The sequence below is a fragment of the Vigna umbellata genome, chromosome 7, assembly GCF_029865625.1.
Source record: "Vigna umbellata cultivar VRB3 chromosome 7, Vumbellata_1.0, whole genome shotgun sequence".
In the NCBI taxonomy this organism is placed as follows: domain Eukaryota; kingdom Viridiplantae; phylum Streptophyta; class Magnoliopsida; order Fabales; family Fabaceae; genus Vigna; species Vigna umbellata.
Window position 1 is genome coordinate 47,811,064 of NC_142171.1, and position 72,089 is coordinate 47,883,152.

At 33.8% G+C, this 72,089-nt stretch overlaps 2 protein-coding genes across 2 annotated transcripts; one reads left to right on the plus strand and one right to left on the minus strand.

The window, feature by feature from the left end:
* Positions 1 to 1,971: 1,971 nt before the first annotated feature.
* On the minus strand, positions 1,972 to 3,044 carry LOC148196463 (uncharacterized). The gene is made up of 3 exons (XM_088094198.1): positions 2,935 to 3,044; positions 2,601 to 2,858; positions 1,972 to 2,512 (listed from the first exon to the last, which is right to left on the minus strand). Exons 1-3 carry the CDS (start codon positions 3,042 to 3,044, stop codon positions 1,972 to 1,974), a joined length of 909 nt encoding a protein of 302 aa, XP_087950324.1.
* Positions 3,045 to 27,502: 24,458 nt separating this feature from the next.
* On the plus strand, positions 27,503 to 33,103 carry LOC124825372 (potassium transporter 6-like). Its single transcript, XM_047297973.2, has 8 exons — positions 27,503 to 28,038; positions 28,166 to 28,655; positions 29,120 to 29,173; positions 30,438 to 30,698; positions 30,785 to 30,837; positions 31,139 to 31,262; positions 31,354 to 31,608; positions 31,863 to 33,103. The coding sequence occupies exons 1-8, from the start codon at positions 28,000 to 28,002 to the stop codon at positions 32,924 to 32,926; spliced, it is 2,340 nt and encodes a 779-aa protein (XP_047153929.1). The 5' UTR covers positions 27,503 to 27,999; the 3' UTR covers positions 32,927 to 33,103.
* The last annotated feature ends 38,986 nt before the right edge of the window (positions 33,104 to 72,089 follow it).

Consider the following 72,089-nt stretch of genomic DNA (forward strand, 5'->3'; position numbering starts at 1 on the left):
TGAAATTGAGTCTTGTGTTGTAATTTCAATTCTAGGCCACCAGTATTTATATTATTTATTGAATTTATTAAAATTAATATTTAAGACTTACAAAAACTTTATTTCTTTCATTTTTAGAAAATAATTTATATCAATATATCAATATTTATATCAATATTCTTAGAAAATATTTAAGACTTACAAAAAAAAATTAAGAATAATTTATATCAATATTCTTAGAAAATATTAAATATATAAATACTCTTTTATTATAGGTTTAATCCTTTTCGACATCCCTATTTGTGTAGGAATGTCTCAGATAGGTCCTCGTTTTCTAAAGTGTATCAAAATGGTGCTTAATTTTGAAAATTGAGATCAATTGAGTCCTTCCCATTAAGTTGGCTGGACGGCGTTAAAAAAATTGATGAGTATGATGCTGAGATGACAAAATGTTACTGACGTGGCATTGACCTGGCTTAATGGTGAGTTTTTCAGATTTAAAAAAGTGAAATTTCTAAATCAAAACGCAACGTTTTGATTTTTAACATAAACAGCGAATCTTTTATGAGAAGGAGGAATCCCTAAATTGAAGAAATCCCCAAATTGGTTGACGAGAGCGAGGTTCGTGTTGGAGGTTGTTGACGCAGGTGGGTGGGTTTAAGAACGTAGTTGTTCGACGCAGGTGGGTGGGTTTAAGAACGTAGTTGTTCGAAGACGATGTCGAAGGAGCATTCTTGTTGTTCGTCGACATGCACTGTGTGGCGGAAGGAGAACCGTAATTTGTGTTCACCGATTTGCCACTGTGGACTCAGATGTGCGATGAGAACTGCTAAAACTGTGAAGAATCGTGGCAAGCAATTTTGGGGATGCTCGAAGTATAAGGTATGATTTATTTGACGTTTGTATTATGTGGAAGTGTTTTTGAGAATGGATTGTTGTTTATACAGAGTGGTGCTGAAGAGGGTGGTTGTAACTACTTCAAATGGTTCAATGATGTTGTGGAAGAGGAAAGGGGCAAATGCTTGAAGTGTGAAGGAAAGAAAGAAAGTTCGGTGCACAGTGAAGAAATGGATAGTAATAGGAAAATTTTAGTTAAGTTTGAGAAATCTTTGTTGGTTGTTCAGAACTGGATGAAGGTGTTGATATTTATGGTTTTTCTTTTATGTGTAATAAATACAATTTGCGTATCAATGTTGATGAGAATGGGCTGATGGGTTGTAACCGTGTTGTACTTTTCTTCCATTTCAATGAAAGTCAGACTTCTTATTAGTGAAAACTTTATTTTTGTTATGAAATGTGATGAGTAAATAATGTTATTATGTTGAAGTTGTAATGTTTTTATGAGTCTAAAAAAATATGCATATCTGAGGTGTTTTTATGACTATCCTATCATACACCTGCGTCATGCATATCTGAGGTGTTTTTATGAGTCTAAAAAAATCTGCATTGCTTAGGGTCACTTTTTTTCGAGCGTCCTATTCTCGCTGGCCGACCGTGCACTGAGCGTTCTCTGTGGACGAGCGTCCTCTTTTCGCTGAGGGAGCGTACTCTAGTGCGTCCACATCTTTCTGAGCGAGCGTCCACTGTGCGTCCAGACTCAGCGAGCGTCCTCTTCTCGTTGGGCCAGCGTCCTCTCGTGCGTCCACAGGGCGAGTGTCCTGTTCTCGCTGGACGAGCGTCCTCTCGTGCGTCCACAGGGCGAGTGTCCTGTTCTAACTGGACGAGCGTCCTCTCGTGCGTCCACAGGGCGAGTGTCCTGTTCTCGCTGGACGAGCGTCCTCTCGTGCGTCCACACTGGACAAGCGTTCGTTCGGTGGTAATACAATTATTTAGAAAACAAGAAAAAAAAAGAGGATTTAACATAAAAATTAGCATTATCAGCTGTGTAATACAAAAAGATTACCAAAGTACTGTCTAATACAAAAAGAGCACCAAGTTGCTGTCTAATACAAAGAGACATAAAAAAAACATTAAATTTGTTCATTTATCCCCTTAAACTGCAGCTTCTTCTTGATTTGATGATGGGATGTTTGGTTGAGTTGATAGGTTACTTTGTTGTGTTTGTTGAGAGTTGAAATCAGTTGTTTGTTGTGCTTTGGTGCAAGAAGTCCTGTTGTGGCCGAGTTCCTTACAAATGCCACATCTTTTCTTTAAACCACCCTTCCTCATTCTTTTGTCATCCTTCACCAACTCCCATTGCTCCAACCTTCGCTTCTTCTTTGGTCTTCCAGGCAAAGTTCTTTTTGGTGGAGGGAGAACATCTTCATATGTGGTAATCTCCCACAGATTGTTACCATTTATTGGATAGACAATTGAAGAGTATGTTTCTTCATATGTTGACTTCCTAAAGCAACATGGAATGAATTCCTCTGCATCAAGATTTAGGAATTTCATAGCAGCTAAGGAGTGGCAACATGGTATGGCAGTGATTTCCCACTTCCTGCATGTACACAAATTTTCATCTAAATTGACTACAAATCTGTCACCAGCTTGGGACACATGGCGAACTTCAAAAATCTTGTTTGCTGACCAACTGTAAAATCAAAATAAGAAACACATTATAATCATAAACCACTAACACATTTTAAAAGAAATCATAAGTGAACAAACCTCATTCTTACCACGGTATCCAATATTTAGTTAACTGAGACTCCTTCTTTAGTCTAGTCTTGATTTTTGGACAAATGTTCCCAGAAAGTGATTGACTTTTTGTCCTGTTAGTTGTCCATCTCTTCATCAAGTAAAGCCGGATTTCCTCCATCATGGTTACAATTGGCTTAGACCTTGTATGCACCATTACACTATTGAAAGCCTCTGACAAGTTGTTAACCAAAGTATCACACTGAGGCTTGCTGCTAAATCTTGATCTTGACCAGTACCTAGAACATATATATGTTCATCAATGTTACTGTGAATATTTGCCAGACTTTTAACAATAGAAATTTAAATACAAACCTGGGAGGAATTTTTAACAAGTATTTGAAAGCCTCATCGTTAAGCTGTTTAATATTTCTCATTTCTGCTTCCCATGCTTGTGGATGGGTTGTTGTAGCTGCCTTCCACATCAAACGCTTGAGTTGTTTTCCAGGGAATTTCTTTCTAAAATTAGCGTATAAGTGCCTAACACAGAAACGTTGATCAACTCCAGGCACCACTTCTTGTACAGCTTGTAGTAGTCCCTGTTGAATGAAATTATGACAGTGTTGTTAGAGATATGATTTCAACCTCAAAGATAATTAACATAATCGGGGAATAGGTCATGTGCATTACCTTTTGCTGGTCCGACATGAATGTAAATGATGAACTTACTTCCTCCCCACCGAGATCTTCAACCAGAAGTTGAAGGAACCATTTCCAAGTATCCTTGTTTCCTACTTCCACCACGGCATACGCAAGCGGTAACATTTGATCATTTGCGTCTCTACCAACAACAGTTAACATTTCAACACCATATTTTCCTTTCAGAAAAGCACCACCCAACCCAATTATTGGCCTGCAGGACACAAAACTATCCTTGCAGGCCTTTAGACATGTATAAAACCTCATAAAACTGATTCCATCCACATTCTCTTCAACTTTGACTTTTACTGTGGATCCTGGATTACGAGCTAAAACCTCATTGGCATAATCATAAATCCTTCTATATTGGCCTTTGAAAGACCCATCAACATGGTCTGAAGCAATGGCCTTAATTGCCACGTATGAATGGCTTCCATATAAGCACAATATGCCATCCAGGGGCACTCTCCTTTAGCACCCATACATTTTAGCCTCATTCTCTTCTTATCATTTTTAATATATTTAATATTTCTGCCATTTTCTATTGCATATGTTTTCATGGCATCCACAAAGTCTTCCTTCTTAGCAAAATAAGTTCCCACATCCCATTTATAATCTACCATTGTCTTAGGCATGCAGAAGGTTACAAACTTCCCATAACCCTCCTCTTCATCATCTTCTGCTTCACTTTCTGCTCCACTGTCTAATTCATCGGATTTCCATTCATCATCGGACAAACCTCTATGATGATCACTGTTCATTCCATCATCCACATCACTATCATCAGATTGCACATCAACTTCGACATTACCAAACCAATTTGCCACTCTATCTCCTACCTCCTCTTCTAAATCACACTCAACATTAACATCAATCAGACCTTCCATACAGTCGTAATTAACCTCCTCATTGCCATCATCATGACCACTACTGGTCCAGCTTCGAACATCACAACCATCCTCTTCAACCTCACCCACACCAACATGTGTTTCAATTTCTCCTTCAACAACATCATCATCCTGACCTCTCTCACCTTCATTGACAGCCACCTCAAATTGTCTTTCACTGTGTTGTTCACATTCACCCCCACCAACCTCTCTTTGAATTTCTCCTTCAACAACATCATCAACCTCAACTCTTTCTTCTGAAACCACAATAGTTTCATTGATTCCATCACACTGCCCTCTCTCACCTTCATTAACAGCCACCTTAAATTGTCTTTCACTATGTTGTTCACATTCACCCCCACCAACCTCTGTTTCAATATCTCCTTCAACAACATCATCAACCTCAATTCTTTCTTCTAAAACAGGTTCAACAACCATACCCCCAACTTCCTCTTCACCTTCACCCATAACCATACCTACAGGTTCAACTTCTACTTCTTCTGTATTTTGAGGAATATATTCTAACATATTTATCACCTCAGGTTCAGAGACATTGTGAACAACAAATAGATGAACCTCACCATTAAGCCTGGCTAAGGTAATCATGTGCATGGCTCCTATGTCATCCAACAAAGGTTCCAACCTATTTTCCAAAACAGAACCACCACCAACGCAGTACAACAACTCCTTAAACCCATCATAACCTAGACCTTTTACTACACTGACTACAAGGAAATAGCTCCACATGTCTGGGTCAAAGGATAAACTTGTACTCTCTCCCCCTCATACTTAAGTTTTCCTTCATTTATGAACTTCCCACCATGGTGAAAAACAACTTCAAAATTTCCTTCCATTACGTACAACACAACAATTATATTTTAACCTATAAAGTAAGAAAAGACTTTAACAATGGGGGACCACATTGCAACCCTCCACAAAAAAAAGCATTAACAATATATACAAACCACAACCCACTGAAAAAGACAATCAAACAACGCTTTAATAACGAGGGACCACATTGCAATCGAAAACGAAACAATATACAACATACAACAGTGTACGACAACCATAAAGGACAAAATCATCACAAAATTCAATCAAAAGCACATTTACTAACCTGAACACATGGTTCACTTCGAACACTTTCGCCACTGCTTTCCACGTGCTTCACCGCCAACACCTTCTTGATTCTACCGAAATACCACCGATAGATCACTCGCAAATCTAGAAACGATACCTATTGTCCGCCAAATTGGAACCACAAAAGACAACCCTCGACAAAACCCTCATCAATTTAGGGATTCCTCCTTCTCATAAAACGTTCGCTGTTTATGTTAAAAATCAAAACTTGCGTTTTGATTTACAAATTTCACTTTTTTAAATCTAAAAAACTCACCATTAAGCCAGGTCAATGCCACGTCAGTAACATTTCGTCATCTCAGCATCCCACTCATCAATTTTTTTAGCGCCGTCCACCCAACTTAACGGGAAGGACTTCTTTGATCTCAATTTTCAAAATTAAGGACCATTTTGATTAGAAAACGAGGACCTATCTGAGACATTCCTACACAAATAGGGATGTCGAAAAGGATTAAACCTTTATTATAATGTAAAACTCTTAATATTGTACAAAAATATATGTTTTTTTGTAATATTTTATGAAATTATAGATATGTAAAATATTGACATATAAATGGATAATAATGTTCTCTCCAAGACATTTTTATTGTAAAAAAAAAGAAAAAAGAAACTTTAATTCCAATTTTTTATAAATTGCAAATATTTATATTATAGTTGGGACAGGAGTAAGCTAAATGCATCCAAAATACATGAAAATTGAAAATCTAAAATCCTATATACTCAGATGGAGAGAAAATTTAGAATTTAAAAAGAGGTAATGATGAGAAGAATAAAAAAATGGGCCTAATTTACACAAACATAATTTAGTTGCGTCATGCTTCTTCGGCCTTATTTGTGTTTGCTTTTCATGCTTCCTTCTATCCTTCACCGAAGAACACTTTTCAACTTTCATCATGCCAATTTTGTAATTTCTTAATACATAAATCCAACCTATGTTTAAAAACCTCAATTATTAGGATTTGTAATCCTAAACTTTAAACCACAACACTAACAAAAAGGAGTTTCGGAGAGATGAAATCAAAGTAAAAACATCAAACCTTAATCAAAGAGACTCAAAAACTAAAAAAAAAAATAGCAAACTGTAAGGACCAATGTGCATAACAAAACTAATATCTAAGAATCTACTAACTAGAATTTTTTTCAGACTTAATTGTCACTCCATAAATCTTTTTTGAATTAAAATAAGTGTTTACTAAAGAAATTCTTAGGATTCGCAAATATAAATTATGATTAATTTGAAAATTAAAAAATATTTTTGCAAAACACATTTAAATTAAGGATAAAAATAATATTAAAATAAAATTGAAATAGTGAAATAAAATATTGTATAGATATAAATAATCATTTTTAGTTTAGTTGTCAAAAATAATTTTATAAAAAAAATTACTAAATTTATATTTCTTTTTCAAAATATAATAGTTATAGCTAATGAAAATTCTTCACTTTGCAACCCAAATAACACAAAAAGTTACCAATTTAATTTGAACATTAATGTTTATCTTTAACTGTATATTCTAGAAGATAACTCAAAATATAAATAAAATATTATAATATAAATAATTTAATATATATCTCTCTCATCATTTTATTTATAATTATAAATCAATTCCCAATAATATATATATATATATATATATATATATATATATATATATATTTAAAATAACATTTAACTTTAAACATCAGAACACTTAATGATTAATTTCTAAATCTATAAATCCAATGGATGGGAGTCCACTCGTAACAAATTAATGGAGTAAATATTTGGATTAAAATTCAAGAGGAGAAACTTTAAATATATCTGATTTTTAAATTCTGAGATATTAAATTTAGAATAATACTTTCTTGTACTTTTTAAAGATTATAAAACCACATTCAGTTTAAAATCTTTAAAGTAATAAATTCGTAGATTATTTTTCTTATATATTTTCTTACTTGCGCAGTTTATTTAATTTGTTTGACTCCAACAATCTTACAAATGTCATTTAATTAGAGAACATTTATTTATTATAGCACTTGAAAAAATTTTATTTTCCGATTAAAAAGAATATTTGATAAAGGTATGATTATTCCACTATTCACTTTACACTCATCCAAACAATTAACAAAACTAACCTAAAACTCTGATAGTACTTAGTGGATCCTTTCAAAGCACTACAAATATTCTTTATTAATTGCCTATAAGTAATATAGGGTTTTTAATTCAAAATCTCTTATACATGTAATATTTATTAACCAATTAGTAGATAATAATGTTAGGTTTATAAAGGTCTTTTATTACCATTTATCTTATTGTTACTTTTAGAAGTATTTCTATTTTATTCAATAAATATATTAAAAAAATATAATTCAATAAAAAATTTTAAATATTTTTATTATGAAACAATTTAAACTATTCTTATTTAGATCATATTTATCTATTATAATTAATATTGATAATATGATTTATCTGGTTATATTTATTATATTATTAAATATTATTTTAAAAAAAACATAAACTCAATTTAATTCTATAAATACAACTAGTATTTTTTTAAAAATACTCATTTTATAATGATTACTTATACTCTATTCTAAAATATCTCAACTCTTTTATGAATTTAAAATCATTGTTAGAATCTCTTTACACTATTAAAATAATCGAACAACCGATGTTCTAAAAAAATGGTGTCTTATTATCTAAACATGAAATTAAAATTTGCTATCACTTGGCTTAGTGTTCTCTCAATTTTATTGGAATTTAAAGACAAAGTAAACATGATAGCACTTTTTGATAGCAAAGAATCATGGTTGTATTATTATCCTTTTTGCGATCACCTAAACAAATTATTATTTTTGGCAAAAGCCCAAGGGAGATCTTGGTGGTTGTGTTGTGCAGTACAAATAAATCCTTTTTAGTTGTTATTAACTTAAATCATTAACACTTTAAATCAAATTTTAGTTATTAATTATAATATATTAATTTAACATATAAAAATAATAATTCTTTTAACTTATTTAATTAAAAACAATAATTGTCAGAACCAGTAAAATCAAATATAAGAACCAGTAAAATTCACGCACGTATTGGTTAGTGGAGTTCACGTGTCAAGATGGGGGCTCGACACTCAGATGACGGACGCCAGGTGTCAAGCGAAGAGGATTCGAAAATCAGTTAGTGGAAAGCAGGTGTCGACTGAAGATGGGACGTTCGTTGTGATGTGTGCAACAAAACTTGGATTTTCAGAAAATCTGTTCCACTCTCTGCATGCACCCTCTTTTCACGTTTCTGAAGAACCACATTCTCTCTTCTTTCTCTCTACATCCTCTTCATCTTTTCTCTGAGAAAACACTCACTTTCTCTTCTCCGATCACTATTCCGGCACCATAGAAGCACTTCCTGTGTCAAGAGCTTCCAGATAAACCGTTCGGTTTGTGAAGCTGGGCTGGTAAGTCCTTCTCTTCGCTCTGTCGTTCGTTTTCCTAAACATGCAAATCCAGTTCTGGGTTCGTGTGTTAATCACCATTCTTAAAATGAGTGGTTCTGATAATGTCGGGTTGTCACTTGGTGTAGTTGGAATTGTCGAGCGTTGACGGTAGAAGAACATGTAGTGGTGAAATTGTATTTCTGCGTCTGGAACGTACGTTCACGCTCAGAGGTAAGGGAAGCTTATTTAATTTAATTTGTATGCTATTGTACTGTATGAACATTCGTTAGTTGACTGAATGACTGTGATGCATGATGATTGATATGATTGGATTGCATGAACGTTCGTTTATTTAATGAGTGGAAATGAAATATGGCTGAGTTATGTTATAATGTATGAAAGATATGAACCTTATATGATATGAATTGTATAAAGTATGAAAGTTGATTATGATGTGAATGTATAAAGATATGAAACTATATGTTAAGAAATGAGACAAATATAAATGAATTTTGAATATGAAATTTCTAATATGAAAGTGTACGTTCGTTACTGAACGGTCATTGACCGTTCGGTTCTTCTGGTAAACATAGTTGAAATGGGATTCTTTCATTTGGAGAGAATCCTAGTTGAGGACGAGCGTCCTCGTGTGGTAATACTATGCTTGAGCGTTCGGCCAAGCACAGTTGTATCTGAGTATCCTGTGATAACTTAAATATATATATATATATATATATATATATATATATATATATATATATATATATATATATATATATATATATGTAATGGTATATTTTCGTTGTTCGTAAACACTACTTCAATAGTATCTGACTATATTTATCAAGTCTTTTATTATAAGTTCATTAGTGTTTGGTCTTACACCAAGCGCTCGTACTGAGTAGTGCTCGGTCTTACACCAAGCGCTCGTACTCGTTTCTTGTATAATCTATCTTGATGGAAAATAGTGTTCGTCTAACTTCAATAGAATTTTCTTCTATACCGTGCTTGGTCATTGACTGGCATTCGGATTTCTTGATGTAAATTCAAATAAACTAAATATTCATAAGCGTTCGGTTTCTTCAGGTGAATCCTTCTAATTATTCTTCTCCGAAAGTCTTGAAGTGCATACGTCCATTTGATTCTGGCCTAGAGCCTTAGTATTTGGCCTAGTTCTTTCTGTGTCCGGTTAGAACTCTCAAGGGTCAGTTCATCTAAATTGACTCACTTTGTAATTAGCGATCTGTTCTAAGTCGTTTCCGTTATATATGACTATATTCGGTTTCTTTCTCAAACCAATAGTGGTCACCTCTGTATTATTCTATTCTGGAACGGGAGACTTCTCTGTCTCGTTCCAAGTGTTCGTCCTCGTTCTGAGTAAGGATTGAACGTTCGGTATCGAGTATCCATAAGAATCTTTGAGCAAAGATGAAATTTAACTTATTGGTAATGAAGGATGAATTTGAGAAAAGTGATAATGAAAGATGAAATTGAGAATGATTATGAATGAAATAGGAAGAGAATGTGATATGAATGAAATGATGTGGATTTGAACGAGTGTTCCAGGGAGGAATGACTCGTGGATGAATATTGGAATTTGTAAAGTATGACTGTGGGCATGCTAATGCTAGCGGTTCATCCTGATGTTCCGTGAGTACTTGTCCTCACGTAGAGGAGGGTAGGTCATGTGTGAGAACAACAGGAGGTTCTAGTCCTTAGGGGTACTTTGGACAAATAAGACTAACCTCGGGTGGCAGCTGATGAGAGTATTCCAGTTACTACATCACCCGGGTGCACGAACGCCTGTAGCTACGCAGATTTCATACAGTCCGGACAATCAGTCTAGTAATAGGTTTTGTATGATACGTGCGTTGAAATTCTCTTGTATGTTGGATTGTTTAACATATATGTTTATACATGAATTAAATTACATAAGCTTACCCTTTATTTTCCTGTGTTGTCTGGTTTTGTACGGCCGTCCTTGTCATTGCAATGATCATCCGTGTGGATGTGAGCAGAAGGAGACGAGCTGTTGGAAGAGGCGCTGGAAGAAGAAAATTTGGAAGAAATTGAAGTAAAGACTGAACAGTAGGACGTTCGGTCAATAGTCTAGTTATAGTAAGGTGGTCGTTCGATCACCTTCCCTTTTGTTAAGTATGACCGTTCGGTGTTTTTCTTTTGTAAACCGTTCGGTCAGGTTTGCTTATCTTGTACGGCTTAAATCTGTAACTCTTTCTGTAAGGCCGTTCGGCCATGAGCGTACGCTCGACTCTAATATAAGACTGATCTGGATTATTATTAATGTGATTATTCTATTATATAGTTTATTACTGTATTTTTGGATGTTACAATAATTATTTAATTAAAGACTTAAAAAACATTTACATTATTTAATGTATTACTAAGCAATTTTTAAAAAATTAATAAAGTAGGAGATTGAGTCAAAATTTTAACAGTGCGCCAAATTAAAGCCGATAAACCGATGCACTTTACCATCTAATCTTCAATGTTTCTTGTATAAATATTTTGGTACAAGAAATAATGAAAGGAAGAAACTTCAGAAAATAAATTAAAAAGAGCATTGTCAATACTTTTAGTTAAAAGTTGAAAAAAAATTAGTAATTTGAGTAATAATATTAATACGTGTTAAACAAAGTGATGATAAGTAATTAACTTTAAAAACATTAAATTAATATGAAAAGAAAGCACTTATGTTTTCATGAATTACTCATCCTCAAAATCCATAATCCATATTCTTTGGTGATGGGTTTTCGGGGGTCCACATGATGGATTTCCATGAAATTGGAATTATTTTATACATTCTTGTTAATGGGCCAACCCAAGTAGACAAGACAATAATACAAGTTAATGGGCTGAAATATTCTCCTGTCTGCTTTTTGTCTTATTTCATTAATATATGAAAACAAAATAATAAGCCCTAACAGTTTTTAATTCTCTATAAAATAATTACCAAAAACATATAAAAAGTCGGTCCAATTAATATGAACAATTAAACATCTTAGGTTTTTTTCTTTGGCTTCTTTTTTACAAATATTAATGGTTAATATTTTGCTAACGTAAAGAAAAAAGTTGAATCTAAGATATAACGTCAATAAGATTTAGATTTAATCACATAAAAAATTAACATCATTCTCTATATTTAATGTATTTGACAAATATTAATGATTAGTATTTTGCTAACAAAGAGAGTTGAACCTATAATTTCTCTAAGATACAATATTAATAAGATTTTAATTCAATCACATAAAAATTAACATTATTTTTTATTTAATATTTTATTTTTTTATTTACTTAAATTCACACTTTAAATTTTCAACGGTTCTTCCATTTCTTTTTTTCAACTAAACATGTAAAAGATATGTCCTTAACTTTTTTAGCTCATGGGAATAATGTCCTTAAATGTAAGACATTGGTGAGGACATTTGGTATACAAATGGTAGTTTGCTTTATCAATATAAATACGTGGAGTGTAATTAAAGGGTACACAGAACTCTCTTTGATATTGTGACATCTTACAATTTAAATTAAAAATTAGAAACAAATATAATAAAGAAATCTAATTTTTTATACAGCTTATAGTCTTTGTCGGCATAACATTCGTTTTTATTTTGGGTAAGTTTACGTTTGGTTTGGTTAGGTGTATCCGACCCTTTTTGTTTCTTTACCATAAAACGTTAGATTAATCAAATGACATAAAGTAGAATAAAGTTTTAAGTTATTCTATTGTTTAAATTTAATATAATAATTCATCAAATGGATTCCATGCCATTCTATTCAAAACTCTTATTTATTTATTTTATACATTCAGAAGTCTTACTTCCCAATTTGACGGATATCTAATTCAATTATAACATATAGTATATTGTCTACTTGTATGTAATTATAATTTTGACCCTTTTAATTTAAACCCTAACTGATTTCTCATTTTATACATTGTATCCTTTTGAAGCCATCCAGGTAGCATATAAATATTTTTAATCATATAAATTACAACACTATGAAAATTTATTTAAATTTTTGAAACAATATAATAAAAAAAAATTAATTTTTAATTAAAAATGTATTTTTTATTTCATTTCATACATAAAATATCTACTCTACTCTACTCAACTCACTATGAGATATTAAAAAGCATGACTTCTTATTTCTTTGCCTTTTCAAATTAATTTCTAGTTTTATTATGTTCTTTTATTGTGTTCTTTCTCCAACATATCTTTTTGCTGTGTCACCTAAAGTACACAAAAAAAAAGTATCATAAATTTGAGATGCATGAATCAGTTCAAAGTTCGTAGAAACAATTTTTTAATAGTAATCATACACTTTTTAATTCTAAAATTCAAATATAAATTATATATAATAGAAATCACACGGAATATCATAAAAAAAAATGAAAACTTAAATAAAATCATATTAAAAATAAGTAGGGTCATTGGTTGGTTGTACATTTGTCTAGAATGATCATGCCCTTGAATGTCTTCAACATCAAACACTGCTTTGTCCCCTCTCTTCAATCGAGAAAATGACCCAATTAAAATTAATGATTGTATTATGATTGTAGATTATATCTTATAAACAAATTTATTATGTTGTTAAGAAATTTTCACCCATAAAAATCATACACCAATAATGCAAAGAGGTGCATTTCCCAAGTATGCATAATAGTAGCAGTGTTGAGGGACAGGGTCTGAGAAAGACATGTTAACAATGTTTATCCATATCAGGGGTGCCCTCAAAATTGGAGGACACATGAGCCCAAAACCCCCAACATTATAGACACAAAAAGTCATAATAAAGAGGAACAAGATAGACTCTGAGCATTTGGTCCCTTGGTCTTGGTGTAGAATGAAACGTGTACACATTCCCTTCAGAATAGGGTATGCTGTCCTTATTCCAATAATAGCATTTAAAAGAATGAAGAATAATACATAAAGTTGAAAAGCTTATTAGATAAGTGTTAGCCTATTTATAGATGCTAGAAACTAGACAATTTTATTTTTAAAAAAATTACAATTTAAGATTGTTTTTTTTATCAACTTGAAACAATTTAAACTATAATTATTGGTGTAAATTTTTAAAAATTACAATTTAAGATAAACAGTGTTAACATGATCTAAATACAATGAAATTGTAACAATATGACACAAATTTAATGTTAGTAATTCATGTAATATGACATAATTTTAATCTTATTATGGTAAAATTATGTTAGTATGATACAATTTTTTATATTGAAAATAACATGATTTATTTTAGATTATAATTTTTTAAAAATTTACAATTGAAATGCTGAAAAAGCAATTTAAAATCATTATAAGGCAATTTATGCCTTAGTTAAACTTGAAGTATGAACAATTTTTCCTTTGTTTGACTTCCAAATGTTGGTCCAATTGAGTTACAATAAGTCCAAGTCTACGAAGGTGTTATTCCATACTTTTTTTTTACATGGTTCTGCAAAATGGTTGCTAACGTAATTATAATGCTAAAAAAATATTTTTTTTATATGATTGTGTCATAATTTATGAGACATGGAATCGAGTGGATGTGATGATTAAAGCACATGCTAAAGTCAATAATCTTGGCGTTGATGTTAATGTATGATATCTCCTCGTAGTTTCATCTAAGTTATTAATTTGAACTTTGACCAAATGAGTTTATCTCCTCGTATTTAAATCATTAATCTATTTGTTTTAGTTTTGTTTGCTATATTGAGATTCATCATTAGTACAAAAATAATGTATAAATGTCCAACCATTAAATAATCAACTTTAAAAATAATTGATAGTCTTTTTGTAAATAAATAAAATTATTAAACGTCGTTTATAATTATAATTCGACGTAAAAGGATATAAAACGTCGAATTTAGACATTAAAAGGTTAGTAAATTTTCAATAAAAATTTGAGCGAGTGATTGAAAATTCATTCACTTTATCTTAGCGCGCGAGATCGTCTTCTCTTCTCAAACTTTTCTTGAACGAAGTTTGACGACCATCACATGTAATCTTTCTTTCATTTGATACAAATGCATGTTAATTAATTACTTTATGTATGATTTTCGTTTGTTTTGACCGATTATTTTCATGCTCTTGTCCTTCATAGGTGCATTCTGCTTTCTCTATCACTAGTGATGACACTTTATTCTGACGAACCCACATTTTGAAGGTTATTGAAGAACTTATTTGTTGAACTTGTTTGTTGTTGTTATTTGATTGAACTTGTTTGATGTTGGTTATTGCTGTTTGCTTTATAAAATACCAAAAACTGAAATTTGTTGTTTTTCTACTTTTCAAGTCTAGTAGAATTGTAAAAAAGATCACAATTAATTAAAAAATTAAAAAGAAATAGATTAATGTCGTATATTGACAAAATTCGATGACAAAATTTGATGTTCATTTAGCGTATCCTAATATGACGTCGTTCGCGAATTCGCTGTTAAAAACCAAAAATATTCGACGTTGTACACAATTTGTGTACTAGTGCATTTATTACATGGAAATGGTATTTGAGAATAGATTGTGGAAATTAATTTAATATAGATTATATTCAAATCCGTAAAATTGATGGGATTAAGTTAAAAAACCTGACTAAGTTTAATTAAATATATATTTTTTAGTTTGTATAAGTTGAGATATATAAGTGGATTTAGATTGGAGCAGTACATACATTTTATATACGGTTTATAAAATAGTAATTGTATTTTGAAAAGTAAAAGTAATTTAGGAAAAATATTAAAATTATATTTTATTAATATATATATATATATATATATATATTAAGAACCTAGAAAATAGAGTATTAGAATTGGTAGGAGTATTAAAATAATGAGACCGAGTACTTTATTATAAAATAATTTCATAATATAAATAGAATTTTCTAAACTTGTCTCATTACTTAAAACATTGTCTATCTCTCTAAACCACTATTTTCTTAACCTCTCTACCATCTCTAGGATATCTTACTTTTAAATCATCTATTTGACGATCAGGTGGTGTCTAGGCGATCCTTGCGACAAGGACTACCTATCTAACGGATTAATTTGTTGTTTAGAGCAAGTAAGTTTTTATTCTTTTTCTTGGTATTTTCTTGATCCTTGATCATGCATAGAGAAATTGTTTTGCATGTATCAATTTATCTTCTTTATTGGTTCTTGGTTGATTTAGAGTTCTAAGGATTCTGTTTATTTCAACATTGGGTGTTTTGTATGTTTGTTTAGAAATCTCTTGCGTTACAAGCAATTAGTGAAGCGTTTTGAGAAGTTGGACAGTTGGTTTAGAGGTAAGGGAAGCTAGAGTTTTCTTTAATTGATGTTTATGGTGTAAGTTTGATGTTTTATATGAGTATTAAACTGTTTGGGTGAAAATTTTGTGATGTGCTAGTTGTAACCAAGTTAATTGAGTGTTTTTATGTATGTGGTGATGAAATGTTGTTGAAAAGTGTATGGGTTGATTATTTGACTTGAAATTGTATGTTAAGGTGTTACAATTCTATTTGGAATAGTTGAAAACTTAGAAGTTTTGGTAGTATTTTGAAGGAAAAGATGAGGCTTTAGGTAGTGAAGTTGTGAGACAAGGATGGTAACTTGGTTTGATGGAGTTGTGGTCTGTTATGAAATGTTTTGTGAGTTGTTCAAGCCTTTAAAGTGGAAGAAATATGAGATATGAGTATGTGGTGGTGGTTAGGCAGAGTTTAGCTTGGTTGAGAACTATTTTTTGGGGGTATTGACTAGTGAAAACGTAAATTATGAGTTTTATGCTCAAATCACTAGTGTAGAAAAGGCCTTTGACGTCACCACTTAGACGTCTGACCCCCAAATATCAAACGTAAAAAATGACCAGTGGCATTTTTGTAATTAAAAAGAGTAAATAGACGTCTGAAATTGGGGGGTCTGACGTCTATAGTCTATGTAGACGTCAGACAACTCCATTAGACGCCAAAAAGATACGTAAAAGTAAGAAAAAAAATGAATATTTTATTACTATTAGACGTCTGGGTTAGGAGTCTGACGTCTATAGTCTATTTTAGACGTTTGTTATGGGGAAACAGGCTTCTAAATACTCAGCCCATAAATTTAAAAAGTCACTTTTTGACTCCATTTAGACGTTTGATCCCGCCACTCAAACTTCTAAAGCCATTTAGACGTCTATTATGGGAGAACAAACTTCTAAATACTCAGCCCAAAAATTTAAAAAGTCACTTTTTGACTCCATTTAGATGTCTGATCCCACCACTCCAACTTCTAAAGCCATTTAGACGTCTATTATGGGGGAACAAGCTTCTAAATACTCAGCCCAACAATTTAAAAAGTTACTTTTTGACTCTATTTTTAGACGTATGATCTCTCCACTCTGACTTCTAAAACCATTTAGACGTCTGTTATTGGGGAAACCAACTTCTAAATGTCTGCATTAAAACACCGCAATGCAAGACAGCCATTACGCGCACTCACTGTTCATTATCTTCCTCGTGTTTTCTCTCCACGGGCTACATTTTTCAGGTTCGTTTTCTCACTTTTTCACCATTTTAAATTAATTTTACTTCGATTACATTACTCTTTGATGAATTATCTTTCATTTGAACCGATTAAAATGCATTTTCGTTGGGTTTTTGTGCAGTTTTGCTCGTGTCCTTGGGCGGCGATTTCTTACGTTTTGCACTCCTTCAATTCCCTCTACTACGTTTTTAAAACCATCCAATACAAAAAAAAAACGTACAATTCATTCTCTTCAACTAAAATATAAAGTTGTAAACTCGAATCACCATGAACCAGAAGCAACCCGAGAGGCCTCAAGCGGAGAAAGATCCAATCAAATACAACAACGTTTTAGACGTCTGATCTATTTAGGTCATAACATTTATATAAACGTCCCATCAACGTCACTCGAATAGACGTCAGGTTAGGATCAGACGTAAAAAATCCAAAATAACAGACGTCTAAAGTCTTTTCTGCACTAGTGTATAATCTGTTTGGAGAGTGTTAGTAAGTCATTTGGGACTTGTTAAAGTCCCTAAGTTGTTTGAAATTGTGCCATAACTGGTGGAATTCGAGTTGAGTCTCTAAAGTGAGGTTTTGATGAAATTTAGTGTAAAAGCTTGTGGTCTTTAAATTTAAAATGTGTTTAGGGTGGTTTAGATGCGTCTAGTTAGTTACATTTGATTCTAGAATACAATCTATGAGTGTTAGAAGTTGGGAAAGATTTATAGAATAGGTCAAGTTTAGGTAAAGGTGCTAATTCCGCAGTTTTGATGCTGTAAAATTATGTAGTCTCGCTCAGCGAGTAGGGTCGTTGAGCGAGAGGTGAGGGGGTGTGGACCACTATCTGTGTATTCGCACAGTGAGTAGAGTCATTGAGTGAGAGAGGTGAGAGGGTATGGACCACTGTCTTTGTATTCGCACAACGAGCTAGGTCGTTGAGCAAGAGGTTAGGGGGTCTGAACCACTGTCTCTGTGTTCGCACAACGAGCTGGGTCGTTGAGCGAGAGGTTAGGGGGTCTAGACCACTGTCTTTGTATTCACACAACGAGTGGGGTTGCTGAGCGAGAGGACTCTTTGATCGCCCAGCAAGCTTGGTCGCTGAGCGACTAGTCTAGGATTTGTTTGTATTTTATTTTTAGTATAATTCCTTGATAATCCTGAGTATGTTTGATTCTTTGAATGGTTTAAAAGTTCCTCTGTTATTATTATACCCTATTATATTATTGGATTGGAATTCAATGTGCAAAATATATGGTTCTAAGTATGGTTTCAAAGTTATGAAAGTAAGTTTCAAGGTTGAACTTCTTCTAAGTGAGGTTCAAGTATGTTTAGAATGAATGCAGGGAACTAAGTCTTGGGAGTTATTCTGAAACTCTAATGGTCTTTCATTCTCAAGCAAGAGGTCTTAGTCTTGGATGCTTCCAGTATGATCCAAGGCGTAGAACAAACTAACCTTGTGAGTGTGGTAGGGTAAGGTCCATTGACAATGGTTTTGCAAAGCAGTAGAGACCACCACAAGTGCACAACTTGCCATAGCTAGACAATCATTCTAAGTCTGGATAGTTCAATCTAGGTCTTAACATGTTTAGGATGTTTGAAGTTGGTTGTTATATGTGAATGAATTAAGGTGTTTAATATATTATAACATTGTATGAATCTTTTTATATCTAGCTTACCCTTTTGTTTGTGCTTGTGTTTGTATGTGGTTGTGTTCTTTGCTTGGCTATGATCTTCCTATGGATGTGAGCAGAAGGAGATGAGGTTTCCTTGGAACAGACACTTGATGGAGGGGATACTACTGTTTAGTTTTCTTTATATCAGTTTTGTAAATAGTTTTGTTTAGTCCGATTTGTATATAAAGTTTGAATTTTATAGTTATTTTTGAATAACTGGAAGTTTATACTTTGTATTATAGTTAACAACTGATCTATTAATATGCTGATTATTATATAGTTAAACGTTATATTTTGGGATGTTATATATATATATATAAACATTATATCTAAAATTAAAAGTAATTTTATAAATATATGAGCTTAAATTTTAAAAATATTTTTATTATTTGTTTTAGTTTTTGAAATAGGTGATGAAAATATTTATAAACTCAACATAAAATTAGATCATACCAAAAAATTGTATCTTAGAAATAAAGCTAATTCAATTTTCTTAAATAGCCTGTGGTTGGATACGTCTATTTCAGAATTGCATAAAAAGTATTTCAATTTAATTTACAATTCAAGTATGAAAATTAATATTTTATTGATTAGAGAGAGTAGTGGAAATTTCATCTTTAGTTTTCCTCCATTTTAATCTTTAGTGCTTAAATCTTTTTTTTTCACTTTCTCATAAAAAAAACTATGGTCAAACTTGACCAAATTTCTGATGAGCAATAATTATAGATTGACTAATTTTCGTTTTGTTGCATTACTTCTTTTCTATGTATTTGCATTGTTCTGTGATATGATAGGTACTATCACCACCATATTGTCACGTTTTATTGAAAAGAAAATATCTCATTTTAATTGATATTTTATAAAATTATTAAAAGTATTTTATGATGTTGTAATCAATTATTTTGTTCATTATAGTGTTTATTTTCTTTGTCATGCAATGACTTCATCTTAATGTTTTTTTTATACAGATTAAAAATAACACTAAATATTAATAAAGTGAGATTAAGATCTAAATAAATTATAAAGATCATATACCAATAATAAACCATTGTTTTCAATGCATAGCTGTTGTAGCAGCTATTATGTACCAAATCATTTTCTTATTCTGTCAAAAACGTCGTGTTATCCAACATTTTCCTCTTTAATGTACACATATACACAGACAAAAAGAAAACAAAAAGAAAATACCTTTTAAAAGAATTATATATATATATATATATATATATATATATATATATATATATATATATATATATAAAAGTCGGTGCAAATAAGCTACAAAAAGAATTGAAAATTTGAAACCCTAATTTATTTTATTTTCCCTTTTTTTTTCTGGTCCACCCGATCCTCTATTGAAACGAACACTGACCACTCAATAAGGTATAACTCTTACAAGCACGGCCAGTTCTTTTGTTGACTACTCAACATCATTTTCATACAATTTTGTTTCAAATAAGTTATATTACTACAATTATTATTCTACCACACTTTTAGAAAATTCAACTAATAAAATTATTTAATACCATAAACTTCTTTTACTTTTATTTTACCTAATATTATTTTCCTCTTTTTATTTTATTGTACCTCAAAATTCTACGTCAATAAAAATAAATAAATTATATATACTTAAGAAAATACAAAGATGTCATAGTCCTTTAAGACAACAAAACACAATTCATTAATTCTCATCTTACAACTCAATTTTACAAAATTATTGTTAGGCTTGTAATTAATTACTTACTTATAACCCTAATAAATTACTATTCTGAAGCGAATGTGTTGATTTGTGAGAGGTAGTTGCTTTTGCTCATACTATGTATAGTTCCATACCCTTTTGAATTTGAGCTAACAATTGATACGTATTGGCTGACAAGTATGTGATTAGTGGAATAATTATTATTTAGTCTTTCTCTTGTTCGGATTATACCTAATTAAGCACCAAATGAAGCATGTGGGTTAAATTTGGTATTAATTATTAGTGGGCCATCGTGTAAAGTTTTATCTGTTAATTATGAATAAGAAGAATGATGTTAATGCATTTATGTTGTCATTTTCTTTGCCTAATTTTGTATGGGTCGATTAGGTTTCATGAACTCAAAAAGACCTACCTTTTGGTAACATAGAGACAGCAAGAAGAAGATGATGAGATGAAATAATCTCCATTAAAATAGTGTGCCACTTCTCTGTAAAGAAAATGACCTGCATAACAATTCATCCATCAAAACTCATTATTTCTATGTAATTTTTTTTATAAATTATATCAGTTTTTGTATTTTAAATTACAAGCATAAATATTATAATAGTATTTTAATCATTTGAAAAATTAAAAAAAAAATATTCTTATGGTTTCAGAAACTTAGTTAATAATTGTGAAATGATTTCAAAGCGTGCATTGGCCACGCGTAAGGCATAGGCAAGTACGCATTAGTGAGTGTTTGTTTGTAACATATAATAATAATTATAATAATAATAATAATAATTCTGAATATACTCATTACGCATTCTCTCCAATTTTGTCATCTCTCAATTTATGAATATTCTCAGGTTCTCAACTACTTTTTTGTTTCTGCATTCATGCTGTCACCAAAATTATTAGTTTTTTAAAAAGTTTAAATTTAAAAATTATAATATTGTTTTTAAATAATAATAATTTTGTTATACATAATATTAAAATAGTCTCATGTTATTCAAAAAGTAAAATTGATAATATTATTTGGCGAATGTTTTCCATAGAACAAAATAAGATAATGGAGGTCTTTCGAAAGAAATGTATGAGCATTTTTTTTCTTAATTTGTAAACAAAATATTCTTGAAAATGTTTCACATAATTTTATAAGAAATTTAATATTAATTTTTTTTAATGGATTGTAAATTGTGAAATGAAGTCAACAAAAGGACATGAATAAAGGAAATGGTATGAATGGCAGACCATAATGCTTTGAGAATGTTTTGCTATTAGTTAGCATTGAGATTTTTGTAGACAAAATGTACGTCACATGTCAACTTAGTGTTTTCTTAGTCAATCTTCTTATAAAAAAAGTTTGAAGAAACAAAAAATTACAAATTATAATAATAAATTTTAACCTTACATGTATTTTTTAAATTTAGATTTAATTATTATACATAATAATATTTTCTATTTTAATGGATAAAATAATACCTTTTTAAAAAAAATGAGGTTGAATTACTTAGAAATGGAACTGAAATAATTTTTAAGTAACTTTGATATATAGTTTTGGACTTAAATGGAGAAATAGTTGTTTAACCTTCTTCCACCCAGATGTTCCTTCTCTCTTTATTTTTGTTTATTTCTTCTTAATTGGTGTGTTTGATTTTATTTCAAAGATTATATTTAAATTTAAATTAGCTAAATACAAATTAGTAAAGGTATGCCGTGTGAAACTAAGAAGTAGTTGTTGATACTAGTAACACTAAATATTTAATCTTTTCGGTAAAATTTGAAGTTGAAGCCTTGTCAATGAAAAAAAAAACTTAATTAAAAAAAAGTAGTTAAATATGGAATGCTAGAGTTAAGATAAAAATTTTGAGTAAATGTTTTAATATATATTAAATTAAGTACTTAATAGAAAAAAAAATCAATAACTATGATTGATAACAAATTAATTTTGGATGAATTGAAATTATTGATATAATTAGAAAAAACCGCATATAATATATACTAAGTAGGTGAACATGCATATTATATTAATTATTATAAGAATATTGTAGTTTAATGAGTGATGTTTGTAAAGACTTAGAAAATGATATTTTATAAGTGATAATAGTATAAAAATAGTAAGACTCGATTATTTTAATATTAAAAGATTTTAATATAAATAATTTTGTTATAAATGGGTTTTATTTGTCTATGTTTATCTGTTTGAAAATTAGAGACCGCTTGAGTGATCAGAACGACGAGATCTTCAAGTCTAACTGATTGGTTTCTTCACTAGAGTAAATTTGCTTTCTGCTCCTTTCTTTGGTCAGTTTTATTTTTTCTTACATGTTAGCCTTTTTTGTTTTGCATATTAAGTTTGAGTCTTCTATAAGACTCTCTGTTGATCAGTGGTCCTATCAATATACATTGATCATAATTTTGTTGCTTGTAGGCATAATTAGTGTCCTTTGATCTGTGGGAGTTGTTTGGGTTCATTAGGGTCGTTTGATCTTCTAACAGGTAAAGGAAGGTAACTAATATTTGTTTATTTATTTGGAGGTTCATGAGTCTACGTTCTTGCTTGAAAAGTTGTGAAATTGATGATTTGTATTGGTTTGTTTTGAATGATTTTGGATTTGAAATTGGTTTTTGATATGATGAGATGTTTTCTTAATGGTAATTGATTCTTAATAATTTGTGAATGATAAGTTGTTATTTTGGTTGATCAATTAGTCACAGAACTTTAGTTTGACAATAGGTTATGGATGGTTGATTTTGGTCTAAATGAAGGTTTTGATAGGTAAAATTTTAGAGGAATGGTCTTAAAAGTAAATTTGTTTGTTTGGTGTTCGCCTTGAGACCATTTTGGACTTAGTTGGCCATACAGTGCACTATAAATATGGTTTAAAGCATGAGAAATCTGATACATGAGTGTTGGGTTATATGATGATCAGTTGAATCTTCTTTACTGACCAAATAACCAAATTGGAATCCAATTTAAGTTATGAAACTATTTTTGAATCAATTATACTGTCTAAGATTTCATTTTGGTCATTTGAACATGTATTAGGGGCAACCAAATCAAGTTTCAAAGTGATTGTCATCTAGTATAACGTGGCGCTCAATATTGCCAAAATAGAGGGCAATTTGTTCTATGGGTGTTGAGCGCTCCCTTTGGACGTTGAGCGGTGCAAAACCCAAGAGCAAACGATGTTGGGGTGTTGAGTGATATCTTTGGCATTGAGTGCCACTCTTTTAGTGGTGTTGGCGTTGAGCGCCCTGTTTGCTGTATTCGTTTTTGGTTTTCTTTTCTTTTAAGCTTTATCGAGTTTAAGTTGTCTTAATGCTTTAATACTTATTATGAAGTATGAATTGATTTATAATATGAATTGGAAACAAGATTATGTATATGATTATGTATATGAGTATGTATAATATATGATGATGACGAGTATTAATTTTAGAAAAATACAATTTCTTCAAAAAAATTGGAGATAATAAATAATTTTTGTATTGAATCTCAAACAGAAAACTAAGGCTAACTCAATGCAACAACAATCACAAATCAAACAAAATAAATCAATATGTTTAAGCATATAATTAATCACATATCTAACATACAAAAAATAAATTTTTCTATTAAAAAAAATATAGGCTCATTTTAAAAATAAATTTTGAAGATAGTAATGGGAACCTAAGAATGTAAAACACGAGCAACAATGGAGGAAGATGCAATCTTGGATGAGTTTTGGAAAGTTACACAATCCACCACAATGCAACAATACTAGGAGAACAATGACAACACAAAAAAACCCAAACATTACCAACAAAGAACAAAGAATCAAGGAAGACACAAGCTCAACCAACGTTGCCAAAAAAAACAAAAAATCACTCATCAACTCTACGTTGAGCGGTGGTGAGAATGAAGGTGCTCAACAAGTGGGCTTCAACGACAAAAAGGAAGGTCCTCGAGACCTCCTTCAGTGACGTCGGTGGCAGACATTGGAGATCTCTTTGACGTCATGAAGGAGAACGGACGGGGGGAAGGAAGCTGCAATGAAGACTATGGCGTTCGTGAATCTGTAATGGGTTTCACAAAGACATTCACAAATTATAGACACAAACTTGACCAAGGTGAAACTTTCGCAAAAATTAACTCTAGGTAGAGTTTTAGACTTTAGTTATTATAAAAATTGAAACATAAAACATAATAAATTTCGATTTACTTATAACTAAAGTCTAATCCTCTTAGCTCAGTAAATATTTTGAAATTTTAATAAATTTTTAAGTCTTGATTATCTGCCAACCGAAACATTTAGGTTATATAGGTTTTGTTTTCCAAAAATTGAAACTCATACGTTTGTGGTCAGATAAAATAGTTAAAATAAATGATAAGTTTGAAAATTTTGCAAAGCTTTGGTTCCTTAAAAACCAAAACATATAAATTAATATAGACTTCTATTTTTTTTTTCAACAAAGACCTATCGTAAAATTTTCAAAATTACTATCACATTTTTATATCTTGTCTACTCTCTCGAATACCTCAAGCAATTATTAATATCTGAATAATGCACATATTTGCAACTAAATTCACTTCGAAATAGCTCAATTACAAATAATAACTACTCAACTATATGTACAATAACAAATATAACGAAATATCTTTAATATATTATTTTCTTATTTATCTTTATTCACAAATGTCCAAAATCCTATATCTGCACCATTCCACTAAAGGGAGTAACACATTTATTTTCATATGCGTTACATCACTTATCATTATTATTTGATCTGTCACCAATTCATCTCTTTAAAGTTCAAATACACAAGAGTTCCACATTTTTAATAATTTGTAAAGAGAAACTCATTTTCTTTATAAGATTAAATGGTATACCTTCCACAAAGTATATAATCCATTGAGAAAGTTATACCATATTCAAATGCTTATTAAAAAAAATTCAATAATTTCTTTTTTGTGTAGTTTTAATGTCATTGTTATCATTTAATTACTCTAATATTTTTAATACTACTATTACTTAGTTTAAATAATGGTAGGTTTTAATTGGATAACTTTATTAATTAACATGTTTTATATTCGTTAACTTTTTGTTAAGAGATCAAATTCATTGTTAATGAAAACTTTATTTTTCCAACTTTATTTTATCAATATTTTCTTGTATTATTGTTTTTTTCGACACTAGGTGATTTTAGGACATTCCTTTACCTCCTCAACCACACAAATCATAACCCGTATTCCACTTAAATCTTGAGAAGAATGAATTGGATATTACAAGCTTATTTTTGTTAAGATAAAACTTTTTTTTTTCTAATTTTCAATTGTCTAAACAAGTTATTTTTTCAGTGATAATTGATTACTATTATCTAAAATGACATAATTTAACACGGAAAATAATTTATCCGAACTTTCTAGATACAACTACTATACTTTTTAGAGGTTACTTAATTCACCAAAATTTATAATAAATTTACGAAATTGTTTAATAACCCCTGAAACGGATAATAATTATGTATAATTTAAAATCTTAAAAGAATCAACATTTTCTATTTATATTCTTTAATCATTTAAAGAAAATATTTTTTTTACCTGATTCAGGAGGAAGGAAAATACATGGTTTTACACTATTTGTATCTCCATTAGCATTTTCCCCTGATGTTATTTTTTTTTTCATGTTTTAAGGTGACATGATTAGAAAAAAAGAGTGGTGGTTGCTATCAAATATTAGGTTCTGAAAAGGACAAAGAAAATAGTGTTAAAAAAGTGGCATGTAGACTTTCTCTGAATATGAGATTCCACTTCGGCCACCGCACAAAGCAATATTTATGGCAAATATGAGACTGTGCTTATACACAACAACACTAATCAATTTTCTATTACTTTGATAACCTATCATCTCTAATTGTCAACACCACCACATTTCTACTATTCAAAACCATAATCATCTTCACTTACTTTATTAACTTAAACAAAATTAAAAACACCCTTTCATTAAATGTCTTAGCTTTATAACAAAAACAACATCTCAAATCAAAGGGTCTCTCATTCTCTGCACTCTCTCTCCAGCTGTTGCTAGAACCTAATTACATTTATTGCTCTTCTTCACATTCTTTATATGCATAACTGGATAGTTATAATAACTGGTCACAACAACATCACCAGTTTCTATAATTATTACCAAAAGAAAGAAAACACCCTTTGGCCCTATCAATTTCAGTGCTGCACAATCACTTATCTATAACAACTCTTTCTCTGTGATGTCTACCATACACAATAATGTCTGTTCTTATCAACAGTTTTAATCATTTGGATTTTTAACACTGTTACTGTCTTGCATAGTTAAATTCATCGGTTACCAATGTTGACACATATTTTAACAAAAAATTAGAATTAATTTATTTTTAAATTTAAAAAATAATAAATATAGTTTTATAATTTAATTCCGTCACTGTTTATACATGTTTTTTAAAGAAAGTGTTGGGAGACAGTGAGAAGAGAGTTAATTTCTGAGGTGGCAGCAATGAAATGTGATGAAGAAAATGGAAAAGGGATAAGATTAATAATCCCTGGTAATAAAAGCATTCCATAAAAGTCTGAATTACAAAACTAAACGTAAACAAATGTAGAAAGATGATAATCACAAATTATTGACTTTTTGTTTTGTGCATTAATCTGAAGTGTTACACAATTGTAATAAACGCTTGCTTGCTACACTCTCTAAAGATCCGAAGCCAAAAATTGCAAAAACGAAGCTAAAACGTGTGACTCGTGTGGAAAAGATCACGCTCTTATCAGTCAGTAATTGCCCAAAAGGAAGACTAAACTTAACCAAACCCTACCAACCCCACCACTAACGTTCAGGTTTTTCTCACTGTTCTTAGAATCCTTCACTTTCTCTTCAACACACACGCAAACTGAACTTCTATTGCCTTTGGTTTTTTTTTTATTTATGCACACAATTCCTGGCTTTTCGTCTTCGCTTTGAACCTCTTTTTGTTGCACGATAACTTCTCAAATAAGACAACCTTTTCCTTCTTTTTTCTTCTTTCCCCGAACCTCTTCCTTCTTAATTAAATCAAATAATCAAACTCATATTTCGTGTGCATCTTTATTTTCTCCAAATAAACCTACAAGCTGGGAGGGTCCTTTTCTCGTAGTTGAATCTTCTTATTTTACTCTCACATTTTGATTCCTTCCTTTTCTTTAATACCTCGTCATCGATCTTGAAAGTTACTTTTTAGATATTATTATTTTTCTTATATTTATTATTACTATCTCATAAATCGTAATTATTGTTACAATTAAAAAATACAGGTCTAATTTACTTGTTTTTATAATTTTTGAATTAAATAATTCCGCACTCAATATATGTAGCACACATAATTTCTCAATGCTGAACTTGTTTCAGCGATTGTGTGACCTTCATTTTCCCCTGAAAATGTTTCTCTGAGACGCAGGAATAGGCATCCGATGGATCTAGAAGGTGGAACTCGTCGATATTCTGCTAAGGTGAGAGAACCAACCAAACCAGCAATGTTTCAATTTCGATGTGAACAACGTTGTCGTTGTTGTTGTTTTATTGTCGTTGTTATTGTCGTTGTCTGGGAATGTTGAGTTTTTTTTTCTTTCACTGCAGAGAGAGTCGTGGAGAACGGTTCTGACTCTGGCGTACCAGAGTCTGGGTGTAGTGTACGGTGATTTGAGCATTTCGCCGTTGTACGTTTTCAGAAGCACGTTTGCGGAGGACATTAAGCACACAGAGAGCAACGACGAGGTTTTCGGCGTTTTGTCGCTGGTGTTTTGGACTATAACGCTGATTCCTTTGGTGAAGTACGTGTTTGTTGTGCTGAAAGCTGATGATAACGGCGAGGGAGGCACGTTCGCGTTGTACTCGTTATTGTGCCGCCACGCGCGGGTGAGTTCGCTGCCGAATTGCCAGGTGGCGGACGAGGAGTTGTCGGAGTACAAGAAGGATTCGCGCGGCGCGGCTCCTGAGAGGAGCTTCGCGTTGCGGCTCAAAAGCACGTTTGAGAGGCACAGGGTTCTGCAGAGGGTTTTACTCGTTCTGGCTCTGATTGGGACTTGCATGGTCATTGGGGATGGCATCCTCACGCCGGCTATTTCTGGTGAGGTCAATGATTGTGTTATTGTTTTGTAGAAGCAGTTCCTTGTGTGTGCTTCTATTGTGTTTTTCGATTCAAATTGAAGTTTCGTCTCAATGTTTTACATAAATGTTTACATTGAAGGTCAATATAGTTTCTCGAAATGAAACTCTGATTCTGATAAGAGAACAGACTAAAAGCACTTGAAGAACTCGGCGTAAGTTTTGTCCTTTGACTTTGGAGAAAACTTAGATGCAGTTTTTTTGTGTGTTTTTGGTGTGGTTCTTGTGTTAGAGTTGAAGTTTCATCTTGATAATTCGCGTAATATATGTTTGAATGAAAGATGGACATAGGTTTTCCAGGTGAAACTTTGATCTTGATTAGTGAACAGTGGTAAAAGTACATCGGGGACTGTATGTAAGTTTTGTTCTTTGACTTTCGGATTTTATTGGGGAACTGAGTTGGATTATTTGGATGAATGCTTGCAGTTTTCTCGGCTGTTTCTGGATTGGAGCTTTCAATGTCCAAGGAGACGCACGCATGTAAGTTCAGTTTGATTTTTTGTGTGCCTAATTATTTATTAGTTTGTTTAGAAGTTGGATACTGGTCATAATTGGAAGCTTCATGCATAATTTTGTTACCAATTGATCTAAAGGAGATTCCTGTTGACCTGAGCATGTTTTATTCCATGAAAAAAGTTCTGTTTTCTCCAATAATCTTACATCACTAAAAGTTTCTCTCTTTAGTTGTGTATGTTATATTTTCTCCGCTTTGTGGGTGTTGCTTAGTAGTTTATACTCAATACTCTTCTTGTGAGGAACTGTGCATTAAGTACAAGTCATGTTGTTGCATTTGTCTGTGCATTTTTAGGGTGTCCTATATTTGGTAAGAATCTTCATGAGTCACACGTGAAGACTCACAATCACAGAGAATGCTTTAGGGATTGCATTTAACATGTGACTTAAGCAACCTGTTTGATAGATTGGGTGGACTGTTAAATACTGTGCTGTATCTTCTGAATTTGACACTTTCCATACTGGTCTCACTCAATTCTGGCGATAATTGAAATTTGGGTTGTGTTTACTCATAAATTTTTATTTCAACAGAGTATTTTTGGGGATCCTAACATCAGTTGTGCTTCATGAGCCTAACTCTGCGGCAATAACCAGCTATACTGTGGCTACAGTGAAAACAGTTATTTCAATGTTATCGGTTGTGATTAATAATCAGTTATTGTTAAAATTACGAGTGAAATACAAATGTTTTAGCTAGCCTATTCTTGTGTTTTTGTCGATTCGGCATTGTGTGATTTCTTATCCTATCTGTTTAAGCTTTAAAATAAAATGTGATTATATGATGTAACCTTGTTACTGGCTCTTCTTCATATGCTATTATTTTTGGCTTTTAAGCAACACTCTATTTTTCAAAATATTTCATAATTATAATGATTTTTATTATTTTATAATTTTAATTAAGAATATATAATAAATCCCAAACAAATGTGCCCTTTATCTGATGAGGGGAAATTGCTTGTCTTATAGCTGTTATCAAGTGACAGGACTTCTTTAAACTTGGATGGCCATTACCAACTTTTATCTTTATTTTTTTACAGATTGGAGTTTGATTCTTGAGAATTAGAGAATAAAAGGCAGAAAATTAGTTGCTGGTCCAATGTGCTTTAATTTTTGTTTGCCCATCATTTGTTTTTTTTATTTTTACTTAAATTTTGATATCACTCTTCTATATTATGTGAGAACTGCGGAACATTCCTTGCTGATATGAAGTTTTAAACTTGATGCCTGGCAGATGTTGAAGTTCCAGCTTCATGCATCATATTGATAGGGTTGTTTGCTCTTCAGCATTATGGCACGCACAGAGTTGGCTTCTTGTTTGCTCCTGTAATTATTGTGTGGCTTTTCTGCATTAGTACCATTGGAATATACAATATATTTCACTGGAATCCCCATGTATACAAAGCACTCTCTCCATATTATGCTTTCCAACTCTTGAGGAAAACTCAAAAGGGAGGTTGGATGGCCCTTGGTGGAATTTTACTGTGCATCACAGGTCGGTTGGTCTACTTGATGATTAACTTATATTTTACACATCAGTTTGTTGTCAATATTAATACCATTTCAATTGCACTTTTGCAGGAGCAGAAGCCATGTTTGCTGATCTTGGGCACTTTAGCCAATTATCAATCAAGGTATGGTAATTTATTTGGTTTTTGTTTGCTGTATGATAACGGATCTACCTAATATTATACACCGTATACTGTAAACATGATACAGTAGTAGACTTAGCAATGTGACATCTTCAAGTTTTGCTTTTGTTGGGTCTTTTATCATGACTGGTTCACTTTAAATTGTAATTTATGTTCCTTGACAAGTCTTAACCTCTCTTCCCACTAAGATTAATGAACTAAACATAGTATAACTCTTGTCAGTGTTATTTATGCAGCTCAATAGCTTTTGTTAATGCTTATTTATTTACCATCTCTTCTGCAGATTGCTTTTACATCTGTGGTTTATCCATCTTTAATTCTTGCATATATGGGGCAAGCTGCTTATCTATCTAAACATCATGACATTGAGCAAGATTATCACTTTGGGTTTTACGTATCTGTACCAGGTAGGTGGTGTAATTCATTCTTTTTGCTGGAGAAAGTAGATGATGGGGGAAGTCTCAGCTATTTGACCGTTTTCATTCTTTTGCTTTCCAGAGAAATTGAGATGGCCTGTTCTGGTTATAGCCATACTAGCTGCAGTTGTTGGTAGTCAAGCCATTATCACTGGAACATTCTCAATCATCAAGCAGTGCTCTGCATTAAGTTGTTTCCCGAGAGTGAAAGTGATTCACACATCATCAAAAATTCATGGGCAAATATATATCCCTGAGGTCAATTGGTTATTGATGATATTGTGCTTGGCAGTAACTGTTTGTTTCAGAGACACAAAGCGCCTGGGTAATGCCTCAGGTATGACACTGATTGCTATTCATCTATACATTAATTTTGCAGCAATATGATATGGAACTAGAAGCATAAAAAACATTCATTTCTAAGATGCAATTGTAGTTTTTCTGGGGAATAATGCAACTCAGAAGTTAACTTTGGTATGCAAGCAGACATTTAGTTCTCTTTTTAAGATAATAACTGGGAAGGGGGAGAGGTGTGTTAACGGTATGTGCTTTTTCTGACAATTATATGGCACACTTTACTTTGCACAACAGGTTTGGCAGTAATCACAGTGATGCTGGTGACCACCTGTTTGATGTCACTGGTTATTGTTCTATGCTGGCACCAAAATGTCCTCCTTGCACTTGGGTTTGTTTTCGTATTTGGCACCATTGAGGCTCTCTTCTTCTCTGCTTCTCTTATCAAGTTCCTGCAAGGAGCATGGGTGCCTATAGCGTTGGCTCTTGTATTTCTGACTTTCATGTATGTCTGGCACTACGGCACACTAAAAAAGTATGAATATGATGTTCAAAACAAGGTTTCCATCAACTGGCTTCTCGGCCTAGGTCCCAGCATAGGCATAGTCAGAGTGCGTGGGGTTGGCCTTATACACACCGAGCTAGTTTCTGGAATTCCAGTAATCTTCTCCCACTTTGTAACCAACCTCCCAGCCTTCCATGAAGTCCTAGTTTTCCTCTGCATCAAACACGTGCCAGTTCCACATGTTAGACCTGATGAACGGTTTCTGGTTGGCCGCGTTGGTCCAAAAGAGTTCAGACTCTACCGGTGCATAGTGCGATATGGATACCGTGATGTCCACAAAGATGATGTTGAGTTTGAGAATGATCTTTTGTGCAGCATAGCAGAGTTCATTCGCACAGAAAAAACCGGATTGAGCTCTTCAAATGATGAGCCTGGAAAGGATGACAGAATGGCAGTTGTTGGAACTTGTTCTACTCATTCCCTTTTGATGAGTGAGGACAATGTAGAGAATGTTGAGAATGTAGAGAATGCAGGGCCATCAGAACTGAAGGAGATAAAGTCACCAAATGTTATAAAGCAGCAGAAGAAAAGGGTAAGGTTTTTGGTACCTGAGAGTCCAAAGATTAACACAGATGCAAAGAAAGAGTTGGAGGAGGTTATGGAAGCAAGGGAAGGTGGGGTAGCTTACATTATAGGACAGACACACTTGAGAGCAAAACCAGGGTCTAGCATGGTGAAAAAAATAGCCATTAATATAGTGTATGAATTCCTAAGAAGAAATAGCAGGTCACCCTCCTTTGTCACTGGTGTGCCTCATGCATCATCTCTTGAAGTTGGGATGATGTATCAAGTTTAAATTTTGGTTTCACATAGGATAGAGCTATTTCATGTACATATACTGCATCTTATAGATAGTCATAAGCTACAACCCTTCACTTGGTCAAGGAAACATAGTATACATGTTTTGGTCATTTTTCCCCTAATTAATGGACATGTAATTTGTCTATGGAAAAAGATATAAATTTAAGAATAATTGAGAGAAAATTTAAATTAATGTAATTATTTATAATGACAGAAGTAAAGTTTATGTTTAATATTAAGAAAGACAAAAAGTAAAGTTTAACACGTTTATAGAAATAAAATTTAATTGTTAACTTTTCCCCGGACAATAATAATAGAAGATGGAGCTGCCAAATATTTGCTAAATGCTAGTCGACACAAAAAAAAAAGTATTGATTTCATTAATAAAATATTTAAATCCTGATTTGTAACTTTTTAATCGAAGAAGTTATAGTTGTCCAAAAATAAAGAAATCAAGCACTTAAAAATATGTTTATTGAGTTTTAAGATACAGTTTACTATCATTAGAAAAAACATACACTAACCACACAAATCTTATTTTTCTTATTTTTCTCTCCAGAATCAAAGTTAGAAATAACAATATAAGAATGAATATGATTCTAGACAGCAAACTACGAGGTTGCAAAGATAGATTCCTTGAGTTGTCACAGACATCATTGTTCATGAAAAACATAATGTATAGACATAATAACTGGGTCGTGTTTTAGAGCTGCAATTGCTCACGGGGGCTGCAAACTATTGCCTATCTTTCTCATGGAGTGGTGTTTTCAAATCATTATGTGCCTAAGTCCAAGCTGGGAAGATCACAATAATTGCTTTTAAGTGTTTATTTAAAAATAGTATATGAGAAAATATGTTTAATATCTATTTAACAATGTTTAATATGATTTGATGTATTAAAGTAACTGAGAACAAAATAAATGCTAGAAACATGAATAATTATAAATAATAGTTAGAAGAACTGATACATCACTCGGAAAAAAGTTAATGTTAGAAAAAATAATAACTGTAAATGAAAGTTGGAATCAACTAGTGCAGCACTGAAAATAGCTTAAATGGTACAGAGTATAATAATTATAAATAAATTGAAAATAAACCAGTATAGTTAACATTGGAAATTATTCTTTTATATATGTACTTTATATATAAAAAAATTGTTAAGATGGTAAAGTTATCATTAACCTCTTGGTTTGTTGAAAATGTGACCCAAATTTTCACTTTGGTTTTTCAATAGGACATATTCTAACATGTGAAACCTAGCTATTGATCTATTAGATCTATCATAGAAGAATATCCTGTTAAAGTGACTAACCAGATTTTATATATATGTATTCTTTCGCGTACATAACTTTTTCTACTATTTTATCTTTTATTACAATATAAGATTGTAATAACTACTTTGTATTTTTAATAATTTACGTGTTGGTTTTTTATAAAGTAATTATTTTTTTCAAATATGTGGACACATACACACTAATTTACGTGTTTCTATAAATTAGATTATATATATATTCTTAAAATTTATCAAAATAAAATTTTCCTCTCTATTATAAATAAAAAAATATATACATATACATATTTTTAAGAAAAAAATAATAATTATGTATAATTTATTTTTTCTATTTTTAGTTCATATTTAGATGGTTTTTCTATAATATTATATGTTTTGTATAACACATGATCATTTGATAAACAAAATAGATAAAAAAATATAATTATGTTAAATAGAATAAGGTAGAGTTTTTTTTTAAAATTAATATATATATATATATATATATATATATATATATATATATATATATATATTAAATCACACAAATTAGATTATTATCTTATTCATAAATTTTAAGAAATATAATTCTAATTAATTTATTAAGAATTTAACATAAATTAAATGTTTAATTCATAATTTATTAATTACCTCACATATTATAAGTAATTAACATATCACACATTGCAAACATTTGATTCTAATGTTAAAAGATAAATACGTTAAATTAGACTTAAATATTTGTACATGTCATATTATCTTCATTATTAAATTATTAATACAACAAAGTTATATAATAAAAGTTCAGTTCACTTCTATCATATGATAAATTCATATGACCTATCAAATATTTTTTTTTCTCACTACAAAAAAAAATTATAGTAACATTTTTCCATCTTTACTACGTGTTATTCTTTTTATATAATTATAATGTTAATAATTCAATCTATAATATAAATATTTATTATGTATTTATAAATAATTATGTTAATTACATAGCACATGTTGTAACATCCAAAAACAAATTTTTTTATCCTTACCAAAAAAAATATAATAAGGTCTTTACATTAACAATATATTTTTGAAACTAAACTTCTTATTCTACTCTTTAGCTCCATTATTTCTTAGCACTTGTTCATTCTTGGTATAATCCGCTAAACTCATACCATTAAACTTATCATTGCAAAAGTAATAAAAACACACAAACAAACAAAAACAACAAGGGTAAACTAATATTGTAAAAGAATCAAATCATGCAATTATAATTCAGTATATAACATATTTTAGTTTAAAATCAAACAATAACCTAAGCATATATACATGTTCTAGACTTAACAAATCCGGATGCAAGTATTGATATCGAGTTATGACAGGTCATACAAACTCAACCTATCAACTACCAACCAGATCTACATTAGATTTCACTTAACTCAAAGCTTAAACAAGTTTCAAATGATCATAAAAACAAACTCAAAAACACAATTTTTCCATTTGATCATTACCTTAACTTCTCACTCACCAAAACCTCTTTTTAGACCAAAAACCAACCTATAACTCAGCCTACTCTCTACTTCTTAATACTACATCAATTTTATGCTATTTATATTTCATAACAGCGACATTCACAAGCTCATTCAAGTCCAAATCAAAATCATCAATGTCATCATGCATCAAATAATCAAGCACACTCATCAAAACACAAATAACAATAAAACAACCATTTCAATTATAACCAAATCAACATAACATTATTCCTCACAACATAGCAAACATAAACTCATGCATCATAAACGGAAATCAAGGACAATATTAGTTTCCCTTATTTATTAGATAACTGAACGATCCTAAAAAATCCCAAACAGCTCCCATAGATCAAAGAACACTAATTGTGACTACAAACAACGAAATCATGATTAGGGTATGTTGTTAGGACTACTGATCAACAAAAAACTAACAAGAGAGTTTGCATGACACATGAGAGAGATACTCTTTGCATGTGTCTTAAACTGAAAACTAAATAAAAGAAGCATAAACTAACTTATTCTATGTGAAAAACTGATTGGTATAAAATAGAGAACTGAGTTGGAAAATGCGACTTGGTATGAGTAGTAATTTAGTGAACTGCATGCTTTGTTGATTTAAGGATGCTACTCATGTGTGAAAAATGTTGTATGTATGTTTTTGATGTTAGAGTTGATGTGAATGAACTTGAATTGTATAAATTGGACTGTTATAATAGAAGAGAAATCTTGGTTACTGGTGGTTTGGTAAAAAATGGAGGTTTAAGATAGTAAAAAGGTGAAAAAGGATTATTAAACTGAGTTGGTGGAATTGAGGTTGTCTATGAACTGTTTTGGATTTTGTTTAACATATGGATTGTTAGAGGATTGAGTTAGTAGAGTGTGTTAGTAATGAGGTAGAGTTCTATTTGTGTTAGAACTCAATTTAGAGGAAGTGAAGTAGTGAAAACTTGAGTTTGGTATTCTGTGTGCAATTAGTCAATATGGAGACTCTTGGTAAGTCATTTGGGACTTCTTAAAGTCCCTAAGTTGCTTGGAATTGTGTCACAAATGGTAGAATTCAATTTGAGTCTCTACATTGATTTTTTTTGAAAATTTTTGGGTGAGATTTTGAGTCTACATGTTTAGAATTAGGTTAGAGATGTTTAGACAACCTTAGATAAGTATAATTAAGTATATAACACAATCTCAGAGGGTTAGAAGTTGGGAAAAATAGTTTGAATTGGTAAATTTGGTGTAGGGGGCGTAATTCTGCAGATTTGGTGCTGCAGATTATGCAGACTCGCTGAGCGAGTGGAGTCGCTCAGCGAGTGGTCTTGGTGACAGGCTCATTGTTTACTGATTCGCACAGCGCGAGGGTGTGCTAAGCGGCTAGTTGAGGTCTGGGAGCACTGTCAGTTTTATTAGAATAGCGAATGAGTGCATTGAGCGAGTGAGTTGAGAGCCTGGTCCATTGTCTGGTGAGTTTCGCTTAGCCAGTGATGTCGTTGAGCACGAGTTTAAGGTCTCGTACCACTGGGAGTTTATTTGCACAGCGAGCTGGGTCACTGTGCGAGGAACCTCTGTGGTCACTCAGCGAGGGTGTGCGCTGAGCAACTGGTTCAGGTTTTAGTTACTCTTTAATTCCTTGTTCTAGTTTGATTTAAATGAAGTTTTGGGAATCCATTGTGAAGCATGTATGAATATGTATTATGGTATGCGATTGATTATGTCATGAGTTATGTTTCAAACTGGTGAAAGTAAAGTTCCAAAGTAGAATCTCTTAGTGAGATTCAAGTATGTTTAGAATGAATGCAGGGAGCTCAGTCATGGGGGTTGTCTTGAAACTCCAGTGGTCTTTCATTCTCACGTAGAGAGGATTGAACCATGTCGTGAGGAGTAGCAGGAGGTCTTAGTCTTGGAGGCTACCAATATGCTCCAAGGTCCGGTACAGACTAACCTCGTGAGTGTGGTAGGGTGAAACCCATTGGCAGCTTTGCAAAGCAGTAGAAGCCACCACGAGTGCACAACCCGACATAGTTTGGCAATCATTCTAAGTCCGGACGGTCATTTGATTGTGGTGTCATGCATAAAGTGTGTTGTGTTGGAGAATGAATATGTGTGATTGTATGTAATGTAGATGTTAAACATAATGTTTATTCTTTTATTTAAACTAGCTTACCCTGTTGTTTGTGCCCTATGTTTTGTATGTATTGGTGTTCTTTCCTTTGCAATAACCATTCTGTGGGTGTGAGCAGAGGGAAATGAGGTGTCTCTGGAGCAGGCTTTGGAAGGAGGGGACGCTGCTGAGTAGTTAGTTTTATATTAACTCTGTATATAATTTTGTAGTAGTTAGGTTGTATATAAAGTTTTAAATTCTATGATTATTTTGGATGACTGTAAAATTTATACTTTATATCTTAGTCTATAACTGTTATATTTTATCATATCTGTGATGACTCTTAATATAGTTTTATACTATATTTTTGGGGATGTTACAGAAAATGCTTAAAGTAATTATTTTGTAAGATTAAAAATAATTATTGAAATTTAATTTATTTAAATGAGTAATTATAAGTCATGTACAATTCTTTCATTTACCAAGTAAAAAGAAATGTAATGAAAAAATTGCAAATAAAAAATTAGAATTACACAATCAATTGATAGATAAAAACGGTTTAAACCCTCGGATCGTCCTCGTATTTGTTGGAGAATCTCAAGTGGGTCCTCATTTTTTGAACTGACTAAATTGGGTCCATATACTTGTAAAATTGTCTCAATTGGGTCCAAATATTTGAACATTTGAGCCAATTAAGCCATGTCTGTTAAGTTTTCACAAACGGCGTTAAAATTTGCTGACGTGGTGCACACTTAATATGCTGATGTAAAACTATTATATTACGTGAAATTTTTTAACTAAATTAACAGTTTTTGACGTGGCACAAAATTAAATTAGTAATGTTAGGAATCTCTTAGGATTAGAAATTTTTTAAGTAAATAGGGTTAGAGAAAGGGAATTAGGGATTTGATCAGTCAACTCAGAACACACGAGAGAAGACGAAGAGGAACTTGACCCAGCCATCATTCTCCGCCATCATGCAAGCGCTAAACTCGCTCAACCTCCGCGCTTCTCCCTTGGACTCACTTCGCACTCCCAACAATGTCGCCAACAGAAGAGCCGCCGCATTAAGCATGTCTTCTTCGTGTCTGCCACGGCGGTGCCCAAGGTCTCTGCCCTACAGCGCCAGAAGGACCCCAAGAAATGCGTGGTGATCACCGAAATGGGCCGCCGCATTAAGCATGTCTTCTTCGTGTCTGCCACGCCGGTGCCCAAGGTCTCTGCCCTGCAACGCCAGAAGGACCCCAAGAAATGCGTGGTGATCACCGGAATGGGCCTCGCGTCCGTGTTCAACAACGACGTCGAGGGTTATTACGAGAAGCTCCTTGCCAGAGAGAGTGGCATCATCGCCATCGATTGCTTCGACGCGTCCAAGTTTCCCACCCGCTTCGGTGGCCAGATCCGCGGCTTCTCTGTCTAAGGCTACATCGACGACAAGAATGACCGCCACTTCGACATCTGTCTCTACTACTGCATTGTGGCTGGCAAGAAGGCCTTGGAAAGTGTCGACCTCACCACACATAACCTCACCAAGGTCTCTCCTTCTCTCAAATCTATTATTTTTTCACATTTCTCGCTTTTTTTCTTTCTAAAGACAATTTTGTTTGACAAAATCCTATTCAGGATACTAAATGTAAACACTTATCCAAATCGTAGTTTTCCACATTCAGACTACCTTTTTGTTGTTTCTGTTTCAATAGGTTTCAATTGTCCCTGGTTTATATTCTGCAGGATAGTGAGTCTGACATCATCGATGATGTGGGTGCTAGGATCGGGCACGTGATAAGAACCAATATTGGTGGCCGAAATGGTCAATCTAAGCAGGTAAAAAAATAAATTCTGGGTCATTTAGTGTTTGACACAAGTTCTTTGTTTGAGTTGACAGAACCTGTATGGCTGACACAAGTTCATCTTTTCCCTTTTCCTTTTCAGAATCCCTCTTTTCTATTTTCTAATTTTCGTATCTTATCAATCTATTTCTTTTTTTCTTCATTTTTTCAATTCAATTTATTTTTCCATTTTTATTTTTCTCAAAGCTTTCAAATTTCTCTAATGTTTTATTTTTCACTGTGTTATCAGGGCGCCACTTGCAACATTTCCTGTAGTTGCTCGCAAAATCCCGACCATCACTCTTCCTGAGGATGTCTATGTGAAGAAATTCTATAAAAATTCCGACCATCACTCTTCTTGAGGATGTCTATGTGAAGAAGTTCTATAAAAATTTCGACCATCACCGTCGCCGTTGGCGGAGGGGTCCTTTCCGGCCGCGACGCGCCATAACTTCCGGCCTTGAGCTTTCCAACTTGGTCATCCAATGCTCCTTCCTTTGCTTGGGTCGTGTTCGGTGCAAATGAGTGGTTCATCGGAGTTGAAGAGAATGCTCTCTAGGATTCCAATTCATCTTCTGACACTGACCAAATCAATAATTTCCTTTCTTCAACCCTATTTCATTTAAAATCTCCTAATCCGAAGAAATCCCTAATACGAACAATTAAATAATATAACATAACACGTCATATAACACTTCTACAAGACTTAATAACAAATTAAATAACAAATTTCACGTAATATAAGATGTATACATCAACAGATTAAGTGTGCACCACGTCATCACTTTATCTTAGAGCGCGATATCCTCTTCTCTTCTCAAACTTTTCTCGAACGAAGTTTGACGACCATCACATGTAATCTTTCTTTCATTTGATACAAATGCATTTTATTTATGATTTTCGTTTGTTTTGACTGATTATTTTCGTGTTTTTCTTCTTTATAGGCACATTCTGCTTTCTCTGTCATCGATGACAACACTTTATTCCAACAAACTCACCTTTTGAAGGTTAGTTTTCGTTTTCGTTTTGAATAACTTATTTGTTGAACTTGTTTGTTGTTGGTTATTGTTGTTTGTTGTTGATAGTTCTTGGTTTATAAAATACCAAAAATTGAAATTTGTTGTTTTTTATGTTTTTCAGCTCTAGTAGAGTTGTAAAAAAGATCACAATTAATTAAAAAAACAAAAAAAATCATTAACGTTGTATATTAATAAAATTCGACGTCGAATTTAATTTAAGGTTTCCTAATATGACGTCGTTCACGAATTAACCGTTAAAAGTTCAAAATATTAGACGTTGTACATGATTTTTGTACTAATGTGATTGTAATTACGGGTTGTTTAATAGTTGAGATGGAGATGATAAATATATCACGTGATCTTCTCCGTCATAAAGAAAAAATGTTATAAACACCTTTCTATATTCAAATCATATATTTAAGTATTCAAATCATATATTTAAGTGTAAATCCAACCACTATAAATAGTTATTCTTAAATTCTAATTTAGTGAAAAAATATTTAATATTTATTAACTTGCCCTAACAATAAAAGTAAAGAAGGCACAACTATTTTTATATATATTTTCCAATAATTTAACATAAAATTTGTTTCAAATTGTGAAATTTTCTAATCTACTAAAATATAATTTCATTTTGAGGTAGTGTAAATAGAATTAACTAAACAATTTGCATACGTATAAGGAGACAAGCACACTTAATATGAATATAACCCCACTCTTTACTTACAATTATATATAAAGTGTTGATACAAACTACAAAATTCAAATATTGTTTGATCATTTTCCAAAAGGAAGTATAAAAGATAATTCTAAAATCACATTATTTTTCTCGAAATAACTCATAATATTTAGGTTTAATTAACAATTTGATCCTCTATTTATGATTTTTAATTGTTTTGCACTAGTGCACTAAGAGGAAACGGTACCGGCTAATTTCACTCATAGGCAACGGTTCCTGAACCGAGGCATATTCAGGCGAGGCAAAAAGTGATAGACTCTTTACCTCGGTTCCAAACCGAGTTATTTTGTCTGTCTCTACGGCCTCGGTTAGAACCTGAACCGAGGTAGTAGGATCTTTTTTTTTTCTTTAGCGTGCTTCGGTTCTGATTTCAATTTCAGATTCTAATTTCAAACCCCAAACTAAAAAACGTTAAAAATGAACAAGACCCGCGCTTGGAGAGAATAATCCGAGGACATAACCACGCTGTTTCACAAACTCAACAAACTCAGATAACACAACTGGAACCCCAAAATTAGATGAATAGTTGAAACCCTAAGTTGCAAAAATAAGAACAAAAACCCCAAATCTGAAAATGAAAACCTAATTCTCCAATTCTCAATTTCAGAAACCCTAAAATGCCAAATCGAAAAACGATTCACTCCGCTGCCGCCTTCCTCGCAACGCGCCACCACTCTCCTCGCACAATCGTCTCCATAGAAGAAGTCGGAGTTGGAACCTTCGCGGAAGCGCTGCCGCTATCAAACGTGACCTCGTCGCGCCTCGACACTATCAGACGCGACCTCGTCGCGCCTCGCCACTATCAGACGCGACCTCGCCGCGTCTCTCCACGTCTTCGCTGGCCACTCACCTCCATCACAACACTCTCGTTGCTCGTCTGCATTCAAGGGAAGAAGAGAAAGGGAAGAAGCTTCAGCCTATATTGCCTTGCTGCTGGTGCGCGTTCAAGGGAAAGAGGAGGATCTGGGCTTGCTCCGAAAGGGATCTGGTGCGCCTTCAAGGGAAAGAGGAGGATCTGGTGCGCGTTCAAGGGAAAGAAGCTTCACCCTTAATTAGGTCACTAGGCTCACTTGGAATCAGAAAGAGAAAGGATTTGGGCCTATACGACCTCAGTTCAAAATATAACAGAGGTAATATTACTATAGTGTTTCTGTTTCGGTTCTTCAACCTAACCGGTGCCTATTAATATTGACTTGACTGACTTGACGTGTTGCAAGCTTGTTTCAGGTCTTTATGCTTTGGTTCTGCGTGCAACCGAAGCAGTATCACGTTTTCTGACCATTTCAAACGAAAAGCCTTTAAAGTTAGTATATGTTTAGGCACCGGTTGTCTTTGAAACCGAAGTGGTAGAGCTGTTTTGCACCAGTCTTCTTTGAACCGAGGCCTATAAGGTCTCCTTAATTGCGAAACTGCCACTACGTCTGGATAGACAGCGGTTTGGTGTAAAGAGAGGTCCAATGTGCAAGTTTAAAAGCACATTTTGTACTAGTGTTGGTTTATATATTTGTTTTTAAATCAATTGAATTTAAGTATTTATTAAATAAAATCAATATGATATGTTTTATTAAATTAGCATTCACACTATTTATAAGATTTGGTTAATAATTTAGTTTTTATATGTTTTTTAACTCGATTAAATGTATATTTTGTTTAAATAGAGACAATGATCTCTTTTATAAAATCAACATTAGTATCACTAGGAAGTAATCACGTATGAATCCAAAGATTCTTCTTCTTTCCTAACCTTTTTGTTCTTCAACAATCCAATTTTATGGAGATCACCTCCTTTACATTTCTTCGTTTTTGTTTATTGGATTCTCGAAGATAAACACATGACCTCAAATGTGATTTTTGGATTCGTCCCAAAAATGATAATATTGTCTTCATATAAAAATATAAAAATTGAATTAGAAAAATAATATATTATCTAATTTTATTGAATTGATATATTATCACCTTTAAAATGAACATCAATTTAATATAAGGAATCAATTAATTTTATTTAAGAAAATATTGAAAAATTAAATCTAATTTCTAAAATAATTGTTTAACTTTTATAAAAGTGACTTTTTTTATTATCTGTTTTAAAAAAGATTGTAAAATAGGATTTTAAAATTTAAAAAATACGACTTTCAAAATATATACATCTTTAAAATAAGTTTTCCAACATAAACTTATTTTGAACTTAAATATGTTAAGATAATATTATTCAGTCATTTAGGGTGTGTTCACTTTGTGAAGATGATTTGAGGGAGAGGAAGTGGATGAATTTGAAGATATTTGAGAGTTAATTTTTTGTTGTTTGTTTGAGTAGATTTGGAGGTGAATGAGAATGGATTTGGAAGTAAAGTTATTAGTGTAGGATTTGACCGATGTGACAGATAAAAAAATGGTTTAATTGGTGGAAATTGAATATTACCAAAATACTCTTAGTAGTAAAAGTAATATAAAATGATAATTGTTAGTATTATATATAATTGTAAAAATTATTATAAAGAGAAAAAAATAAAAAATCATTTTTAAAATTCCATTATTATTATTATTATTATTAAATTATGTGTGTAAATCTTTACATTCAAAAGTGATGAATACTGTAAGGATAAAATTGAGAATTGACATGAATCGTTGCAAATCTTCACAATGGATGAAAGATAAAAAAATTTCATTCTCCCACAAATGAGCACTTTCAATTATGCGCAAATCCTTTAAATTAAACGCAAAACTCATTTAAATTCCGTCATAACAAATCAACTGTCAATATAGTTTTCCACTAAAGCGAACACAGACTTAATGCATTATCCAGAAAATAGTTTTATCCTTAAAAAAGATTTTGTGTGAAAAGATTAAAATAGTAAGATATATTTAAAAACTTTTTTTACAACATATTTTTTTCTCTCTTTTTCCTTGCGTAGAACGTTTCCTCTTTCTTCTTAGCTTTGCACAGTTGCGATGGTGTAGTGACGAAGATGATAACGGTAACAGCACAATATTGGTGTGATGCACTAAATAAAGGTACTTTAATCATGATAAGGGGTGCAAGAAGCTGAAAAAAAAAGATAATGATAATAAACATATTTTTTTAACAACATTTAGATGTGTATTACTTTTTATTAATTTTAAAGTACATTAACACAATATCAAATAAATAATAAATTAATAAAAAAATAATATGTATACTTTATTAAAATATTATTAAAAAAAATTATGTAAAAGTATTTTTTTTATAAAAAATATCATGCATAGATAAGGTCTAATCCAGCAACACGGACAGGTGCCGGTTACACCAATTTCTATCCTCTTGCACGGTTTAGTCCCTTCAAACCGTTCCACTGTGACGTGGCTTATATGATCACATAATCTTGACACGTGTGCGTTGGTGAATTATACTATTTAGGATGCGAAAAATGGTAAGAGTTGAACATATTTATATATCCCTTTTCTCTTTAAAAATTTACATCAAGTTACACAATGATGTGATTGAGATCTTAGATTCAACCATTTGTTTTGTTCTTCTGGTTATTTATAAGTTGTTTTTGACTGAAAAATGAAAAAAAAAAAAAAAAACTTGTTGACAACATCTTTTCATCATCACATTTCTTAATTGTAATTAAACACACCACTAAAATTAAATTAATAGTAAAAAAACTTAAATAATTTGTCTAAAACTACAGATTCAAATGCTCTTGTCATCATTATAAAAATAAAAGCTTTTAATGTTAAAGTCAACCTCTATTTCAGAGCTAATTAATGTTGATAAATAGGCATATGATCCAAGCTTGGTTCTTTTGTTTCAGCCACCTACCAAACTTGCCTTTTAAGATTTAACTATTTTAGCATTAAAATGTTACCCAACCACCAGATTAGCCTAATACAATAGTTAATTACTATTAATAGCTTATATATTAATATAAATTAATACTTTAATATTAATTTATATTATGGTATTTTGTTTCATTTTTGTCGTGCATAATTAATCCATCTCTTTTTTTTACCACTTTTCTTCTATTTCAATGATAAGGTATTAATATTAGTCATTAAAAACATTCCAAAATTTAATAACTAAATTAAATTACAACTAGGTTTGACCTTTTACATTCTCAGAATATTTTGTCAAAATTCAATCTTCCCAATAGTTTATTGTATACGTATAATAATAGTTAGTGATGAAAGTCATTGTTTTTATTTAGTATGTGAAATGATGTTTTCTTTAGTTTTTTTAGTCAGAATAGTGTGTGATTGGTTGTTTTATAAGCTTTTAAAAGAATATGTATTGAAAATAAAATATTATTTATTTATTGATGAAGTATAAAGTTGAGTTACATTATAAGGATTGAGAAGTAAGAATATAGAGATGGAAAAATAGTGATTAGGAAAATGATAGAATGTGTGAAATGGAGAAATAGTGATCAGAAAAATGATAGAATGTGTGAAGAAGTATGGTTGATAAAGATATTTTTTAGTTTTGGGAAATGAGAAATTGTTATTAGTGATTCTTTTGAAATTAAAAGTATAATATATATATATATATATATATATATATATATATATATATTTATCAAAAAGGGAACTCTGAAGAACATGTCCGGTGCCAAGTTGATTTAGCTTCTCAATTTTTCAATCTTTCAGTCTTGTTTTCTCCTTTTTTTTCATTTTTGTCAAAATTTAGATAAATGCAACACAAGCAAGCAAATGTTGATATTTTGGATATATTTTTAGATAATGATACTTTGACATTCAAAAATGACAAACTTTTGACACTGGACACGTGTCCTGTTTTCAGTGGTCCATTTGTCAATTAAAAAGAAAAAAAATGAAATGACGTGGAAATGAATTGAGAGTGCGGTGTGAAGTGGTGCGTTTCACTTTTCCAATTCAAAATCAGAAATTACATTTGGGATTGAGAAAAACCATGAGAAAGAAGGAGCCCAAGCCAGCAAAATTCGCGTGAAGAGCTTTTGGAGTTTGAGTGACTTTCCACCGTTCATCGGAAGCATGCTCCCGTTGACCGTTCACCGAAGCATTTTTCGGCGTTGTTCGACCGTTTGGAAACTGCCCAGGCCATCGAAAGTTGTCTCCTTTAGCCGTCCTGCGTTTCGCGAGTCACTTCATTTTGTTTGGTGCATATGACTTTTTTTATAATTTTTTTACCATTGAACCGTTAGAAACAACTTTGATCATTGTTTCATTATAGAGACCTTATTTTGGGTGCCTATATTTAAATAACAGCTTAACTCTATTAAATTTCATTCAAACAATGAGTTTTGCTAAAATATTGATTTGAAGGATTTAAATATATTAAGGAAGTAATGTTAAATATCAATGACTTGTTAAGTATAATGCTATTAATTTGTCAAAATATATTGTTTATCTATGTAAGAACCTAAAAAATAGAGTATCAGAGTTGATAGGTTTTTAAAATAATGAGATCGAGTATTTAAAAGTTAAAATAATTCAATAATATAAATAAATTTTTTTAAACTTGTCTCATTATCTAAAACACTAACCAACTCTCTAAAATTCTTTCTTTGAGTTCCCTTTCCCTTCTCTCTACGATTTCTGACTCCTCGATTATTTGTTTGACGATCAGGAAGTGCCTAGGAGATCATACACAATCTCTATTATCTATCGATCAGTTTCTAGTCTAGAGCAAGTAAGTTTTGGCTCCTTTTTCCTTTCACTCTTAGGTTGAGATCATGCTTGGTGATTTCTTCTCTCATGTGTCTTTTGATCCTTTTTTCTAGTTCTTTGTTAATATGAGATTCTAAAGACTTACTTCGATCATAATTTGGTGATTTGTAGGCGTTTTTATTTGAGCTTGAAGCAAGGTTGGTGAGTTGTGTAGAGCTATGATAGTTCATTTTAAAGATAAGGAAAGCTATTGTTTTCTTTTAATTTGAGTTATAAAGTATGAAATGATAGTTATTAGTATGTGAGTTGAATGTATGTTGAATTGCATGCTTGAAAGTAGTAAGTATGGTTAACTGTTATTATTGACTTGAATGTTGTTGTTGTGAAATTGTTGGTGATGAATTGGTTAATGTGTTGAAAAGAAATGATATGGGCTGAGTTATGAACTATTATGGTTAGAAATGGAGGTTTTGGTAGGTGATTTTTAGAAGTAAGGGTCCAAAGGGATAAACAACAATGTGGGAGACATTGTAGGATTAATTAAAACTTGTTGATAGCTTGAGTTATCCGAGATAGAAGTGAGTATGAGTCAAAAGGATGGTTTAGGAAGATTTTTAGGCTTAATTTAGGGGTTTTGGAGAGTGAGATTTTAATTTGGTAAATTTCAGGTATGTTTGAGTGTTCAGGGTTTCTCTTTAAGTCATTTGTGACTTAGGGTTTCTCTTCGAGTCATTTGTGATTTTTTTTCAAATTCCTGAGTGGTTTATTTATGACCTAAAACTTGTAGAATTGAATTATGGTCTCTAAAGTGAGGTTTTGGTTAATTTGAGTTGGAATTTTATTGTAAAATGAGTTTAAAACTAGTTTAATTTAGTTCAGACACTTTTGGTTAGGTCTATTGGAGCTTAGAATTCCACCTAGGAGTGGTAGAAATTGGTAAAAGTGCTTAGGATAGGTCATAAGGGGTTGAAAGGTGCAACTTCTGCAAACTTTGGTGTTGCACAATTATGTAGAGTGGCTAGGTAAGCAAAAGGGGTTCTTGGGAGAGTATATGAGGGTTCTGGCAGTGAGTTTTACGAGCTCGGCGAGCCACATGGCTGGACTTGTAAAGCTTATTGTTTTAGTAGATCGTTTTAGTAAAATGACACATTTTATACCCTGCCACAAAGTAGCTTATGCTAGCTATATCTCTAGACTCTTCTTTAAGGAAATAGTGAGATTACATGGCTTACCCAAAACCATAGTGTCTGATAGAGATGTTAAGTTCCTAAGCCATTTTTGGAAAACTTTATGGGAAAAGCTTGGAACTAAACTTCTATTTTCTACTACATGTCACCCACAAACTGATGGGCAAACTGAAGTAGTAAATAGATCTTTATCTACCTTATTAAGAGTAATATTAAGAGGTAATAATAAAGCTTGGGACGATCATCTACCTCATATTCAATTTGCTTATAATAGAGTAGTTCACAAGACTACTAATCTTTCTCCTTTTGAGGTTGTTTATGGTTTTAACCCTATCACACCTCTTGATTTACTACCTCTTCCAAAATCATCGTCTTTTCTTCATAAAGAAGGTGTATCTAAAGCGGAGTTTATCAAGAAACTACATGAGAAGGTTAAAACCCTAATTGAAAAACAAACACAAAAATATGTAGAATATAACAACAAAGGGAGAAAGAAAATAATTTTTGAAGAAGGAGACCTAGTTTGGCTTCATTTGAGAAAGGAAAGATTTCCCTCTCAGCGAAAGTCCAAACTTAGTCCAAGAGGAGATGGTCCTTTCAAAGTGGTCAAAAAGATAAATGATAATGCATACATATTAGACCTTCCTGAAAGTTATGGTGTCAGTCCTACTTTTAACATCTGCGATTTAATTCCTTTCATAGGAGATGATCAATAGGATGAAGCAGATATGAGGACATATGCTTTTCAAGAGGGAGGGTCTGATGGAATACCATCAAGGAATCACATTGGACCTCTTACTAGAGCCATGGCAAAGAAGATTCAAGAAGAAGAAGGATCACTTATCACTTTACTTCTATGGGAGGTTACTTATAAAAATCCTTCTTCTTTTGTCTAAAACATTTATACTATTGTTTGTAGGGTCTAATAAAACTTGGAGACCATAGTTGAGCCACCTAGGAAGCTTGAGAAGCCAAGGAAAGAAAAGGAGCCAAAAAGGAGAGGAAATGAAGTGAATTTCAGATTTAGCAACTTAGCTTCCGGATTGGAAACATGAAGAATTTTAGCTTTCGAATTTCGAAATGGCCCAACCATAACCCTGCCTGGCCCAGCCACTGCGTATCAGAATTTGAATTTTCACATGCTTTCCTTGTCTTGGGGTGGGAAGCGTGTCCCAGCTAACTTGGCGCCTAAGCTCAAATTGTATTTGACTTTTGGAGGGAAATTAGATCAGAAATGAGGCCCCTCTTCACCTATAAATAAGAGGGCCTCTCCTTTGTATTTTTCTCACTTTTGAGCTTAGTGATATGCTGCTGAATTCATTTCCCAGCCCTATTGCTCTTGAGTCACTCTTGATTTTCGATTTCTCCACCCCTCCTCTAGCTTCCTTCCTTTGTAGGAAGGCCCTCTGAGCTGTGAGGCCTCACCCACACACTTCTCTTCACCTTAAACACTTCAAACACTTCATTATCTTCCATTTTCCGCTGCACCTATTTCCATGGTTGTTCTACTATGGTTTGGAGCTCCTCCTTGCGTGAATCCAGTTGGAAGTAGTATCCATCAAGTAGATAAGGAGATTTGAGGGTTAGGATTTGAATTATAGAGAAGGTTGTGAGAGATTCTGAAAGAGTGTTTAGATTGAGTTGTAGAGATAATTGTTTGTAGAAAAGAGTTTTCTTTGTGAGTGTATAAGGTTTTGAAGGGTAGAGAAGGGGGTGCTGCTAAGATTTCGTAGAGAAAGGATCAAAGTAGTTCATCAAGAGGTAAGGAGAGCTAAACCATGTCTCTTTATTTTTGCGAAAATGTGATGATATGAGCTTATTGTTTGGACATGAATGTTGGTTGTTGTTTAGAAAATATACCTCTTGAGCAATTGTTGTCCTATTAAGTTTGAGATTTTATTGATTGTTGGCCAATATAGTGATAATATATGGAGTGTTTTAAAGTGTAACTTATTACGGAACACTTTGGCTAAGAAAAGATAAGGTACTTAAGTTTTTCATTGAGATGCACCTCTCTTTCCTAGAAGTCTACTCAACAAGCTTTCAACTTATATCTTTTCATAAAACAAAGATAACTAAATGAAATGGATGATTAGTAACGTTACTTTGGTTGTCACATACTAAGTTAGTAAGTCAAGTCTTTGGTCCACAATTCATGTATATTATATGAAACTTGAAAAGTGGGAATTGGGTTGTTAATAGATTGGAACATAATCTTGAGCGTTTATAAATTTTAACTGTAGATTATGTATGACCTTTCATCTTTGCTAAACTCGATGGTTATTTATCTATGTCTAGACAATTATGAGTATGAGTATGAATGAATGAGGTCATTATAATTTTTGCATGAGAAAATTGAGAATGATTGAGTTTTTCAATTGATGTTGGAAATGTTGAATATGAATGTGTTTGATTGATGAACAATTGAATGGTTGAATAATTACATGTTGAGAGTCGGAGTGTTCATGAGTATTTTTCTTTGTCAAAGCAATAATATTAAATGAACATTGCTGATGTTATAAATGTTAGATTACTATTGCTTTATCCATGAATGATTTCTAAAAAATTTCTTTGACCAGATAAACTACTATTTTTTTGGTATTGTTAAGTTGCGTTTTTTGGTTTTAATATTTTAAAGCTAGGAGCTTTGATTTCTGGAAAAGAATTTGAGAAAGTCAGTGTTTGGGATTTTGAATTTCAGTAACGGTTTTCTTAATGTTATGATTTGTAGGGCTGGGCAAAAATAATTGATATGTACTGCAATATAGTTAATTATACTATATTATACTAAAAAATATTGATCCACTTTTACTAAAAGTTCAGTATACTGTTTTATGGTTTAGTTTTTAAAAACTGAACTTATAACATTTTCGGTTCAGTTAACTACGATAACTATATCTATTCTTTCTTCTTCTCTAGTTCTCCTTCAACGGCTTCATCTTGGTCAAGAAAATGCTATTTAATAATCAAATATTAATAAAAGAAATTAATAATGAATTTTTTAAGACAATTTTTTGATCACAAATTTTTATATTTTTTTTTTCAATAAACATATATNGAGAGGGCTGCACCTTCACGCCCACGGTCAGCAGAGGAGGTGCAGTTTTTGTAGGGCAGCCGCCACTTGGGGAGTCTCTTCTCTCGGATTTTTGGCTCTCAACAGTTCTGAGTGTTCCATTTTTTCATCTTCTTCTTCTATGAGAGAAAAATGTAAGAGTGCAGACAACATGGCTGGAGAATGAAAGAAGAAATGGTGCAGGGGTGAGAGGCTTGACAGAAGAAAATTTAGAGATGATCCTAAGTAGAAAAATACCACATTCAGAGAGCTGGAAGAAGGAAGCAAACTGATGTTACGTTTGGGAAGGAAGCACACGGCCAAGAGGCAGCAGCTACCACTTGTTTGTTCCTTTTACTTTGAGTATTTTTACTTCAAGAGAACTGTACAATATTTCTAATGATGAATGAATTGGATGTTGTTTATTCCTCTTGTTGAATCATGATTGCATCTTTTCATTTGGATTTCTGCACTATTTTACAATCTCTTCTAGCATTCTGTCATTTGTGGAAAAAGGGTACACGGTCTTGTGTGGAACCTTAGAGAGAGTTCATTTATTTTGGTTTAGAAGTAGAGTAGCACTTTGTCGTCACCTAGCAGTAGAAAATAAACTCAAAAGAAAAGTTGTTTATTTGAGAAAGAGCTCTCGGTGTAGTGGAGAAGAGAACCATGTTCAACCTTGGAGGTGTTGATTTGTTTTTGCTGGTTTTCTTTGTTGGAAGTAAGCACAAGTAGAGAGGAGGAGAAGGATTTCTTACGAAGAGGAGAAGATAGTTTTGGTGAGAATAGAATGGTGATTGAAAATGGAGAAAAAAAAAGTAAATGGTTGGAATGAAGGCATAAGTGGACGGCACTTTGGAATGGAACGTTGGTTTCCAGTAGCAAAGAGAGGAAGCACATATCTTATCTAGAAGATAGAAATTCATTTATGTATGAGGAGTGTGCAGCTGCTGCCATGTGTACAAGAATCCACTTACGGTTGATGCACATCTTGTAATGTTGAATTTTCAATTTAGTTTTCCTTTTTCTTTTGTTCATCTACAATTTTAATTTAATGCATTAATTTAATTTACTGTTTCTGAAATGTAATTTCTGTTTTACTGTTTTTATTTACTGCAGTAATTTTGATTCTGTTTTTAATGTTCTACTGTTTTTACTGTTTTCTGTATTTACTGTTTTCTGTATTTTATGTTTTTCTGTATTTTCGTTTTTACTGTTCCAAATTTATTTCACTGTTTCATGTAACTGTATTTTCGTTTTTTTTTACTGTTTTAATTTTGTTTTACTGTTTTGAATTTTATTTCAACGCTTTTAAATTTTACCGCAACCAAAAAAATCACAAACCCCCCCTTTTTCCGTGTGTGAACTGAGACTGAACCGCTATATTGGTCCTTGTGAGACGACCTAGGAGTCACTTCCTAGCACTATACTACATTCTTTTATGCATAACTTTTGTGGGAGGTGCGACCCTCTCATCAGAGTGTCATTTTTCTGGGTTTCAAAGTTGGGAAAGAAGGTGTACATGTTGATCCTAGCAAAATCAACGCTATCCAAGAGTGGCCTGTCTTGAAAACAGTGGGAGAAGTAAGAAGTTTTCTAGGTCTAGTAGGTTTCTATAGACGATTTGTAGAAAATTTCTCTACTGTTGCTGCTCCCCTCAATGAACTTTTAAAGAAAGATGTGTCATTCAAGTGGGATGAAAATCAAAGTCTAGCCTTTGAGACCTTGAAGCATAAGTTAACACATGCACCCATTCTACATTTACCTGATTTTTCCAAAGCTTTTCAAGTCGAATGTGATGCATCTGGGATAGGAATAGGAGTTGTCCTTAAACAAGAAGGTCACCCCATAGCTTATTTTAGTGAAAAACTCAGGGGACCTACATTGAATTATCCTACCTATGACAAAGAATTATATGCCCTTATTCGAGCATTGCAAACTTGGGAGCATTACTTGGTGTCTAGAGAATTTATTATCAATACTGACCATGAATCTCTCAAGTATATTAAAGGGCAAGGAAAGCTGAATAAAAGACATGCCAAGTGGATAGAATATCTTGAGCAGTTTCAATATGTCATCAAACATAAAAGGGGAGTACTAATGTTGTTGCGGATGCTCTATCTAGACGTCATGCATTGTTAGTTACTTTAGGATCACAAATACTAGGTTTTGATGGCATTAAGCAACTTTATGAAACTGATCCTACATTTGCATCCACTTATGCATCTTATCTTAAGAAGCCATTCGACGGATTCTATATTTCTGAGGGTATCTTTTTAATAAAGGAAAACTATGCATACCCCAAGGATCCATTCGAAAGCTTCTTATCAAGGAAAGTCATGGAGGAGGACTTATGGGCCATCATGGAGTTGATAAAACTCTTCATACTTTAAAAAGCAAATTTTATTGGCCACACATGAGAATAGATGTCCAAAAGCATTGTTCTAGTTGCATAACTTGTTTACAAACTAAATCTAAAGTCATGCCTCATGGACTCTATCTTCCTCTTCCAATAGCTAGCACCCCTTGGGAGGACATTAGTATGGATTTTTGATAACAGTTGAAAAACTATTATTTTCATGCTTGGAATTGATACTAAAAGTAACCTTTAACACTTAGAAACTAGCTTGAAATCATGCTTTTATTCATATTTTCAGAAATAAGAGAGCTGGACAGGTTTATGCTTGATTTCAGTGTTTTTGTGCAGGTTTTAAGGTGAATTTCGTGAAAGAAGTGAAGAAGGAGAGAGATGAAATCAGAAAAGACATCAAAAAGTGCAAAAGAAGAAGCCGCAACTGCCGCTCAGCGGTAGTTTACCGCTGAGCGGCACTCAGAAGCTCACGGGGGATCCGCTGAGGGGCAAAATGGCCGCTGAGGGGAACAAACCAACTCACGCACTTACCGTTGAGCGGTACTTTACCGCTAAGCAGCACACTTATGGGCTTGGGCCTAAATTTTGTGTAAGTTTAGAATAGTATATAAGCTTTAGGACGTCCTAGGGTTTGTATCTTTGGCAGAAACGAAGCAAACACTCTCTCTTCCACCCCTTTGAAGGAGGATCTTGGATGCTCAGGCTACCTCTTCACCTTTCTAGGGTTTTATCTTTCATTCTTTCATTATTATTCATCTAGTTTCACCATGAATATGGTGAACTAAACCTTGTATTGTTGTTGGGGAATCAATGTAGTCTTGTGAAACTCTCATATATGAAATTAGTGTTTAAACATCTTATTTGAGATACATGCTTTCTTTCATCATTAGTTAGGGTTTTTCCTCTTTGCTCAATGCTTGCTTTGTTTAACTCATTCAATGCATGATTATTGATTTTGTCGATACGGGAACTGATGGAAGACCATCTAAGACGCACATTGGACCTCTTACTAGAGCCATGGCAAAGAGGATTCAAGAGGAAGAAGGACCATATACTATTTTGCTTCTATGGAAGGTAATTTACATTAATCCTTCTTCCCATAATTAAAAGCACATTTTTTTCTTTGTTTTGTAGGATTAATAAAATTGGAGGAAGCAGCTGCCAGCATAGCATTTGAGCACATGAAAAGGGAGACTTGGAGGGAGAAGCTTGCTGGCAAAGCTATCAAAAAACTCAGCTAGGCCAGCTTTCACGTGTACTGCTGAGTTGGAAAAAGAATTCAGAATTGGTGCTGTTCACGTGTGCTGCTGAGGCATGTTTGGAGCTGAAGCAAATTGGCGCCTTTTTCATTTGCATTTGGATTGAATTTCATTTCAGATTTGAGGCTCTTATTTTCCTATAAATAGGAGACCTCTTCCTTTTGTAGTTACTTTAGAGCTATGCCCAAATGCTGAGAAATATATTCCAGTCTTGCATTCTGCTCTTGAGTCAAAATTGCTTGCAATTTCTTCATTTTCTCTCAAGCTTCCTTCCATTATATGAAGGCTTTCTGAGCTGAGAGGCTTCACTCATTCTACCTTGCTTCATTCAAACACCTCCATCAACATTTATTCCATCAAGTCCGCTGCACACCAACACACTTACCACACCTCTGATCTGGGAGCTTCAGGCCACTTGATTCCTCTGGAATTTGGCTCCATCAAGTGGTATCAGAGCTTAGGTTCTCCACGCACCAAGGAGCTAAGCATTTCTTCTCATTCTGCAATTTAATTCTGCTGAATTCCATCTCTGTTTCTGTTTTCTGTTTCTGTTTTCTGTTTCTGTTTCTGTTTTCTATTTCTGTTTCAGTTTTAATTCTGCTTCTGTAATTCTGTTCCAGCCTTTAATTCTGTGTTCTTACAGTGTATTATGTCCATTTTTCATTTTAAATGGTGAATCATTTCTTGTTTGAGTCAATTCCAGCTTTGAACTTTAAATTCTGTTTTGTCTAAAGTCTTGTGCAAACTACTGTTGCTGTTTTAACATTGTCACTGTTTTGAAATTGTTTCTATTGAGTTCTGTGCTTACCAGTGCTATACAAGCTGTTTGTTACCATTAGAGGCAGTGATGAGTTGATCTAGCCTTGGTAATATAGGCTGAAGCATCCAATAAGCCAAACTGGTTGTAAAATTCTGTTAAAATCTGATGCAGAATTTTGTTTGTTGTTCTAAATCATCAAATCTGTTTTCAGCTGGTTTTGATTGATTCTAAAGCTTGATACAACATTGTTTAGTGTTGTTGAATGATGCTAAGAGTGTAGCCAACCATAACAAGCAATGAAATGCAATTTGCATAGCTTGGTTGTGCATAGACACTAGTCATTTGTTATTCAGATTTAAATTTGGTTTATCACCGTGCCAATTTTCATTGCATAGTTTAATCTGAGTTTGGTCATGCTAAGCATCTTTAATTCCAGCTTAGATCTATGTATTCACATTGCCTAGAGTCTTTTCCTTGCTGATCCAAACTTTGATTCCATAAAACTAAATTTGGTTGGTTATTTTGGTGCCATTTACTGCATAAGTGGTACAGCAGTAGGGATTTTCGAAAATCTGCTTGTTTCTTTGCTGTTTTATAGCTTGAACAAGTCTTAATTGATGGTTCAAAGTTTCTAGTACTGTTCATTTGGTCAAAACATGACTTATATGCAAATTTGCATTTGAAACCATCAATTTTTGAGTGAAAATGGAAGTGAAACAATGATTTCAAATTATAGGCAGTTTCTAAGTTGTTTAAGGTCTGAACATGTTCAAATTCATCATTAAAAATTGTTGAAACTGTCCAAACAAAGATTGAAACACTTCCATATAGTTTTGGATCTCAAACCACCAAATTCAGTTAATTTTTTTGGTGCAGTTCTGTTTTTTCCAGCTGCTGTTTGGTAATTTTGATGCAAAAAAATTCATTACTGGATTGTGAAAAAGCTGGTTCCATGATTAAAAATGAAATAGATGACTCAAAGAAGTAATATCAAGTGAAAAAAAAGCTGTTGGAACTATGCAATCCAGATTACAGGCCCTGAAAAATCAAAATTCAAAAATCTGAAAGTCATTGGGGCATTTTATCAAACAGTTTTGAAAATTATCAAACAGTTTGCATTTGGAATCATTTCTGAACTGTGTTTGCGTTTTTTTTTTTGCTTTCTTAATCTGTTCTAGCACCTTTGGTAGGTTCCTTTTGTGTACTTGCTGTTTTTCCATACCTAGTTCATTTGTTTACCACATTTTTGGCTTCCAAAATTGTCAATTATTGCTGGAAATTAGTGTGGAAAACTGGTGCAGAATGGTAAATCTAGCTTGGTTTGTTTGAGTGGATTTAAGGTACTGTGACAGCTGTTGTGAAGCATCCAGTTGCAGAAACCTTTACTTATAATGTAGCATACTAGGAAGTGAGGGGAAAGCTGAAATGAAAAGCAATTAGGAGCTCTTGAGTAGATGCAACTCTACTGTCCAGCAGCTGTAGAATACATTCCAGCAGCATAATTTGCCACCAGAATTGGAACAACTTGCATACTGTTTTTGAGATACACTTGGCAGCAGCTGAAGATTGAAGTCCACACTATTTTTACACATTTAATTGAGCTTGTTTGAGTACTCATATCACGGAATCTTGTAGTTTTTTTTTTATTTCTGTTGTTGTGCCAAGTGACTTGGGAAAATGCTTTTGAAGCAATTCCAAGCTCACAATTGAACATTGTAATAGTCTAATTTCGTTTTCTTTAGTGTGAAAGTGTGTCAAGGGCTCCAAGTGTCACTTGCACTTTCACTTAGGGCCGTCTAGCATTTACATTCTTGCATCTTTATTGCTTTCCTTAAATGTCTTGAGTAATCCTTTTGTTTTTAGGTCTCCGTGGTATTTAGGATAGCATAGCATATAGTAAACCTTTCTTTGGTTTGTAGGTTCATAACATTTAAAAAGAATTTGAAGAATTTCTACTTAGAAACTAAAGTAAAGGAACATTCTAAGGAAACTCTGGCTAAGGAAGAACTTGGTTTCTAAGCTTGTCCATTTGTGACTCACCTCTTCTTCCTGGGAGCTACTTAGAAACATCTTTTACTTCTAGAATCTCTTTAGAAATTTTTCACCAAAAACAAAGAAAGCTTGTGAAAATCTTTTCACTCATTACTTGTCAAATATTTTGAAAACTTTGTGAAAACCTTTTCCTTTGACAAGAATGAGTCAATCAAGTGTGCAAGGAAGTTTGAAACCCAATAGTGAAATGTCTTTAAGGGAAGAATTTGAGCAAAGATTTGAACAAAGGGATAAAGAGATTAGTGAGCTCAAAGATATGATTAGTCAACTTTTGATTAATCAAGATAAAAAGAAAGAGAGGTCTTCCCATAGGAGAAGAGAGAATCATCATCTTCTCCAAGTGAAATTGAGCAAAATAGTAGTCATCACAATGATGACCACTACCAAATGTGATAGGCGACGGCTTGAGCTGAATCCGGAAACGACGAGAAATCGGGATTTGCTCGAGATGAAGACCGGGAAGCAGCGGAAGAAACAGACGTAGTCAAGAACCCTAGCATTTGGATTCGAAGATGAACAGCGAGGAACAAACCAGAGATTCGAGGTTTGTTCGGTTGAAAACCTAAGGTTTGATGCGGAAGCGGTTTGAGCGATGGAGAAGTGTTTTAGGCGGTGAGAAAGGATCTAATCGGTGGAGAATGGTCGTGAAGCAGAGATGAAGATGTGGTTCGGAGGGATCTATCAGACGTGAGAAGTTTGAGATTCGGAGGTGACGAATCTCATGAGGAAAAGGATTCGGAGGCTTCGCTGATGAAATCTCGTGAGGGAATAAGGCACGCGTGGCATTAGATATGATGCAAGCCCCGAGGAAGCTTTCAATTGATGAGAGTGGCGTGAGATGGATGCTACGGAGGAGAGAGAATCTGATAATGGAAAATGAGAGAATGGATGGTGTGAATGGAAGGTGGCTAGAGGAGATCCTTTGGGATTCTCTAGCTTTGACTTTCAAGGTAGAATTGATCTGGAGTGTTCTCAACAGAATAACAATTCATTATGCTCAAAAGTCCCTTACAAGAGGTGGTGGCATGTCTATATATAGGACTAAAGTCCCTCCTATCTAGCACATGCCTAACACCTTTTACACATGTTTTTAATAAAAGTAAAAGAAATACTATACTAAACTAATTAGCCTTGGTCCCCGCGTATCAAAATGCCTCCTAGAAGACAACATAGAGTTAGAAAGCATTATCCAAGAGAGCCTAAGATTGATCTTCCTTCCTTCCATGGAAAAGATGATGTAGAAGAATACCTAGAGTGGGAAATGAAAGTTGAGCAATTGTTTGAGTGCCACCAAATAGATGATGAAAGGAGAGTCACCATGGCTTCTCTAAGCTTTCAAGGTTATGCCTTAATTTGGTGGATAGCCTTAGTCAAGGACCATAGGCTAAGACACTTACCTCCCATTAGGTATTGGAATGAAATGAGAGCTGCCTTGAGGAGGAGGCATGTACCAGCCTATTATGATAGGGAGATAATGGATAAACTCCATAAACTCCAACAAAGGAACATGAGTGTTGAGGAATATAGACAAAAAATGGAGTTACTCATGTTGAGAGCTGGGATAAGAGAAGAACCTAGGATAACAATAGCTAGGTTTCAAAGTGGACTTAACTATGACATAAGAGATAGGGTTGAACTTATACCCTACAATGATCTCAATGAGTTAGTCCAACTTTGTGTGAGGGTAGAGCAACAACTAAAGAGGAAAAGCTCCACCAAGAAAGATTACCCTCATAGTTCTCACCATAAGAAAGAGTATAGAGGGAGGGTAGTCAAACCAAGCCAAGATATGAAGAAAGAGAGAGAGAGAGAGGAAAAGAAAAGTCAAAGAACCTTCAAGAGATCATAAGAGTAAGGAGACTAAGTGCTTTAGATGTGGGGAAAAAGGGCACTATGCATCTGAGTGCCGCAATAGAAGGTCAACTTACATCCTTGAGCATGAGAGTGAAAGTGAGGGTTCTTCATATAGTGAGTCTGAGACATCCACTTCTGAAGAAGAAGAAGCTTTACCTTGTGATGGTGACTTACTTATGGTAAGGAGACTCCTGGAAAGTAAACATGTAGAATTAGAACAGTCACAAAGAGAGAACCTATTCCACACAAGATGCAAAGTTTTAGAAAAGACATGTTCAATGATAGTGGATAGTGGGTCTTGTTGCAACTGTTGTAGTTCTAGAATGGTAGAGAAGCTTGGCTTAACCACTACTCCTCATCCTAAACCTTACAAACTTCAATGGATCAAAGAGGATGATGGAATAGTAGTTAAAGAACAAGTAAGTGTACCTATTTCCATTGGCAAATATGAAGATCAAATTGTTTGTGATATAGTACCAATGGAAGCATGACACATATTACTTGGAAGACCTTGGCAATATGATAAACAAGCTTTACATGATGGAGTCACCAACAAAATCACCATTCAACACAAGGGAAAGAAAATTATTTTGTGTCCTCTTACACCTTCACAAGTAAGAGAGGACCAAATAATTCTTAAGAAGAAGTTGGATGGAGAAAAGAAAAAAGAAAATAGAAAGAAAGAAAGAATTTGGTAACCCATGCCTCAGCCCATGAAGTTGTCCAACCTCAAACCTTGAATATTTCCAAAAATCTTTTTCTTGGACAACCTCATTTCCTTCTTTATTGCAAAGAGGCATTTGTTTCAATCACTCATGAACTTGGTTCTCTACCAAAGGGGTTGCAAAAACTTTTAAAGGAATTTGATGATATATTTCCCAAAGAGGTACCAAGTGGATTACCACCTTTGAGGGGAATAGAACATCAAATAGATTTGGTGCCTGGGGCAAGCCTACCTAATAGGCCAGCCTATAGAACCAACCCTATGGAAACAAAAGAAATAGAGAAACAAGTTAATGACTTGTTGAACAAAGGGTGGATCCAAAAGAGTTTAAGTCCCTGTGCTGTGCCTGTGTTGTTGGTCCCTAAAAAGGATGGGTCTTGGAGAATGTGTACAGATTGTAGGGCCATCAACAACATAACTGTCAAGTATAGGCATCCCATTCCTAGGTTAGATGACATGTTGGATGAATTACATGGAGCAAATCTCTTCACCAAAATTAATCTTAAAAGTGGATACCATCAAATAAGAATTCATGAAGGAGATGAATGGAAAACTGCTTTCAAGACCAAGTTTGGTTTGTATGAATGGTTAGTCATGCCCTTTGGCTTGACTAATGCTCCAAGTACATTCATGAGATTAATGAATCATGTGCTTAGGGAATGCATAGGCAGATTTGTAGTGGTCTACTTTGATGATATCTTAATCTATAGTCAAGGCCTTCAAGAACATCTTAACCATGTCAGAAAAGTCTTGCTTCTTCTTAGAGAACATCATCTCTTTGCCAACTTTGACAAATGTACTTTTTGTCAAGAAAGTGTGATTTTCCTTGGATTCAAAGTGGGAAAAGAAGGTGTACATGTTGATCCAGAGAAGATCAAGGCTATACAAGAATGGCCAACCCCTAAAAATGTAGGAGAGGTGAGAAGTTTTCATGGGTTAGCAAGTTTTTATAGAAGATTTGTGAAAGACTTCTCCACCATAGCTGCTCCTTTAAATGAGCTAGTCAAGAAAGATATGCCTTTTATTTGGGGTGATAAGCAAGAGTTGTCTTTTGAGACTTTGAAACACAAGTTAACACATGCACCTATTCTAGTTTTGCCTGATTTTTCCAAAGCCTTTGAACTAGAATGTGATGCATCTGGGGTAGGAATAGGAGTTGTTTTAATACAAGGAGGACATCCCGTAGCTTACTTTAGTGAAAAACTTAGGGGGCCTACCTTAAACTATCCTACCTATGACAAAGAGTTGTATGCCCTCATTAGAGCTTTGAAAACTTGGGAGCATTACTTGGTAACTAGAGAATTCATCATACACACTGACCATGAATCTCTCAAGTACATTAAAGGGCAAGCAAAGCTAAACAAAAGACATGCAAAGTGGGTGGAATATCTTGAGCAATTTCCCTATGTCATCAACACAAAAAGGGGAGTACTAATGTTGTTGCGGATGCTTTATCTAGAAGACATGCATTATTAGTAACCCTAGGATCTCAAATATTAGGATTTGATGACATAAAAGAGTTATATGAAAATGATGAAACATTTGCATCCACTTATTCATCATGTCTTAAGAAGCCTTTTGATGGATTCTATCTTTCTGAGGGGTATCTTTTTAATAAAGGAAAACTTTGTATACCCCAAGGATCCATTAGAAAACTTCTTATCAAAGAGAGTCATGGCGGAGGACTCATGGGCCATCATGGAGTTGATAAAACTCTAAACATTTTGAAAAGTAAATTTTATTGGCCACACATGAGAATAGATGTTCAAAGGCATTGTTCTAAATGTATAGCTTGTTTACAAGCCAAGTCCAAAATTATGCCTCATGGACTCTATACACCTCTTCCTATAGCTAATACCCCTTGGGAGGACATAAGCATGGACTTTGTCTTAGGATTGCCAAGAACTCAAAGGGGGTATGATTCTATATTTGTGGTAGTAGATCGTTTTAGTAAAATGGCTCATTTTATACCCTGCCACAAAGTAGATGATGCTAGCTATATCTCTAGACTCTTCTTTAAGGAAATAGTGAGATTGCATGGCTTACCCAAAACTATAGTGTCTGATAGAGATGTGAAGTTTCTAAGCCATTTTTGGAAAACTTTATGGGAAAAGCTTGGAACTAAACTTCTATTCTCTACTACATGTCACCCATAAAATGATGGGCAAACTGAAGTAGTAAATAGATCTTTATCTACACTATTAAGGGTAATATTAAGGGTAATAACAAATCTTGGGATGAACATCTACCTCACATTGAATTTGCTTATAATAGAGTAGTCCACAAGACTACTAATCTTTCTCCTTTTGAGGTTGTTTATGGTTTTAACCCTATCACACCTCTTGATTTACTACCTCTTCCAGAATCATCTTCTCTTCTTCATAAAGAAGGTGCTTCTAAAGCGGAGTTTATCAAGAGGTTACATGAGAAAGTAAAAATCCAAATTGAAAAACAAACTCAAAAATATGCAGAATACAACACAAAGGGAGAAAGAAAATAGTTTTTGAAAAAGGAGACCTAGTTTGGCTTCATTTGAGAAAGGAAAGATTTCCCTCTCAAAGGAAATCCAAACTTAGTCCAAGAGGAGATGGTCCATTCAAGGTGGTCAAAAGGATAAATGATAATGCATACATATTAGACCTTCCTGAAAGTTATGGTGTCAGTCCTACTTTTAACATCTGCGATTTAATTCCTTTCACAGGAGATGATCAACAGGATGAAGCAGATCTGAGCACAGATCTTTTTCAAGAGGGAGGGTCTGATGGAAGACCATCTAAGACGCACATTGGACCTCTTACTAGAGCCATGGCAAAGAGGATTCAAGAGGAAGAAGGACCATATACTATTTTGCTTCTATGGAAGGTAATTTACATTAATCCTTCTTCCCATAATTAAAAGCACATTTTTTTCTTTGTTTTGTAGGATTAATAAAATTGGAGGAAGCAGCTGCCAGCATAGCATTTGAGCACATGAAAAGGGAGACTTGGAGGGAGAAGCTTGCTGGCAAAGCTATCAAAAAACTCAGCTAGGCCAGCTTTCACGTGTACTGCTGAGTTGGAAAAAGAATTCAGAATTGGTGCTGTTCACGTGTGCTGCTGAGGCATGTTTGGAGCTGAAGCAAATTGGCGCCTTTTTCATTTGCATTTGGATTGAATTTCATTTCAGATTTGAGGCTCTTATTTTCCTATAAATAGGAGACCTCTTCCTTTTGTAGTTACTTTAGAGCTATGCCCAAATGCTGAGAAATATATTCCAGTCTTGCATTCTGCTCTTGAGTCAAAATTGCTTGCAATTTCTTCATTTTCTCTCAAGCTTCCTTCCATTATATGAAGGCTTTCTGAGCTTAGAGGCTTCACTCATTCTACCTTGCTTCATTCAAACACCTCCATCAACATTTATTCCATCAAGTCCGCTGCACACCAACACACTTACCACACCTCTGATCTGGGAGCTTCAGGCCACTGGATTCCTCTGGAATTTGGCTCCATCAGGAACGTACGGGGAAGTCTAGATATAGGGAATTTCTCCCAATAGTATGTTGGTTGTCGTTAAGCTCCTGCACTAAAAGAACTAATTATTAGGAATGCTAGGAATCGTATGAACTCGTAATTAGGGATAGGCCTTCTTGCAAGGTAATTTAGAGAGTGGCATTAACAATGATGAAAAGAATGTTGAATTCCTAAAGTCTATGAGAGTGGATAAGATGAAATTGATAACCCCAACAACATACTCATCCATATATTCCATTGAAGTGTTTGTATTTTGTTTTAGCCATTGATCAAATTCATGTATACATGTTTATTTTCTGTTTTGCATATTAAACTCCATTTATTTCGTTTTTAAGTCTTAAATAATCAACAAATCACATAACTAAACTAGGTCGTGAGTCCTTTGGGAGAACGATACTTGGTCTTACCGAGTTTATTACTTGAAACGATTCGGTCACACTTGCCGATTGTTCAACAAGTTTGTGGCGCCGTTTTTCGGTGTTCATAAATTTGTCATCAAGTTTTTGGCACCGTTGCCGGGGACTCGTGGTTTAACTGGTTAATTTGTGTGATTATTGATTATCTTTGACTTTAATTTTGAATTTCTTTTTTATTTTTCTGTTTTTATTTTTTGTTTTTATTTTATTTTATTTTATTTTATTTTATTCTTTGAATCTTATATCTTCTCCTATATCTTTTTGTGCTAACCAAATATTCTAGGGTTTTGTGTTCTTGTGTATGCAGGAGACAATTCGAACTAGGAGCAAGATAACTGCAGAACCTCTTCTTGAAGGTTTAGACGAGAGTAGACGGAGGAGAAGAATCCGAACATCTAGAGAACTTTTCCCTCCTCCGGAAACTCTGTTGCAACCATCACCACAAGGTTCTGACCATAGCACAGAAAATATGGAGAACAATAATATCAGAAGAACTCTTGCTGATTACACCAATATAGCTGGACCTCAGCACTTTAACAGTATAGCTAGACTTAGAGTAAATGCAGCTAACATGGAGGTCAAACCAGCATTGATCCAACTGGTGAAGAGCAATCAATTCAATGGGTTATCTCATGAAAGCCCATATGAGCACCTCGCTACATTTAATGAGATCTGCAACACAGTGAAAATCAATGGGGTGCCAGATGAAGCGATCAAACTTAGCTTGTTTCCTTTCTCATTAGGAGGCAATGCTAAGCTTTGGTTAAATTCTTTTCCAGAGGGAAGTTTCACAGAGTGGGAAGCAGTGGTAACCAAGTTTCTAAATAAATACTTCCCACAATCAAAGGTGAACAAAGGCAAGCAAGAGATTTCTTCATTCAGGTAGGGCATGTAAGAATCACTGGGTCATGCATGGGATAGATACAAAAGCTTGCTACGAAAAACACCCACGCATGGATTCGATGAAGTGGAAGTATTCCTTACCTTCCTTGGAGGTCTTGGTCCACAAACCAAGATGATGCTTGATGCCTCAGCAGGACGAAACATTAAATGGAAAACTCCAGAGGAAGCAACAGAGATTATTGAAAATATGGCTACTAGTGATAATGAGCTCAACAGTGAAAGAGGAGCTCCTATGCAACAGAAAGGAGTTCTACAATTACAGACACATGATGCCTTGCTAGCACAAAATAAAATTCTAACTCAACAGCTGGAGACTCTTACTAAAACACTTGCACAATTGCCTAAAGAGTTGAAAATTGCTGCATAGGTACAATCTCAGTTGTGTGAATTATGTGGAGGCGACCATATCAATGGTCAATGTGCCTTTCCAGCAGAAGCCGTGGAGGATGTGAATTACATGACCAATCAATACCGTCAAGGGAACTACAATCAAGGGTGGAAACCACACCCAAGCATTGGTCAAGGGCAAACTAGGCAAGCTGGTCAATTTAATAAGCAGCAACAGCAACCCACCTTATGGCAGCAAATTTCTATGCTTAATGAAAGGTCCATGAGGATGGAAGACACTCTTAATAATTTCATACAGAAAACTGAGTCTACCAAAAGAGCACTGAAGCTGCTATCAAGAATTTGGAGATTCAGATGGGGCAGATCACCAAACAGGTGGAAGAAAGGCCAAATAGAAATTTTGGGGCTAATACTGAGGTCAACCCCAGAGAATGCAAGGTGGTAGAGAGTGCTAAAAATGAGATAGTTGAGTTAGACAAAGGAGAAACAGAAGAGAAAAGAGAAATAGAGAGCAAAAATACTTCTCCTTTTCCCATACATCAAGGGAAACAACTGAATTTCACAGAATTATTCAAGATGGTGGATAATGATGCACCTTGGGAGCAGATTCTACAACAAATTTTGGTTTACACTAAATCTGATGAAGACATCTCTACAAAGAAAAGACGTAGAGATGATGAGGCAAAGAAGTGTAAAACTGTTAAAAAGGAGTCATTCCCTCCAAAAGCAATAGATCCAGGAGGCTTTTCTATCCCTTGTACCATAGGGAAGAAAAGGATTAAAAAAACTCTTCTTGATTTAGGTTCAAGTGTTAACTTGATACCTTACTCTTTACTGGAGCAAATCGGCGATGTTAATATGAAACCTGTAAAGGTTAATTTAGTAATGGTCGATGGATCTTCAAAGGAACCATGTGGGATTGCAGAGGACATCATAGTTTGTGTTGGAAAACTCCAGTTCTTGGCAGACTTTGTGGTGATGAAGATGGAGACAGAAAAGATACCTATCATTCTTGGAAGACCGTTTATGAAAATGGCCAAAGCTATCATTGATGTAAACGAAGGTATAGTGGTGCTCCAAGACCAAGAGGAGAGAGTTGTTGTAGATGTCTTTAAAGATGAGACGCAAACACAAGAGGAAGAAGCTAGTTATAAAGCTGCATTTCAAGATGCACACATGACTAGCCGTAAAGATGAAAAGCCCAAGGTTACAGGTAACCATTGTTTGTTGTTTCAGGTGCATAAAGGAGAACAGATTGGAAGAGGAGGAAAAGTTCCTGATGACTGGAATAAAGGAAGACCCCAACTTGGTACACCTGTGAGAATCAAAAACAAGTTGTGGGTTGTGAAAGGCTATAAAGAGAAGGAGATGATAGAGATAGAGTCTCCACATTCTAGAAAAATCAAAGCAGTACACAGGAAACAACTGATGAGTTGGTGGGACAAGAACATCAACTATGAAGAAGGAATTTGAACTTTACTGGGTCAAGCTAATGACGTTAAAAGAGCGCTTGCTGGGAGGCAACCCAGTGATGTAAAAACTTTTGATTTTGTTTTGTAACTTTTAATTTGTGGACATTATTTTTGTAAATGCTTTATTGGATATAGCATCTACTGAAGGATGCTAGGTGGTTAAGTATCTACTGAAGGATACTAAGTTTGTAACACCTACTGATGGGTGTTGGTAAGTCTGTAACACCTACTGATGGGTGTTGGTAAGAAAATTCTGCACCTACTAATGGGTGTTGGTAAGATTCTAACACCTACTGATGGTGTTGGTGGATTTTGGGTCAGGCTCGTGACGTTAAACAAGCGCTACCTAGGAGGCAACCCAGTTGATTGATTGTTTTTGTTTGTTTCATTTTAGTAGTATAATAGGGTTGTGCATAAGTAACCTGAGAATTGAATTGCAGGGAACCAGTGAGGGGCATGTTTAGGAGGCACGTAGGTTAAGAAAGGAAGGAGCAGAGCACTTCACGAAAGTGCCGCTGAGCGGCAAGTTACCGCTGAGCGGTATTATCGCAAAGTGGGCTTTAGTTTCCCCTTAGCGGGACCCGAGCCCATTAGGGTATTTTTATACCCTAAGCTGTGCAAATGCTCTCACTTTCAGGCTCTTCTCTACATAAACACTCCCACATACCTTTTCCAAGGTTCTCCACATCTTTTACCTCTTCTCTTTTGAAAAATTTCTCTTCCACTCACTTTCTCACTAGTGTTTCATCTAAGTTTGGGGTTGGAAGAGAGCATCTTAGCTTGGAAGCATTCTCATTGCATCTAGTATCTCCACCCAAGTAAGTAAAAGCATTTTGTTCATTCTAGGGTTCTTGATTTTGAATGTGATTGTCAAATCATGAATATTTAGGGGTTTTGATTTATGCATGCATGATTTGATGATATAATTGATGTTTGAACCGATTAAACTGCATGATTTTGATCTGGAAAACTGAAAATTGCATTTGGGTGGAGTTAGGACAGCTTAAAAAGAGGTTTTTCAAAACTCTGCAGAGTTACCGCTCAGGGGTAAATTGCCGCTGAGCGGCACTCTGCCAGACCTGAAATTTTTGAAAATTTGTGTTCTGGAATGTGGCACTAGTGGCGCTGAGGGGTAATTCTGACCCCCAGCGGTGGTTTAGCTTCGAAAGGAGTTGTATTCTGTGTTTTACTAATGATTAACATCATGTTCTGTGGTTTTGTATCTGTGTTTGATTGTAGGAATGGCATCCTCTTCAGGAAAAAGATTGAAAACCATGGCAACCAAGAGAAAGGAAAAGGAACCAGAACAGCCCCATTCTAGTAGGTTCCTCTCTCGGAAACATGAGAAGCACTTCAAGGTGGTGCCAGATAGGAGACTCCTTATGGAGAGAAAAGTTGGAATGATACCTAATTTTTCTCCTTGTTGAGAGGGTCGCGCCTCCCACAAAAGTTGTTTGCAAAATTAATGCAGTATAGTACTAGGAAGTGACTCCTAGGTCGTCTCTCAAGGACCAAATTGGGTTCAGTCTCAATTCAAACACGTAGGGGGGGGGGTTTGGTGAAAGATCTTTGTGATTTGAAATAAACTAAATTAAAATTGAAAATTAAATACAACCGAACGTAATTGACAACATTAAAGTGAAGGAAAACTCTGGAATAAAACATTCAATGCCAAGATGCGTGAACTAATTTCAATGCAATAAATAAATAAGAAAAACACATTCAATGCTTAATTGTTTGGACCAATTAGGATGCAACGATAAAGCTAAAAATGAAATGCTCATTGTATTAAACATAAAAGAAAAGAAACTAAATAGGATTGGAACGCATTAACAGTACAAAAGGAGAGAAAGCATAAATAGTAAAAGGCATAATGTAGAAAAAAAAAATGTTGAATGCAAATTAAAATATAAAAATGAAACCTTCATGCGTGAAAACCTAAAGAAAATCCCATTGCTTTTTATTTTTTTTTTTTATTTTTTTTTTGCAACAACCCTTAATTGAACCCATGTGCTTCCACATGCAATGAATCACGTGCCCTTGCTTCACCTTTCTTCCTCATTAAAATAACAACTTATTCTCTAAATTCAGCCTTGTAGGTGGCGGCATACAGGTACTTCTTCTAAAGGAGTTGAAATAAAAAAATAAAAAAAAATGCCAGCACCACCCAAAGTCCATCCGGACGTGACAATGCTCTCTTTTCAACAATGAATGAACACTCTTTTCAATAACACAAAGTAAATTCAGCACTCCAAAGCAATAGGAAAGAAAAATGAATCACCACTTTTACTTGTTGTCCTAGCTGGAATCCAACATCAATAAAAGGTGCGTAACCAAATTGAAAGCAGTACATTCAACAAAATTAAAACTTCCCTTTTTTTTATCACCGTGCACATCATTCCAGCCCCTCTTTTATTGAAATGAAAACTAAAAAAATAAAAAAAAAATAAAAACGTTTAAGGAAGAAAACCGAGTGAGGTTGGCGGCTGGCTGCTTCCACACGTCCCAGCTCTCTCCCGTGTGCACCGTCTTCTCCAGCCAAGAAAATGGAAATCACCACTCAACCATTCTCCATCCCGTAACCTTCCATCTCTCAATCTCCACACTCCTCTCGGTGGTTCTCCCTCTCTTTCTATTGTGGCGGCCACTGGAACTCGTAAAACTCAAAAGTATAAGTGCCCTAGTGCCAAGCTGTCTGCTGGGCCGTTTTCTGCTGTGTTGTGCACCTCCCTTCCATTGCTGGATGTTTCTTGTGCACATGGACGTTCAACACCTTCACTTCTAATCATCATTGGGCTCTCTTCTCCCATGCAAGACCGTGAGCTGGGCTTCCCTCAACTCCGTGCTTGCTGGACGTGTGCAGCCAAGTGTGGCCCGGTGTGCTTCTCCCTCTGCCACCACAAGCTGCTGGACGTAGCACCCTTCAAGTTTCTGGACGCGTCAGCTGCTGGACTTCTTCCACTCAAGAAAGCATCGTGTGCTTTTTCCCAAGTGGCAGCTGGATCTCCAAAAATTACTGGACCGTGCCAAACAAATGGGACCGTGGGTGCTGCTGGAAAATGTTGGAGCGAGTTGAACTTGGACGCATGATCTCCTTTCTTCTCCTGCCAGCTGGACTTCTAATTGCCGGATGGCTTCTTTTTTGCTGTGTGCACCGCTTACTGCTGGACCGTGTGCTTCTTGCTTCCGCTTGTGAAGGCTGCTGGGTGCTGGACCAAGGACGTGGCAGCTGCTTCCATCCGTCCAGCCCACTCCGTGACACCACCTTCTTCTTAACGTGCAGCCCCCTTTTTTTCTTTGGGCCGAGGTTTGCTCTATGCACCACGTCTTCATATGAATCCAGCTTCTCCATGTGCACCCCTAAAATTAAATCCATACCTCCTTTCTCTTTTTAGCTTAAAATAAAATGGATGTGGCATTTCTCTAAATCCCAAAATATTGTCCAACAATTTTCCTACAATTAATAATGCAAATAGTTAGCTCAAATAATTCAAATTAATTAAAATTAGAATTTCTGATCAAATTAAGCACAATTAGTAAAAACGGAAAAATACCGGACGTTTTAGCACAATTCCCTGATTAAATTCGGTACAATAAACTAAGTGAAATTGAGAAAATATTGACTCATCAAAATAGACCACACTTAGTCTTTTGCACTCTTGGGCAAAATCAAGACGCAGATCAAGGAATAGTCCAAAGGACTTTTAAGAAGGTGACACAAACTCAGCATACAGAAAACAAAGACTCAACAAGGACAGAAACAGAATTACACAGTTCTCCAGGAATCTGGACCAAGAAAAGAAGTAGACAATATCCAACACAGAATCAATCAGAGAAAGCAGACACTCATGAAATCATCCAAGCAATTCAGTACAAGGAAAACATTCAATCAGTTCAAGAGATGAATCAAATGCAACAGAGCCTCACAGATGCACACAATCAGTGTTTCTCTCAAGTGTTTAAGGTAAATCAATGTCACTCAATGCACTCAAGAAAGCAATCACAAATAGACTTGGCAAGCCTCTAATATCAACACTCAAGCACATACGCATGTTCAAATCAAAAGGTCTTTTCATGGTTGTAATGGGGCCAAGGACAAGGGAGGATATATCTGGATAAGAAGCTACAAACCATAAGGAATAGATGAGCAATGGGGAACAAGTGTAAACACATTCAAACACACCCACGACCTCTAATTCCATCCTCTTCTTGACTCCATTATTCACAAATTTTTTTATTTTTCTCATTTTTTTTGCACTTTTTTTTTTCATCCTATCTCTTTTCTTTTCTTTCTTTATCACTCAACAGGATCATATTTCCAAAAACAACACAAGATGAGGAACCAACTAGCCGATTCATCAAAGTCCCCAAGGAGACCACACTTGTTCCCAAAACAGTTCCAAAGCTCCAAAATTCCCTAAGGTTAAGGTAATCATGGTTTTTCACTCAGGGCTAGTGTATGAGCTTCAAAACAAAGAAATGAGGAAAGTATAGGCTCAAAAGGGGTTATCAAAGGATTAAAACAAGGTAAGCTTATTTGGCTAGAGAGGCTCAAGAACAAAATTGCCTTTATCACTTCCAAACATGCATGTCAATCAAGAATTATCAACAAGAGTCAAGCCAAGGCATATGCACAAGCAATCAAGAGACATATCGCACACAAGAAAGAACATCAAGTGGCTCAAATCTCAGGGTAATTGTCACAATCAATTCAACCTCTCAAACATCATAATCATCTTCCCAAGCAAAGAAAAGCAAGGGATTTCAAACCAATAAGTATCAATCAAGTGAAGTGAAAGACGAGTCTACAACTTTAACACAGTCCAGAAATGAAGAGAATCATGCAAAATTGTATACAAGATAAAACAAAACTACCTAGAAAAGAAAAAATTTAACACGGAAAACAAAAACTAACGAAGAAAAATCAGAATCTCCCCAATAGACCACACTTAAACTACACAGTGTCCTCAATGTGTCATAAGCATAAGATCGAAAATCAAAACAGTGAACAGATCATGGACAAGTGCAATAAAAGTAGGGAAAGGGGGAGAAGAGAGAAAGAAAACTCCCCTGATCATGGTGGCAGTTGCCAATTTTGGACTTTCAGGGAGATGTCTTCCACCACAGGATCCAGCAAGGAAGTTT

Coding starts and splice junctions, on each gene's coding strand:
- LOC148196463 (XM_088094198.1), bottom strand. CDS start 3,044: ATGTGGAAGGCAGCTACAACAACCCATCCACAAGCATGGGAAGCAGAA. Junction 2,859..2,934: donor TTGTTAAAAATTCCTCCCAG/GTTTGTATTTAA, acceptor TATATGTTCTAG/GTACTGGTCAAGATCAAGAT. Junction 2,513..2,600: donor ACTAAATATTGGATACCGTG/GTAAGAATGAGG, acceptor TTGATTTTACAG/TTGGTCAGCAAACAAGATTT.
- LOC124825372 (XM_047297973.2), top strand. CDS start 28,000: ATGGATCTAGAAGGTGGAACTCGTCGATATTCTGCTAAG. Junction 28,039..28,165: donor CTCGTCGATATTCTGCTAAG/GTGAGAGAACCA, acceptor CTTTCACTGCAG/AGAGAGTCGTGGAGAACGGT. Junction 29,174..30,437: donor GTCCAAGGAGACGCACGCAT/GTAAGTTCAGTT, acceptor GATGCCTGGCAG/ATGTTGAAGTTCCAGCTTCA.